This window comes from Platalea leucorodia (genome assembly GCF_965183815.1).
Source record: "Platalea leucorodia genome assembly, chromosome: 5".
NCBI lineage: Eukaryota > Metazoa > Chordata > Aves > Pelecaniformes > Threskiornithidae > Platalea > Platalea leucorodia.
In genome coordinates, this window is record NC_138827.1 from 27317162 (window position 1) to 27375085 (window position 57924).

The window sequence follows — 57924 nt, forward strand, 5'->3', positions numbered from 1 at the left end:
TGCCAGAAGGTGTCCTTGCGTGTTTCAGTATACAGCTATTTTCTGTTCAATGCTTGTCTCTTATGCTACTCATTCAGCCTTTTTTCACCATGAAAGCAAAAAACCCAAGCCTGCTTTAGTTAATGAAGTTCAGTTTCACCTAGCTTGCCCTGCTGTGATAGTCCAGTTCAAAATGTTACCTGCTCTGCCCTTTAGAAAAGCTGCGGTAACATTAGTTTTACCCATTTGAATGCATGACTCGCGCTGTTGCTTCTCTAGGTTTGGGTTTCCAGACCCCAAACTGGGGAGATGAGGAATGCACTCAAACACCATCTTTCTCCCAGGAGTGTCACTTTGTTTTGAACCAGTCTTGTTTTAGAAATACTACTGCATTCTGTTCTAATTTTCCAGAGCCCCCTAATCTTCTTCCAGGCTCTTAATGGTGTAGTCGATAATAGGATTGTTGGTATTAATTTGGAACAATAATGCCAGCTGCTTGCTTGGTGGCTATTGGCAGAGGGGTGACCTTGCAGGTCAGCTAAGCAGAACTGGAAGTGCTTTGATCTGATCTATACAGAGCTAGATCTGTCCACATGAACAAGGGGAGCGAGTGAATTCTCTCTCCATGGGATGCTGATTTTTCTCCAAAGAGCAGAGAGGACAGCATGGCAGTGGCTTTTGATGCAATCCTCGCTCGGATCAAGGATGTTTGTAAAAGAAATGGTTTGCTCATTCTCTCGGTGTTGTCGGTCACCATTGGCTGTCTTCTTGGCTTCTTCCTGAGGACGAGACGGCTCTCCCAGCAGGTACGTGTGGCATGGCAGTGTATCACTACAGAGAAAATATCGTACTTACGTAACAAAAGACATAGTGACTTGTGGAACTTCAGGATGGGCTTTTGAAGATAAAAAGCATGTATCTGTGTGTGTGTTAAATTTGTTTCATTTCATTTGTTTGTTAATCTACTCTGTTCTTTGGGTCTTTTCACACATTCTTGAACAATATGTTTGCAAAGGGTTCTGGTCTTAAGACACCTAGAAGTCTAGCATAAGCATATTATAATGTTGCAAGCATGGATAATAATAGTGGGTGTTTAAGCTAGATGAAATGTAGCATCTAATATAGACCTGTTAAAAACTGGTAGTGCAATATATTCATTGAATTTTATATTACTTTGGAACACGTATGTCTAAAGAAAACACTGGGAATATTTTTCATCATTAGATGTACAGAGGTACAGACATTTATATTACACCAATGGTATTTTGTATTAATAAATTCGAGATGTCCGATCATTAACAGACCGTGTTATTAAAGTCACTTGGGGATTTCTCCTCCAGCATACTTCAACTAAGCTCTTTACAGGTACTCATTTCTTTCTGCTGTATTAGTCAGCCAGAATAGAGAGGGCAACATGCATTGCTGAATGCATTGTTTGATCACTATATACAAATCTCTGTTAAAAAATATGGCACTTAGTAAATGTGACTAAACTAAAACAATTCTTTATTCTGCTACTGCTAACTGCAGTCTAAACATCTATTATGTCCAAGCAGTAGCTTCATACACATCTAGCAAAACACACAAAATGCAGAATGAAGAGATTATTCAGAGCAACCTATTAAAAGTAGTCCTCAAGAGACGGCATATTTCATTTTTGTCTTCCTTTGTAAAGGAACAAACAATGTAGTGTGGTTTTGTTGAATTACAACACGATATGTAACTTAATTAATTTTAAAATTATCTTGTAAAGCCTACTATCTTTGCCACCTTATAGACCAAAGCTGCAGATTTTACCAATGTTATCTGATCCACAGCTCTAGCAGGACTCATGAAGACAGATAGTCTTTATCTCAAAACAATAAGCATCTCTCCATGTATTTCTAGGAAATTAGTTATTTCCAGTTTCCTGGTGAGTTACTGATGAGGATGCTGAAAATGTTGATTCTCCCACTGGTTGTCTCAAGGTAAGTGAGGACAATGATTGTTCCAATAATTTTGAAGCTTCCTAAATGAGACATGTCATCACCAGTATTTTGGGTTTAACTGAATTAGTGTCAAAGTGCCAGAACCATTACTGACCGCTGTACATTCATATTTATAATGGAGCTATGAACGTATTTTTTAATCAATAGGAACATTTATGCAATACCTTATATACGTATTATTTTCTTAAAAACTCATGGATATTTTTTAATTTATGTTTTCTTCTTTCCTTGTAACGTGAGGACTTTTTCCTTCAAGCTAACTAGAAGTTAAATACATGGAATAAATAACGCACCTTATCAAAAAGCCTACCTTAAATCGAAACTAATTGAAATAACACACCATACAAATAAGATGAAAAAGCACAGTTAATTTAGTCTTCTGCAGTACTTTGAGAGATGTGCTGTACTATGATGAATATTGGAAAAAAACCCAATGTGTCTCCAGTGAACTAATAATATATGCCTGGCCTCAGCTGGAAGTGAAAGTGATTTCTTAGTACATTAAAGGCAGAACCTTAAGTGGTGCCACTGTATTGGTGGCAGCATTAATGATCTAGATCCTGGTGCTGAGGGATGGTGCATGGTAGCTGCCTTTGCAGTGGGTGGGCATAATTTGGCATAGCTTTTTCTCTCCTCTAAATTTGTCTTGTCTTCCAACTGACTACAATCACAAATACCAGTTGGATGGCCAAAAGCTTTCAGCCCAAGACTGAGAGAAGAGATGAGGAGAGATGGAGAGTAACAAAGCTAACTTTACGTAACCCGATCTGAGAAAAAAATTTGCATGCTTTGGTGCCTTTCCTTGAAGCCGTCTTCTAGAACCAAATACATATGCCAAAAACTCATCTTCCATTGTAAGAAAAAGATAAGTTTCTAGGCTTCAGATCACTGAGAGTTGCTGAAAATAAACACAACCCAGCACTAATTTTATTTTTAAATCATCTATCTTTACATCTGCCTTCTCATGGTTTTTCACAGAATGAAGCTGATTGATGGTGCTTGTATGCCTAGAACTGGCCATAGTATGACCATAGACTCATACCTGGTTCTGTCCCACGCAGCTAGAGAACATCAAGACAAAATATGTTGGATTTTTTTTGAGAGGTGAAAGGAGAGTTTTCCAAGGACAACAAGAATCTCACATGAGGAAGTGACGTAGTAAGGACAGGAAGGGGTTGGAGCAGAGTCACATGCCCTTCCCTAAAATGTATAGTTCTTTAAATCCCCTTGTTTTTTAGAGATGCCAGGAGCAGAAGCAGCACTGTGGGGAAGAGTTGCTCTGACACAGCCTATGATAGCTCTAGATTACCTGCAGATGTGTCAGGAGTGAATCTCTGAGCCGCACTGTTAGAACTGATGGACTCCATCCTCTGAGGAAAAAAGAGAAGAAACTTTACAGATCTTCAAAGCGATTAGCTCTTATTGTAAGACAGCATGAGTCTGTCTCCCTATATAACAAACTAACCATTGCTTGCTATTGCATACTGAAATTTCAGGTTTTTGCAAACAAAATATACTCCGGATATAATTACATTCTTGTACAGTCCTTTTTTTTTTTTTCCCGCAACAAGCACAGTACTTCCCACACATATATTTCATAAGATGATTAAACCAGTGCTCTCTGTTTTTACCAGTCTGCATACACATTTAAACTAAATTTCTTTGTGGGTTTGGAATATTCTTAGCCTGTCCTGTGGGAGCAATGACATTTAAATTATCTTCTAAATTACTCTGTATTATGATTTACAAAAGCCAGGGGTACAGCACCAAGCTCTAATTTTACTCTCCTAGTCAAAATTAGTGCAAGTTTTTTCTTGAACTAACAAGTAAAAAAAATACTTGTAAAGAAAAGAGAAGGTGAGAAAGGAGAGTTAAAAGAGGCACTCGGTGCAAAATACAGTCTACAGGTCCAGAGGTTATCTTGAAGGGTTGTGGCAGAAGTAAAAGGTGGCAAGTGTGTGGCTCAGAAGACTGATAATAGACTAGAAAATCTTGCACTTACAGGTCACTAGCACAAATCCAACCTTAAACAGAAGGGGCTGAAAATTTGTACTGTCCCTCTTTTGACCTGATGGTTAGTTAAAACAGGAACTTTGCAGATTGTATCCATTAGGAAGGAGAAACTGATGATATAGTCAGGTATCTCTGATTGAACTGTGTTTATTTTAAAAGTTCTTTGGATGCAGAAGAAATCAGTTGAACAACAGGAGACTGTTTCTTCAATGTACAGTTCCTTGTCTCACCCAACTCTGTCCCAGCACTTGGAAGTGCTGCATGCCAGATCTCCTGTACTGGTTTCTGGTATCTCCTATCGCCTGTGGTCTTACTTTTTTTTTTTCCCTATAGACAGAAAACTCTTGAAAAAGCAACCACCAGTAAAACTAGCCTTCCAGTTTGAGCCCTTCCTGAGCTTTTGTTTTTGTTGTGATGTGGACCTTCATTAAGGATGGGGGTTGATATTATTTCAGTTATCTGGTTACATAAACAAGCTTCATAGCATCATACAACGACAAGAAGTATATATTGATTTCCCCCATACTCTGCCTGAGGTTTAGCCCTGTTCATACGTATTAGTATCCACTAAGTGTCTTGTGTATAGAGTTTGCTCTTCTCAGTGATGAGAACAGGTACCCACATAAAAAAGGATGCTGCTTCTATTAGCAACATAAAGAAAGAAATGATAACAAATAGTCTGATGGTTTGTCAGCCCTAGGAATACTCAGTAGGGGCATGTTACAAGATCAAATTTTAGACCCTGCAGTTACCAAATGTACAGTACTTATTATATATATAAACATAGGATACTACTTTTAAACCTGGGAATGGGAATATTAAGAGAGCTCAGAGAGAACAGGAGCCAAATCTGAATTCGTAGTTACACACTTACACTCTACCTGAGCTCTTACTGCATTTGGACAAGGGGATCTTCTCAATAAGCCTGAAAGATTGACTGCAGGAGATCTGAAGTTCCCTGGTTCTCCTTGGGACAGAGAGATCCTTATATGCCCCTTATATATATATATGTGTATATATATATACACACATATACAGAGAGATCCTTACGTGACAAATGCAATGCAAATAATATATTTTCTCCCTTATATGCAAAAGGTTTCAGCACATATCTCAGGTTTTCAAACAGGCACACATACGCGGCAGTGACAGAGGTGAATCCCAGTGCATCCTGCCCTGACTCCTCAGCTATGTTTAAAAAACCATGGGTCCAGGTCTTCAGACAGACATCTGCTGATCAGCTGGCCCAAGGTGCTCAAGTTTGTTAAACCATCTTTCCTTCCATCCCCTGCACCTCCCGGGGTGCGGCGGCTCAGTCTGCGTTCCCCCCTCTGGCCGGGAGGTGGCTCTGCCTGGAACACGGAGGAACCAGGAGTCGCTACGGGTGTTGGTTCCTCCAGCGCAGGGAGGACCTGTGCGCCTGGGAGGCCGTTCATCCCAAGCGTGTCCTAATAGTGCCGCCTACCCAGAAAATCATAATATGCCTACTCTTTCTCAGTAGGGTTAATTATAAGCTCTTCCCGCCCCCCCTCCCTCCCCCAGTCAATTGGCAGAGATACCTGCGCATCACTTTAGTTTCTCAACTTCTTAAATCCTTGAAATAATCAAATCTGATGTCAATGTCTTTGTGCTGGGCACAAAGCAAAAAAACTGGGAGAGGAACAAACACTCAGCTTTCCCATTAATATCTTCTCACATCTGCTAAAGATAATAGAAACCCTCTGACCAAATCCTGTCTGTGCCAGCAGTGCCGGGCACGGGCGCTGGCTCGAGCGCAGGCCAGCCATGCTGGCAGGTACTGTGCCATAACTCACGCGCTGTCACCTCCCTTCGGAGCATCTTTGTCCTTGTGCCCGTTCCCTGCCCCATCATCTTCATCTTGGGTTACCAGTTTTGTACTGATCGACTTCCAGTGGGCCAGAAACTTGATTTTCAGCAAGCGTAACTGCACTGACTTAAGTTTTTTGGGGAGGCCGTTACTAAAACCTGATCTGTTACAACTTTGTATCTTGTTGTGACTGAGGTTTTGAAGAAGCTGCAAGCTCTGACTGAAAAATTTACCACTGCTGAGGCATTATAATTATATAATGCTGAAGCATTATAATGGTTATTTTTGGCATGGATTCCTTCCAGTAGGCAGAGAGCTTACACTGTGGCATTTACCCCACGAAGGAAATTCAGCTCTCTGTTAACAATGTGGAGTTGCCAGCGAGCCCGCAGGGGAGAGGAGGTCTGGCTCCCGGAACGCAGCAGAGCTCTGGGCGGGCAGAACTGCCACGTGCGCCAGACCTCCGCGTCTTCAGAGACTAATTGCAAAACGTGCGTGCTGCAGATCTGTAAGGCAGGTTGGAGAAGAGGCAGGGCTTGCAGCCCCTGGTTCTTATTTCAAGATAATACTAGAAGCACACAGTTTATTTCTTTCCTATATTCAGCCATATAGTTTCACAGATTTTACAAGAACCTAATTCTCTCTTTTGGAGCCTTCCATCCCATCTGCATAATTTGAGAGAAAAATGAATTAAAATGTTATTAGTAAGGGCTCTCACACACACAGAGTTTGACTGCATAAGCCTTGCTTCTTCAGAAAAGCAGGCTAAAGCCAGAGTTACACAGGTTTACACCAGCTGAACCTATTGAGTTCTCTTTGTCTTATATGTCTACCTGTATATGTAATAGAATATTGCATCCTTTATTTCAACGCCCTCCTTGTTTATACGATTAAGCTTTTATCTGGTAATAGATACAGGGCCCAGTTTTCTAAAGACTATGATTAGCGGTAAGCACTGAGACTACTATTGGGCAAGAGTTGTCAGGGCAGAATGGAACTGTTCAGCTGCCTAGCAGGCTTGTAACCCCAGTGAATATTTCTTTTAGAAAAAGCAGTTTGTTTTGTTTAAGCTTAGGATAATTATTACATTTTTTTAATGTCTTTACCACTAACTGTTTTCTAGACAATTAAGAAATATTTAGCAGAGATTTGATCCTTTTCTGTGTGCAGAATCTGTTAAAGAAAGATTGTTCCCTTTATAGTCAAATCTAAATAACTGATTTGACCTGTATTTTTTAAAATTATAAAGCTCTTTCCACTAAGTATGTTGTGCCTGATACAAGCAAGTGTGTGCTAATAAAATTTTATATTTATTTGAAGACTCATTTGGGGGTAGTAATAAATATTTGTTACTATTGGGGTTTTGTTGCTGAATTAAATACGATATGCTAAATATAGAACTGTCTTTCTTTAAGGGGATTCCTGTCCATAATGCCATCAATTCTGGTAATCCCTTATCCTTCTGCTCAGATTCCTGAGTGGGTCATTCTTACTCATGCTGTTAAAGCCTAGTATTTAATTAGAACCTACTCCATTATAGTACCCTTTTCCCCATATCAGTTTTTTTCACAGTTCTCTGATTTGGGGAATGCATTGGCATTTTAACATCCCACTAATGAAAAATGTTGCTCATTCTGTTTTAATGGAATTCTGTCATTGTTCAGCTGTACTGTGCCATACCAAATTTTGCCTCTCGGGACTCATTAGTTACATTCGAAGAGTTGACAGCTGTATAAACTCTGCAAGAGGATGTGGAGGTGCTCTGGGTGCAAGCAGATGTGAACTCACTTAGCCCACGAGCCAAACTGGGCAGAGCGGTTCCAGATCCATGCCAGAAGCCGTATAGCCGCATTAGTGTGGCTTTGCGCCCAAGCTCGTATGTGAAGGACTAATGTGGCTATATGGCTTCCGGACCAGCCTTGGCAGCTCAGAGCAAAGGCAGAGCAAGTTCATGTCTGTCTGCAGTTGCTGTGCAGACATACCCTAAGTAACTTCACAGCAACAGTATATTCCTTGGGAGTTTAGGGTTTGGTTAAAAACATGCTGTGAGACAGACCGTTAGCTTGGGTAAATTATGTGCACTGTTTTGCTTGCTGTCAGCTGTAGATGAAACTGATAACAGACCACAGACTGGAGATTATTTGTCTGGTTTGCTACTTAAGCTTACAATTTGTTAGGGATGAAAAATGTGACCCAAACACTCAGAGGCCAGTACTGAAATTCGCAATCTAAATCTTCTACCATGATTATAAATCAGTGCCTGATATGGTCAATGTAATGTCTCTTCAGAAGGAAAGTGCAGATCTCTAAAAGGCTATGAAATCTATCATTTTTCTTATTTATCATTAAATTTAAACCAAGAGGACAACCAAAATTAATTCACTCAATAATACTGGTTTATGTGAATGACAATATGTGCAGTACTATTTCTTCTAATCCATTCCTGGCACTGAGAGATACTTTCTATGTTGTCTTGACAAATTCACATAATTTAACTGAAGATTGAATGGGAAAGGACAGATAAAATAAGCTTCTGGTCAGTTTTGGCTTGGTCTTTTCTGCTATGTATGAGTTAAACTATTCCCTCTGGTCGTTCTTTCCTAAATACCAGTCGCTCTGATCTTACGCTCATGCAGCTGTCAAACGGGGACATAATCAAGCACAATCAAATTTATGTACTGTATTATCTAGTGAGGTGTTGAGGAGCAGCTGCAAAATGCTGCCTACAGCTCCCTGAGGAGCCTGCTCAGAACAATGTTTTATAATGTACCAAAGCAGCTGTATTTTCCCATAGAATTAAATTGCTCTTGGAAACATAGGGCTTTTTCTTCACTTTATTAGACTCTGGACTTTTCCCTCTATCTCACCTGTGTCACCTTGCCAATAGAAAAATATTGACACTCAGGAACAGGTCTTCCCCAACAGAAGAGGGTAAACCTTCTGCTGGGTTAGCATGGGAGAATCTGTGGGGTACCTGAATGATAACGTAAAGTGTGTATAATGTCCCATTTCTGAGCTACCTGTCATGTGTATTGCTGTAATGTAAATAATAATAAAAATACATTTCACCCCGGTGAGAACAAGCTGTTAGCCCTTTCCTAGGATAAGCGATATACAGTCTTTATTGTGGAGAAAGTCAGTCTAGAGATGTGAGTTTTAAGGAGATGACTAGAGGGAATAAATATATTTACTTTCAGATGGAAAAGCAAAAATGTACTTGGATGAAACTGAAAGGGAAGGATTACCCAAGGGTAAGAAGAACTGGTCAGAGAGCAATCTCAGTTGACACCGTTACATTTCTTTAAAATATCCATATTGCTATTATATTGCAGAACTGATGTCAGATTACCCCAAAAGTTCTCCAAAGGATGCTTTGAGATTGCCTGAGCTTTTAGAGGAAAATTCCATTCTACCTTCTTAGGAAACCTTATTAAGAATCCCTCCTCTGTGCCTCAGATGTCTTCAGAAGTTTCACTACATTATAACCTGTAACATTATCGATGTTCTTAGCTGTGTTTAGGAATACAGAGTCTAATGGTCAGACCCCATACTGTCTTCTAGTGTTTTCTTTTGCTTGTGCAACCTAGAGGTCCAAACTGTTTCGGTGAAAAATGACATGTTGCAGAGTTATACATGTTGTAATGACAAAATTAGACCAACTCAGTACAAATTATTTAGGCAGTATCAGTAAGGATCTAGTGACATGCAGCAGACATGTATGGTCACAAAATGAACGGGTGTGGAAAGTGCTGAAGTGATTACAAATGGGGTATGAGCAGTTTGTGACCCGACAGAATTTTTTCTGTAGTCTTCTAAGAGCTCTAAAGTACTTAGTGTCTTGCAAAAGAAACGGCAGTGTCATGTGAAGCTTGAGGGGCTGGCTGGATTCCCTCTCTTTCCTTAGAATAGAAACATGTATGAACTATGAACAGTTGAATAAATCTGACATTTGTTTATAATCCAGATTTGTATTTCAAACCCTTTTGCCCTTTTCTTAACCTAAAACCACTTGAAAGACCTGACAGAAGAGAAAATCAAGTATTATTAAAATTCTTGGCTCTTTCCACAGATGTGAAGCTGTACGTCCATATTTAATAGATAATTTGGTTTTGTTTGCATCCTGACCCTTGAATTTAGGAAATACTTTTTTTTAATCAGAACAGCTAAAGTCAACAAGCGAGCCTGAATTCTGTGTGAGCTATACACAATGTCTCAGATCTCCTTTATCAGTCAGCGATCAAAGGTTGCTGTTCATGCTTTCCAGCATTCACAGATGTATCGCAGTAGCCTCACATATTGGGCTATTTGGGAGGAAGCAGTGATGGAATAGCTGTTGGACATTGACCTTCACTGTGTGCTGTACAAAGTCCTGCCTTGTTTGCATTAGTCCATAAAAACAGATTTCCTATTGCACACTAAGAAAATAAAATGCATGATGTGAATTCCTGGCAGGATTTTTGCTATGTATGTCAGTTTATCATTAACAGTTACAAGTGTTAGATAACTAACTTCGGTCTCTTCTGCCAGGTAACAAGCAACAGGACAAGATGAAACGGCCTCAAGCTGCGCCAGGGGAGGTTTAGGAAAAACTTCTTCACTGAAAGGGTTGTCAAGCATAGGAACAGGCTGCCCAGGGAAGTGGTTGAGTCCCCATCCCTGGAGGTATTGAAAAGGCATGTAGATGTGCTTAGGGACACGGTTTAGTGGTGGACTTGGCAGTGTTAGGTTAACAGTTGGACTTGATGATCTTAAAGGTCTTTTCCAACCTAAACTATTCTATGATTCCATGATAATAAGGAAAAGGAGATCTCAACATTTTGGGTAAAAAAATAAAACTCTTAATATTTTATAAAGCATTATTTAAAAAACAGAATCTCAAAAAGCTACATGTTATGATGTACTGGAAATGTAGATTTGGTTTCTTTTGTAGATTTCAGTTTCTTTTCCAGCAGCCTATCTGTAAAATTAAACACAATCACTGCAAACAGTGTATTGCAGACAGTGAGATCTTCTAACATACTGTTCATTTGCTGTTGTCTGAAGATCGAGAGCCAGCCTTTCTGTTATGCCTGACGCGTTTGAGCTTCCACTGTGTTTAGTTAAATAGCTATATACTGAGGCTCTCTGAAAGATTAATTCACATTTCAAGTGCTATTTACGGCTGATAATTTAACCATACAGAAACTGCTGCAACGGTCCTATTTGTAAAATAGCTTCCACTTTTTGTATTTGTTTTTTTTTGAGCATAGACACTATTTTCATTTATATCAAGATATCTAAACTTTAAAAATGCTGTTTCCTATTACTTGATTTTCAAAGGAAATGAACCTTAGTAGCCCCCTGGACTTTCAGGAGGATTCTAGACTTCTCATCTCCTTTGAAAATCATGCTGTAATACTATGAAACATTTAATAATACATGACATTGGGGATCATTCCACTGACTACCAGTGACCATGATAGTTCCTCCGTTGTGTTCAGAGCAGCCGAAGCCTGTTAGTATGCTGGTAGTCTGCAAAACTATTGACGCTGAGTAAAATTCACAGAGAGCCTAGGTGTCATTTTATTACCTGTCTGGACTGTACACAAACATACACAGGAGGAGTGTTCATCTGTACAAATGGGCTGTCCTACATGTACCACATGTCTGGACTGTACACAAACATACACAGGAGGAGTGTTCATCTGTACAAATGGGCTGTCCTACATGTACCACATGTACCATATGTACAGGATCCAGCTTAGTTCGGGGTGCAAACATGGATTATTGCAGGATTTTGTCTTCCTGTGTACTTAGACAAATGGTGTCATGCCACATGAGAGGTCCTGGCATCACTCAGAAGTGGGTGGATGGGACTGGAGGTGTAGGGCGGCACCAGCTTCCAATCAAGATGCCACTTGATTGTCTGTAATATGTATAAAGGTACGGACCAACAGATGTGCTAACTAGCTGTTTGCACATGTCTGGGCAGGAGGCATTTTTTCCTGTGCAGTGTGATACAATATCTGGAGATGAAAAAACTAAACTATAACATATCACTGTAAGTAAGGACAGACCATGTAGGGTGAAGCAGAGACAGGGATGGGCTACAGTCCTCCCACCAGTGCCACTGTCACTCGGGCAGGTAATGATGAGAGCAGCAGGCTTCTCTATCGCAGCCATGGCAGTGTGTTGCTCTGTAGGTATTCTGTCATGGTAGAAGAAAGCAAAAGCATATCCCGGAAAGAAAAATCATTATGATCCCTCTTTCTCACTGCTGAAATAATTTTAACTACACTAGAGACTAAGAGCAAAATCAAGCATCAAACTATAGAAAGAGCCAGAGAAAGTTTCTTATCTCTTTCCCTCATTACTGTAACAAGTCTTATTTTCTTTGTTGCGAACTGTTCCTCCGTAAATGGTACCTCCATGGAAGTGAAGCAGCCTGTCATGAAAGCACAGATAGCTGGGCACAGATGAGGAAAAGTCTGTGCAATACAGAGATCACTTCAGGCATATCTTTCTTCACTGCAAATTGTGTGTCTTTAAATAAAGTGCCTTAATTTCTCTGTTTCCTTGTTTATAAAAATGGAGATCCTGCCTTCCTGTGTGATAGTAGGTTATATTAGTAAAGCATTTTAAGATGATTAAATGGCTTGTGCTATGGAAATGGAGATTATTACCATGTTGAAACTTGAAGGCACTGACCTTGACAAAAAGGTAAGCGACAGCCTGCCTGCATGATCAAGCAGCATTAGTGAAGCCAGCACTTCCCTTTCATGATGCTCAACTGTAATGTAATCATCTCTAATGTAGCTGTTAGAGGAGCTTCCCAGCCTCACTGGAAGAACTTGCTTAGGAAGGTCTTTTCTACAGCATGCAATTACAAAATGAGAATGCGAGGGAGGGTATGGGATGAATGAAAACAAACATGATTCTAGGAACAACTGTTGGTGGTTAATACTTGACCATTACTTCTTGACAGGATTAATGTCTTTCTAATCACACTAATCCCTTCTGATAACTTTATCCATAATCCATCTATTTCAAAGCAACATCCAGATGGCTTCTGGTGGAGAGGAAGACAAAATAAACATGCAGAATGGGGTCTTAACAGCAGCTTCTTGTATTTTCCCTTTCTGGGGATATAGGTTTTGATCTTGAGACAGGTCAAAAAATGTGCTTTTTATCAGAGAGCAACAGAAAAAATTAGAGAATTGCAGAGAAGATAGAAAGTTCTATTTTTATTTGTAAATAAAATACTTCGTAAGTACTCTGATGCTTATCAGTGACAGCCAGAACAAGCCTAGAGGTGCTCATAAGGGTTTAGCTACTTGTTTGCATGGGACTAATTAGATTTCCAAGATATTGAAAGAATTCCCTTCTTCATTATGTCAAAATTGCTCTAGTAGTGTTGGGGGTTTTACGCAGATTTCTCTCAAAGCAGACATGAAACTTATCGCTTAATAGTTTCATTGGTTTGTACTATTATCAATATTTTAAACAACCTAGTAACTGACTTTACATTTTTAATGAGTCACATATAATAATAATTCCTGGAGTTTTTGAGGTCTTCCCTTCCCTTCCTCTTCCCTTCTAGTTTCCCCTTAAAAGCTTAATCTAGGTTTCATTAGATCTTCCACTAATCCTGGCTTCTGTCTTCACCTTCCTCCCTCAACAAGGACCCCATAAAGAAATAATTTATTGTAACCTTTCAAAGGCTGTCCAAAAAAAGTAAACAAACTTTAATCAAGCCATCCTAGATAAAATAATTGTGCTAGAATTTTTTTTACTAACAATCAGCAATGAAACAATTGAAGTCTTAGTGAAATAATTGTCTTAAATATCTGTCCCACTAGAATACTTGAAGTAAATAAACTTTTTTGAATTATTGGCCATATCCAGCTTTTGATCAAAATGCTGGTATTTGGTGTACTGGCTTTCTGACTTACTTTCTCCAATAAAAATGTGGCTAAACGGTTGAGAGAAGAGACAAGACAGATTTGGCTGCATCAGAACAACTTATTTCCCAGAAAACAAAGCAGAGTAGATTTAGAATTACCTAAGTCCCAATAAAAAAGCCAAATATCTTTTAATTATTAAGAATAAAACCATAAACCTTACAAAGATTGTAAACCTAAAAATATTGTGGAGCATCAGGTTTGCATTGTATAGAGATCTTCAGATTATCAAAACACAACTTTGAAGAAGCTTGAAAGCCACAGACATACAAGGACCGTAGGACAGATACTTGCACAGATATATCATGTGTAGTCTCTGAGAATACACAATTTCATCCAAGATTTGTTGGATAAAGAAGATAGAATTAAAAAAATGAATGAGACTATTGTAGACAGAAGAAAGAAAAGCCACAGGAAGATCATTTTTACATGTAATTGGAACAATCTATGCAGGAGATAAAGAGGTCATGGGGCTACTTAGTTTATTATGGTGTCTGTTATTATATCCAGTACCAGATGTTTCAAAGCAAGGTGCAAGAAACCTCTTAAATCATAGTAATCAGAGATTTCACTGAAATCCTGCACTACAAGATTTAATATCTCATCCAAAACTCATTAACACATATTTTAGAATCCTTAGGCTTGACATCATTTTTTTTCTATACAAACTAAGAAATGGTCCCTGAACATGAACTTCTACACTTCTACACTGGAAATTTTTTTGCAAGACTGATTAAATGAGTGAGATGTACTGTAATTATTCAGAAAAGCTGCAGATAGATTGTTTTTCATTGCCTTAATCCTGTTTTGTCCATTTGGCAATCATTAAAACATGTTATGGAAGCTACGCATGAACCATACGTGTGGCAGCTACTTAGCTACATAATAAGTCAAATTATTTTAATCTATGAGTCCAATATCTGTCCTGTTATTCCAAGCCTAACCAGATTCTGAGGCTTGACAAGAATTAAAGGTACACTGTTTTTCATTCCATTGTGTTTCATGAGAGTCTAGTAGTGGATGGCATGGGAATGTCTTTGCTCAGTCTTAGAAGCAGCTCAGGAAACTGTTGGGGAAGTTTTTATATAGCCAAGAGTGTCTGACAAAAATTAGATTTAGAGGGAAAACCTGAATATGATACAATGATCTTAAGTTAAACCATCTGGAAGCTTATTCATCCTGACTTCCTTATTCCCTAGGAAATAAGAAAAGTACTTTTTCTTGTCATTCTTTGGCTACGTTATGTGAATGTTAGAGCTGTAGAGATCAACGGTGAGGAACTCCTATGATGTAACTGTGTATTACTTTCTTCATACATTAACTGTGATAATCAGTATGTCTCTTAATCTTTATGTCTTCTGTCCTGTTCCCTCTGACATCAAACGTAGGAGGCCAAATGAAAAATAGTTAATGAGTGATTCCTGTCTCATACTAGTTACAGACATTTCTTTCTGAAAATTATTCTGAGCAATTGTTTAAAATGACATGAGCAGTGTTACTCCACAGCCTTTGGAGAACTGCTTCCAGCGGTCCCTTCTTAAAACTGAGCATTGCAGGCCACAGAAAGCATAGGGCTTTGTCTGAACCCAGACCTTTGTTCATGCCTCTGTCACACCACAGTTACCCCTGTTGCACCTCCATAGTTAATTACTTTTGAGGACTTTCTCATCACAGCATGAACTGAGCATGACTTTATCTGGTGACAGGATAATCTCATTACAGATGATGATCTTGTTAATGAATATCCCCAAGACAGAGCAATCTCATTATTAGCCCCCTCAGGATTTGTCACCTAAGAGCCAATGTATGATTAGATTCTAGCTGCACAACATCCTCCCGGATCCTTACGGCTCAGCGTCTTGAGGCTGAGGTAGGACCCCCAAAGGCACATGAACCACTGGATGTATTTAATTAGGATTTTTGTCCCTAAAACTTCTTCACAGGTGAACAATCAAGACAGTTCAAGCGCTATGTGCAGGGTTCATCTCCCCGTTGTTCTGTAGAACAAACACAATGCAGCGGCATCACGGACAACAGAAACAGTGTGGCTTTACCACACTGACAGTGGCTTCAGGGCAGTACCAGGAAGAGAAGTGTACTGTCTGTCTCCTCAGTAGTGCCCTCTCCAAGTAATCACTCTGCATGGTGTCCTACCTACAAGTTACAGATCTGCTGGTCAACGGTCAGGCCTTCATACCACTGGTGTCTGTTTCCCTGCATAATATGTCTATAAAGAACACTGAAAATGATTACCATTAAAAACATCCAGCTAGTTAAAAATCAACCCGATTTTCATTTTCCTTTTTTTTTCTGGGAAAGTTAGGGTGGAGGGTGGAACAGTGCTGCAGTCCAGTACGATATAGGTATCTCCTTTGGGCATCAACGAGCTGTTGATGGCCTGTGAAACCTCAGCCTACAAGAAGAGTTCAGTCCTAGAAATCTAATAACAACATAGAGATTGTTTTACAGAAAACTAACAAACACATTAATTTGAGCTAAATGTATTTAACTCAACTGTTTTGTCTTAAAAAAATGTTTTAGAATATTCACTCTTCCGTATGGACCCATCCAAGGGAAATGCCAAGGAACTAAGTATCATTGCTGCTACTGTTGTTTTTTTTAATATGTAGTGCTGTGTTTGTACACAGTGCTTTACAGACACACAGAAAGGTGGAATTTTTATCAAAGGCAATGATAAAAGAGAGGGAAGAACAATGGTTACAAGAGTGAGAGTTATCGAGATGCTTATTTTCTAAATGATCCATACTACAGTGCAACCAATGTTTCCCCTTGCTCCTATAGTGTTAACAAAACCCATGCTAGATGAGAGATTGGCAATGCAGAAAAGCAATACATTTTCTTAATTAATCTAGTGGATAGCAGGAACCTGAGCACTAAATCCCACCCATTTGATTTCATTAAATCTACTATAAAGGTTAAGCTGCACTTTAGCATTGGCTCTAGACAACCTCACTCAGCAGAGCGAGGTCAAGGAAATCTCATTCAAGGAGGTGCAGCTTAGTAAAAGAGTATTTATGAGGAAAGGCCTGATAAACAGTTCTGTTGTGATGAGAAAGCTAGACAGTGGGGCACACCAAATAGTAAATATAGTATTTTATTTCACCTGCCGTTTTCCTGAGATGTATGCTTTGAAGAGTTTACAGAGAATTATTTGTAGAATCATAGAATTGTTTAGGTTGGAAAGGACCTTTAAGATCATCAAGTCCAACTGTTAACCTAGCACTGCCAAGTCCACCACTAAACCATGTCCCTAAGCACCACATCTACAAGACTTTTCAATACCTCCAGGGATGGGGACTCAACCACTTCCCTGGGCAGCCTGTTCCTATGCTTGACAACCCTTTCAGTGAAGAAATTTTTCCTAGTATCCAGCCTAAACTTCCCCTGGCACAACTTGAGGCCATTTCCTCTTGTCCTATCACTTGTTACTTGGCAGAAGATACCGACTGCCACCTCGCTACAACCTCCTTTCAGGTAGTTGTAGAGAGCAAGAAGGTCTCCCCTCAGCATCCTCTGCTCCAGGCTAAACAACCCCAGTTCCCCTAGCCGCTCCTCATAAGACTTGTGCTCCAGACCCTTCACCAGCTTCATTGCTCTTCTTTGGACGTGCTCCAGCACCTCAATGTCCTTCTTGTAGTGAGGGGCCCAAAAGTGAACACAGTACTCGAGGTGCAGCCTCACCAATGCCAAGTACAGGGGGATGATCACTTCCCCAGTCCTGCTGGCCACACTATTCCTGATACAAGCCAGAAGCCCCAAGCAACACTGGTGTCACTGGAAACTCAAATTTCAGCCTTGGGTCACTTGCAAACAGCGTCAGAGTCTATGTCCGAGCAGCCTGGAGCAAGCTCAGGGATCAAACAGTGCCCTGTCTAATTTGCCTATAAAAGAGGGTCAGTGGGAGCTAAAGCACTTGGCAGAGAGTTGTACGGCTTGGCAGAGGCAAGCTATACAAGCAAGACGATGACTACTGGTCATCCTCTGGCAGTGGTCGGCAGGGATCTCAAGGGGAAAGAAAAGGGTGAAGCGACCATAGCATTTTCTTTGCTCGCCACTGTGCAGCCACACCTGCCCGTGAAGGAGTTTCCTCTGCACGCCATACTCTGTCTCCACTTCAGCTGGAGGCACACTGAATCACAGTCCACTCCCCAATGTGTCCCCGGTAAAGCAAAAATACATTGTGCTTTCTATTGGTTTAGAAAGAAAAATAGTTATTCTTTTAGGTAAAAAATGGACTATATAACAAAACTGTCCCTTAGTGTTTTTCATTTTTAAGTCATGGTCTGGCTTCACACAGGAAGGGGTAAGGGGCTTGACCAGATTTCCTTCAGAGGTCCCTTCTGACCTGAATTGTTCTATGATTCTGTAAAATTATGTGTAGAGTTTCCTACCTAAGTTTCTATGACTGATTATTGCCATTGCTCCTGTGAACTGAGCCATCACACGTGTAGGTTATGTAAAACTACCCCTCGAGCTCCAGGGAACAGTCAATAGGATTCAGTCCCCATGTGTGCAGCCTGAGCTTGCAAGTTCCTTCAAGTAACCGGGATCTCACATGGCAATTGGGAAACATCCCTTTAGACACACAGGCTACAGCTTTGGTGTTACTGGCAAGCTTTTAAAAACACTGATATGCAGGCAATCCTGAGAAAAGCAGGTAAACTGCAATAATTAGGAAATTAGGTTTTCAGCTGCATTAATGCTATGTGAAAGATACCATGTGTGTTTTGTTTTCTTTCCACAGCTTAATGTCTGGGCTAGCAGCCCTGGATGCCAAGACTTCCAGCCGATTAGGTATCATAACGGTCACTTACTACCTGTGGACAACATTTGTGGCTGTGATTGTGGGAATAATTATGGTTTCCATTATCCATCCTGGTGGAGCGGCACAGAAGGAGAGCACTGAAGAGGGCGGAAAGCCCATCATGAGCTCTGCAGATGCACTGCTTGACTTAATCCGGTAACAACATTCATTCTTTTTGCTTTCTGAAGGTAACATTTTGTACATAACTGCTTGAGGAACTGTGGCCTGAGGATAAGTTCTGAACCTAAGGATGAACATTTTGTTTAAGTCAAGAAAAAGGATCAAGAAAGTTTCAGATGATTTTCAAGTTATCAGATGTTTATATTGGCTGTTCCTAGCAAAATGTAAATGAATGGCCACCGAGTGTATCAGAAGTACTAACAACACAGGGGTAGGGGTTTTTTTTACCCCCCAGAATCACATGTAGCCTGTGGAGCTCATCATAAAATCTATTATTAAGGGCAAGACAGTATTAAAATGTAATGTTAATTTAAATAAGGGCAGACAGTTGTAATAGGCAAAACCTTAAGTATAAAGCTGAAATCTACATTTTTCAGGAAATAATTCTTAAAAGTGTTCTTACAACTGCTCATAGCAACTCTCAGATGAATGACACAATTAGAAAGGCCACTGTTGTGATCTTTTTATTCCTTTTTATCACATTCTTTGTTCTGCTTTGTGGCTTTTTCTTGTTTGCTTTACTTTGTTTGGCAGAAGGGAGTGTTGTTCTTTCAGATTAGCAGTAGAGCACTGACAGCATTTTTATAGCGTTGCCTGAATATCGCTCTTTGTCTCAACATTTCAGGTGCTAGTGGGATTAGTTTCCTGACTGAACATAGTATGTGCCTCAGATTTATTTTGCTCGTGCAGAAAACCAAGTTTTGCCTTTGGTTGGTAGTTTCTCAAGCCGGTGATCTCATACCATTTTGGGCAGGGGGGTCTAGGCTCAGTGTGTATCTAAAACACGAAGAGTTCTCTTTGGAGTTTGACGTATTAAAATTAAAAATGTTGCACAGTTTGTCTTTCAAAAACCCAAATTCCTGACCCTGACAGGGCGTCAGCACACAAAGTACTTTAATTAGAGTTACTGGGACCTCAAAGCAGAAGGAACTGGGATGAAAAGCTTGTAAAAATCTTTTTTTTCTCCTCCAAGTTGCACTTAGCCAGGCCATCTGAAACCTGCATGTTTTTATCAATGTCTTACTGAGAATGGGCCAAATTATATTAGTCATGGAGTAGCAGCTGAGCGCACTGTCTTTTGTAGCTTTCCACAAAACCACCATCTTCATCTGCAATGAGAAGATGCCCACTTCATGGCATCTGTATCTCCCCAGTGACTTTGCCGTGATGTATGTGCAGTGGAATTCACGCATGTGTGTTTGTGACATAATGTTAAGTCACATTATTCCATTTCTGCACCATGAAGGACTGTAATTCCTACACCAAGAGGAAGGAACTGAGCAAGTTACTGGAGCTCTGCATCCCTTAGTACGACAGAGTAGCATAAGAAGTAAAAGGGAATTTAAGAGAACTGTATTCTTAATTATTATCTTCATAGTAGCAGTTTTTGGAAACCCTTTCTGGCATGCTGAGCCAAGACCTCAGTCTTAGACAAGTAAAGGTGTAGGGAGACATATGGTACAATGTTACATCCAAACTGGCCTTACAGCTCTCTGGAGAGGGTCTCCCTTGCCATAGGTTCCCATCCCCTTCCTCACACCAGCCCAGTTGCTTTTTGAGATCCAGAGTAAGCTAGTTCATGGAGATGAGTCAGATGAAAAGTAATTTGGGCATGCAAAATCTAAGTTCAGTTCTATAGTATTATGTTTGCATAGAACAACCGAATGTCTGTATGAATGGAACCTGAGATCTGAGTTACGATCTCATTGCTTCATCTCTGTCTGGCTAGTCCCTGTACACCACAGGTTTAGTGGTGAGATTTGGGAACACTTTATTCTGCTGAGCCTTACTGAAGCTAAAATACTATGTCCTGATCTAAACATTTGCAAATATCATCTATAATTTCTCTTCCTGCAAACATTTACCTGAGCAAATTGTAATAGTTTGCATGCTTATTTCAGGTATTCATGTTTCCAACCAGGCATGTGCTTTTGGTCTGCGAAACCTTAAAGTCTTCACTGGTTTTTGCAGATGTCAACAATGACAGGCCAACGAGCCACTCTCATTACCGAAGCTTAAAAAGAGAGAATAAAGCTCACTCTCCTTATGCTGTGCTAAGCAGCAGTTACAGCTGCAATCTTTCTACCCCGAGTGCACAAACTGATGATTTTTATTCCTCCACTACAGAAATAACCACATTTACTAAATAAATAAATAAGAATAACACAACTGTGGGGAATGGGCTTTCAGCCTAGGCAAACACTATGGGTGAAATCCTGGCTCTGCTGAAGTCAGTTGCAGAACTCCTAAATATCTATGTGGAAGTCTGGATTAAATGTAATGATGTATCTGCTGGTTTGAGCTAGAAAAGCTGATCCTTTAGCTCAATGATAAATCACTTCCATTCACAGCTGGAGACCATCTTTTTCGGCCCAGATTGGCTTATCTTCTCAATTCATTAATTTCCTCCCAATTTATCAACTGCATATGTGCACAGAAGTTTACACAGGAAACATCTGGTATTCTGCAAATGAAGAATGCTAAATGTACAAGTGGAGAGATGATATATGTGACATAATTGTGGGGTTTATTTTAAAAGCATGAATCTTGGCACGGTGATACACGTATTCACCTTCACTGGTTTCAGATTTGAAGCCACTTTGAAATGATGAAATACATTATTATTTCTTGTGATGTTATATATGACATTGTCAGGTCTGGAATTTTTGGCAGGGAGGATGTTGCTAGAAATTGGATTTATTGAATTTTGGGGTGAGGATTTTGCTTTTAGAAGTGGTTTTAATCAGAAATTAAAGAATGTACTGACTTAGCAATAAATGAAATCAAGAACTACTGCAGAACCTCACGATCATCCTAACCTGCAACATTAATCAATAATCACATTATTATTTTGCATTATTTTGCAGATGGTGCTTCCCCTGTATATTTGTCTGTTATGTAAAAAAAACAGCAATAAAACCTCCAGTGTATATGAATTTCATACATACTGGATTTCATGCGTCAAAAATTGTATCCACAAGTCAACCATTTTTTTGCCATGCTAAACAGCAGTACTTGAAAGACTTCCTTTCTAAAGGGAACCCCAAGAGACTGGGGACAAGATCTGTGGATGTGAATCTGCCCCTACTGATTTCCTCCTAGATTCAGTCTGGACAGAGAGGCCACTGAATGCAGCATAATAGAAGTGTTTTCAACATTCAATTAGTCTTTATACCTAAAATCTTTAGTGCTGCTTTGGCCTTAAATGTCTGAATTTTTGCCTTAATCTGATCCAGCTTTGAACGAAATACATCTTCTGCTGTCTGCGGAAGATATCCATCTAACTTGGTAGTTCACCTTCATACCTGTGCAGGAATCTCCCCTTCCATAACTTGCCCCTCTCTATCGGCAGTGTGCCAGGATCTGGGCTAAGGACAAGTAATTCAGAAGGCAGCTGTGAGTCTGAAGCTGTGCAGGAGATGCTGTTCTGAAGATGCTTCTTTCTTTAGCTGCCATTTTATTACTACATTGAGACAGATGTACAAATCTGCCTTAATTATATTCAAGGTTTCTGGTGCAAGCACTGCAAGGCTCATGAAAGTATATTTTTCTTCCATATTTAAAACTATAAATCCTCAGGCTAAGGATCATCTTGTTCTCCTTAATGCACCAAGGTACCTGGTGCTTTATGAATTTTAATGGATTTATTCTCATGATGTGCAATACTTCTGTGAGGTAGGCAAGGACCATTTTCCTTTCTTACAGCTAGAGAACCAAGACATATGGAAAAGAAATTACCTCACTGAGGATTGTTCAGCAAAAACTATGGTGCCAAAGGAAATATTCCCAGCTCGTACGAGACCTAGTAGGAGTCTTGTTCTAGGAATGTGGCTTTTGGGGCACCTCAATGGAAGTAATAGCAATGAATCAACACACATCTTTACGTTCTTTTTCCTATGTGAATTATCAAAATTAACTCTGTACTATGTCCCCAAAAATAAGAGAGTGAACTTTTAGTAGCCTTTTGTGAGCTAAGAAATGAAGAAAGGCAAGATATCAATTTTTTAAAATAATTCAGACTTTGAGTGTTGTATTCAAAAGGACAAAAAGGGACATAATTACAGGAATAGCATTCAATTTAAAATATTAGGTTCATTTAATTCTATAATGTATATTCACCTGATGAGCAGAATAGAAAATGCCTGTGATTTGGGGATGAAAACATTTGTAAAACAAGATATATGACTCAGGACCATGCTGTTTATATTAGCAGTTAATATTTCTACCACATTCTGTTGCCATTATCAAAATACCTTTGATTTAAAAGGGTAAATCTTGTTGGAACTTAAATCACGCTACTTGCATTTGTCACCAAGGGAAACAAAATTTGGCTGATGAAATAAAAACAAACAAACAAACACCATAAACATTCACGTGAAGAAACAAATCCCATCCAAACTGGGGGTTCACCTTCCTGTTTTATATAAGGCTGACTACATGTGCAAATCTGGGCACCAGCAAGTGCAGGGTTCACATATATTTTTCATCTTTTTCAAGTCTAACCAGACAACACAATATCGCAAGCTTATTCAGTTCAAAAGCTCCAGATAAAACAATTCAGTGAATACAGTCAGAATCAAATCATGCCTTAACCCATGACACACAAATTTGTACATTTCTGAAGTTTACTGGAAGGCTAAGTCAGAGCATTTTACCACTGAATATTCAGGATTGCATCCAATTTAATAGCAGGTACCAGGAAACTCAGTCTGGATTAACCAAGAGAGGGGTTTGTTTTTATACCATTAATAGTTAGAAGAGGATATAAACATTGTAGAGGATTTATGATTTTGTGGGAATCCTGAGCACTTTTAAAAATCATTTCCTTTCCCTCTTTTCAAGCTAAGGGCTATATTCTATTTTATAGAAATCGTGTTTCTTGAAAATAGGGCAGGAGAAACCCAGTATCTGCTGTAGTTTGGAAAAAGTCCAGGCTGTGAAGAACCAGAAATCATGCTTAAAAAAGTTTACAGCTGAAGACTGAATTGTATATACACTCAATAAGATATTTAATAGTGCATTAAATGATCCAGGGCTTAAACTATGAAAGAACTTTTTTTAATAACTTTGCCCTACATTAATGTATCTTTTGCCAAAAGCCACTGTGTACTATGATAGAAATATTTATCTGTCCCCTATGGCAAACTACCATTTTTTACTCATTTCAGATTGCCAGTTTTCTTTTATCTCACAAAACCAGCCTGGTGCCAGCACTGTTCTGCACTGTATGTGACCAGATGTTCACTTCTGGTTAATTTTTAAGCAGTTCAAGCTGCACAGAAGCCCGAACCTCAAGTATTTACAAAGGAGACTGAAGACCCTAAGTGTGTGGTTCCTATTTGGCACAAAAGGAAACCAACAAGGATAGAAGATAATTCCATGATGAAAACAACACTGAGGAGATGGACTACAAAGCAGTTTCTGCTCTCTGGTCAGGAGGCCTTAGTCACAGAGGGGGAGGTGCATGGGGGCCAGGAGTTAAAACTGCATTAGGAAAGTGTCAGCCCTAAAGGGAAATAAATCGTCCATCCTCCTGACATTTGGCCTGGACATTTTCCAATGTAAATGTAAACTTTTTACGAAAATAACTTTGCCTTGCTGGAACCATAGTGGGAATGCGTTGGGCCTGTCATGTTGCCTTTGATATGATTCAGCCTTTTCAAGATTCCTCAAGATGTGATGTACTTGTGCTTCCACTCCAAATAATGATTTTCTCAGAAAACTATAGCCCTGTTGGGGCTGTGTGAGGACCTTTTCTTTCAGAAGAAGCAGGGTAAGGAGGTTCACCCTCCAGATCCCTTACTGGAACTGAAAGGCCATGCAACAGTGTCACCCTCAGGACAGATAAAAAGTCCACGTGTTTGGCAAAATGATTCCACAATATGAGTTCTGCTCTGATCTGCAAAAAAGACAAGCAAGACAAAATGGCTTAGACCCGATTAGTGATTTTTGCATTCTATTAGTATCTTTTATCACAATAATGAGGATTTGAATGCCTCATTAATTCTGCAAAAGCTGCCTTTGGTCCTTTTAGCAGGAGGTAGTAAGATTGATACTGAGAAATGAGATGAGGCACTGGAGGTGACTACTGATGTGCAAGATGCATCCTCCCATGGGCCCTGAGACAGGTCATTTGTTCAGTCTTGCTATATTAAATTTTGCTCTTGATTTCAGGAGTGCAAACCCTAATGGAGCCCACTGACACCAGGAGAAAGGGATTGCAGATGTATACCCATATGACTAAGGACAGGATTTGTGGTTCTTGTGGTACAGTAACAGTAGGCAGGAGTCTACACAGCTGATGATGAAATCATACAGACAGCAAAAACAAATGAATTTTTGAGATTAAGATAATGTCACTGAGAAGGACCTCAGCCTATAATAAATAGGAGCCACAATGCTGTTCATTCTTGTGCACAGCTGTAAAACGGGAAACTACAGCTGTCATGTCAAGCTACTCAGACTCCATTTTTACTCTCTCTGTACTCTTGCTGTATAGAGTGCCAGGGTAAGATCTCAAACACTGAAGTATTAGAATACTGTCAAATACCCAGTCTTAAAACAGTGTTCTTGCAAGCTCAGCTATGCTAGTTCAAACTTGAGAGCAGACTGTCCAAAGCTGTTTTAGGCCCAGTGCAAATATAGGCCAATAAAATATTACGAGGACGTGTATGTAGCAAAAACCCAGTCTGGTGGCTTCGATTCCACAGCGTGGGAGACTGCAGCCAAAGACTGTCTGGTGTGGCAGGGATTAGGTACTGATAACATCAGAGTCTGAGAGCAAAACCAGATTGCTGCTGCAGAGCACAGAGTGCCCCGGAGGGAATGGGTGTTCTGAGTCGAGGAAACAACATCTGCTGTACCTGTGGCTGCTCTTACGCTAGAGCAGCTGGCCTAATTTCTTATTAAAAAGATCTGCAAAAGCTGAATGCTTTGAGTTAACAGATGTTGTAGTCAAGACTTAGAATGAGTATTTCAGATATTCAGTAGTATAACTGCAGCCAGAATTTTGCCTGTTATTTCTAATACAAGTTATCTAGCAGCTATCAAACTGGCTATCCCAGTAGCTGTAGGCTCATGTTCTGTGGACAATTCGGCTAAAGGCATGGGAAGTAAAACAGTTTAACAGTGCTGGTATTATTTGTATCACTACTGTAGTTCTCGGAGTCAGCAGCCTTCTGAAGAGAGCAAGAGGGCTCCCACGTCCTGTGGGCAGTGCCAAGGCATGGCCTGAGCTGAAAAATGGCTTCCTAGCACAATTCAGCTTCCTAAAGCAGTGGAGTACTAGGGGAGCAAAAACAAGTGAATAGTGTTGATTGGTACGTTAATTGCTGGGAGACAATGGAGAAGGAAAGAGGACCTCCCACTTCTGGTAGTGGTAAGGTGCTAAGGAGTCCTACGTGTAGTAGGAAGCTGCACCGTCGGAGTTGCTCCTTAGACCAGGTGTTGTCTATACTTGATACGAGTCTTCAGGATTTTCTTCAAATTCCATGGCTATCAAACTGCAGAACACATGTTGCCTTAGTCATATATACACATTTCTAACTCAGTACATCCTTATGTCTGAATCCTCTTATCCCATACAGAATTAGGGAAGGACTCCAAAATTTGCTAGTAGAATGAACCAGCCTGTGCATCACAGCAGGACGTAGTCAAAGAAGGTGTTTAGTCAGTCACTGTGTGTATATGCTGCTATCACAGCAAATGCAAGCCAGGCATGCTGTGACAGCTGTGGCTCAATAGCTCACAGTCTGTACAAGGTTCACTGAGCTGATATTGAAGTTTCATGCACATTCACTCTTTTAGCCTGTGTTGAACGCTCCTGCTCTGTCTGGCAGAATTCCTGAAGCAGAAGACGCTCTGGGAAATGTTCTTCCTGAGGGCAGACAGTATTTAGCTCTTAATTTTTTATGTAACCAGAAACCATATGTCTCAGTTTTTGTTTTACAGTCATATCCTTGTCTTAGACCTAAATTTATCTATGTTCCACACCAGCCTCAATCGCTGTATTTAATTCCCTATTATTATGTGAAATTATTTTTGCCAGGAATGCTGGGTTGTGCCACTGAGGTTAGAGACAATGTTGCTTGTACTAGAGAAATGAATCCCAGATCACTTTAAGTTTCCCGCACTATTATTTTGTGTCCTGAATCTGGTAAGCAATCTGAAAGTAATGATGGAAATTTAGAAGTATTTTATCTACTTAGCTCTCTTAATTGAATAAACACAACAGCATTTATGGGTGGTGACAGCAATGAGTAGCTCAGCTTGAATTATTACTTTGTAAGTACTGACAGTGTCTTTAATTCAATACATGTCAGTGATAAACACAGTGCCTGTTCTGAGTAGAGAGACAGCCTCACTTTATGATCCTGATATCAGATCCACGTGGGTAGATATGTATCTTGTCCAGAATTTCAGTAAAGCTAGTAGAGATCTGGAGGGGCCAATCTGATTGCAGGCTGGATGCCTGGAAGATAGGTGGGCATCACAAGCAGAGATCAACAGGCTGCAACACCGTGCCATTAATTTTGTAATATGTTTGGGCAAATGCAAGTGTCTGGATTTTGTGCTAGACTGAAGCTCCCACCCCAGCTAGCATTCCCCAATGTTCAAGTTTGGTGGGACAGAGACCCACAGGAGGGTTGCCCCAAGGCAGCCAGGCTGGCTGGCAGTGGTGAGGATCCCAACAGCCCTCTTCATACCAGTTCCATGGTGAAAAGTCAGATCCCCCACTCCCAATGGAAACATTCCCAGGAGATGCCTGCCAAACATCCAGCTCATGGCTGGAAATATCAACATGCAGCAAAATATACCCCTAAAGTGAGAATTTCTCAAGTGTTTCTGAAGAGGCCTGACTAAACGAACAAACACTCCCAGTCATCTCCCAGATCTAGGTGACAGTTTGATACTTTCTTCTCATTATTTGTTTTTAGTCCATTAGAGTTCTTGTCCACAAATTGCTCTCTTGAATGTTTTTCATTAACAAAACTAAATTTTGGCTAATACTGGATTTTTTCAATCCAAGTAAACCAGCTTAAAATAAAAAATAAGCTGAAGCTCTGGCAAACACATTCAGGTCAGCCCTTCACTAGATAAATTGTGTAACTTTTGTAAGGCTAGTCTCAAAGACTGGATCACAGTGCATAATATATTAAAAAATATTGGGAGTATTCCAGCATCCAGTATTAAGTGGGTAGTTGTAATTCCTGCAGGATAAAGAATGATAAAGAAACAAAATGCTTTAATCCTCCACAAATTTGTCTAACATTTAATCTAGCTACTAACCATATGATACTTCCTTTCTCGAGCAGTCTTAATGTGTTCTTAATTCTGCTAATTAGGACTATAAAACTATGTGAGAAAGTGGAAATCATCAGCAATTAAATTCATATTTCTTTGTAAAGCTATGGCTCATATGTGACATTCATATGCAGAGCTGTGCAGGAATCCTCAGTGTGGATCTGTGCTTTCGGAATAATTCACATTCACTCAGCAGGTCAGAGCGCAATCATCACACTAATACTGTGCACTCCTGTAGCACCTTTCATCTGATTATCTCAAATCACGAAACAAAGACAATTTAATATTAATGAAGCCTTTAACAATCTGGAAGCAGAATTCCCTTATGAGGCATAATAAGGCAGTAACCACCTTTTCTCTCTGGTGCTTCCCCCTCCTATAAACATCCTCTCCATCTTTCCCAGGTCCAGCTCCATCCAGCTGTTCTTCAGTTAGTCCCCTGTGTCAGCCAAGCCCCCAGGGCTCAGGCAGAAGGTTATGTCTGCATCTGAGAGGAAAGAGATGCACAGCTGGCTGGTGTCTGTGTCTTGCTTTGGCTACAGATTCGTCATTTGAATCAGAGAATCGTCAGCTTTATGGATCATTTGCAGAGATCACTACACAGTGTCTTAAGTGTCTTAAGCTAAATAATTCCAATTAAATGAAAATATGTACAAAGGGACCGTGTTAATTTAACTAAACCTTGCTAATTTATGATAACTTCCTTATACGGCCAAAGGTGCTGTCCTCTGCTATCACGTCCCCATAGTGCACAGCCATCATCATACTGGGGGCTCTTAAGCAGGACTGGTAAAATGGAAGGAGATGTTGCGGTGTACAGCACAGCTAGTGTATGCTGTTATCCCGCAGGAATGCCAGGTAGCACATCAGGCTGCAAGGGGTAGGTAAACTGGACTGCCTCGCCTGCACTGAGGCGAGGAAAGGCCAGAACAGTTAAAGAAGAGTAACTAAAGTGCTGCACATCAACCTCGTATCTTGCTTCATAGTAACTTGTCCGTGGAACTCTAGTTTGCCCTAAAGCAACAGCCTTACGAAAAAGACCAATGATGCATTTATGTGGCTTGTCCGTTCTCACACAGCAAGCCAACAAAGCCCCCTCATTTTCAATCTTCTGTTTCAATCATTAGACAGTACTACTACCACCCTTTAATTAAAATTCTTCTCCCTCTGCTTTACCCTGAAAAAGATAATTATCTCTTTGTAGCAATTGCTCTCAATTCCTGATGCTACTGAAACAGATTTTACCTCATAATTTTAAGTGCGACCATAATGTCACATTATGATCACTTAAAATAGCAATAGAATTGTTTTTTCTAAGCCAGTGCTGCACAGCAATGCTTTTGCTCTGACTCTATTAGCAGCAGGCATATGCTGCTGCTGCAAAGAGGAAAGCAGGTCGGGAAAACATCTCAGTTCAGTATGCATTTAACTGATCATATATATATAGCAAATCTCTTTGGAATGGGAATGGGCTTTTCACATACACTTAGGTGTTGTCCTGTCTTGGAGCTTGAGCAGGACTTTGAATAAAAAGTCTTTTGGTTAGAGAATTCAGGAGTTTCTCCTTGCATAAATATACGTATATGAAAGCATGTAATTGGGTCATAGGTTGTCACCATCTTCTGCTCTAGGTTCAGAAGCTTTGAGCTGAAAATAAATCAGTTCTGAAAATGATCCTATTAGAATCATCACACAAATCTTGATTCCCAAATGCTGCATGGAAATATATGACTTTTTAGCTTTTTTGCCCAACTATACTATGATTCCTCTTTGAAGCCTGTAGAGGGTGTGCTCTCCATTTCAAATTAGGATTGAATGTCTTTCTGCAAAGTAGTAATCTGCTCAAACTGAAGTTATAAATTAGCACTAGATATTATCGGGTGAGATGTTATGGACTGAGATACACAGAAGGTCAGAAAAGATGACAAGAAGAGTCCGTTTTGCAATTAAGAATCTATTGGTCTCGCTGCACATCTCAGTGTACGGCCATTGTCTTCCTCTGTAGCTCAGCTGTGTGCAAAGATGAAGCTGCTGGCCTCACTTCAGACTCTTGTTCTGAAGTCTCAAAACCATATTAAAATAAAATTTAGCAGAGACTGTACAGCTCTAATCTCAATTCTTTTAATCAGGAATGAGATCCTCTTTTTGAAAAGAAAACTGTTCTTGACCAAACCACTGCAAAGTCTACATCACTTGTAATTTTAGTGATGAAAGTGTATCAGGAGGTACTACAGTTTATGAGTCATATCACAAGAGTACTTAGAAGTCCCAAAGTAGATTACAGCACCCAAGAGTCTCAGGAATACACCGCTGAACACTGACTCTGTCTTGAACAGCTCATTATATAAGTAGGGAAGACAAAATATGCAATAAAGGAATATTCTTCTTCCCAGTTAGCAGATGGGGAAGGGAATGACAGCAATTATGTTGCCCCAGTTACAACATGGAGACTGTGGCAGAGCCAGAAACTGAAACTAGAGCTCCTGGGTCTCACTCCAGGTATTTAGAAGCAAGTCCCAAAACTTTAATTGTGAGGAACTGTCTCTCTGTTGAGCCTTGCTCAGTCAGGTACAGCTGCATGGCATGAGTGGAAAAGAGTGGCAGTTTTCTGCACCCATCCAGCCTTTGCTCTCTAGGAGGGTAAATAACTAATTTATCGTGGGAGACCCAAGACACAGTAAACAGAAGTTGTTTTCAGTTCCATAGAAATTATTCTTTTATTTGTTCATTTTTAGGAACATGTTTCCAGCCAATCTTGTTGAGGCCACATTCAAGCAGGTAAGTGGCTATATTCCTTTTGAATAGATGAAAGAGATGAGACAGCATCACATAAAACATGTGTCTTCATAAAACAGAATCCAGATATAGACATTGCATATTACTTCAGATACTGTTAGCGCCTTCAGCATTTAGGAATTAAGAGAGTCCCTTTCCATTAGCTTCAGCAGCCTTGGTATCTGAAGGCAAAACAAACAAGCATAAAATGCACAGCGTGACTAGAGAATAGACATGCACACCTATGTCAGCCGCACCTCCACATGAGGCTAGATCTTTGAGGACCTTGAGAAAGGTGCTGTAGGAAAGCAGAACAATTTATGCCAGTATGCCTAGAGCATGGTTTCTCTTATCATGGGACTGTGGTCACAGAGTAGCTGGAATCTCTTTAAGAGCACACAGTAACACCCCGCAAAGGAAGAACAGGATACCATGTCCAATTAAAGCAACAAAATAATGTATTTGGGAAGCATCTAATTACTCAGATTGGAATTTGGCCAGAAAACCTCATCTAAAAGTTCTGAGTGAGCAAGAGGCATGGCTACGTTTATTTCACCCTGGGGGAATATTTCATGGGAACATTACCTCTGGTGAGACAAAGAGAAGGGCACTGAGAACCTCTAGGGAGTCATTCCCAATTATGTCTTATAGGAAAGTAGCTTTATCAGGAGACAATGTGTTTGCTGCACAAGGGTCTGATTATAGGAAACTCTGATTTTGTTATGCTTTTCCAAAAATTCAACTGTTTTTACAGATTGTAGCAGCATAGGGACAGGAGCTGTCATTCTTCTTTTCATGCTTGTCCCTTTAACATGCAGCCTTGTTGAAGCAGAGCACTTAGGAGGTCTCATTAAACTATTAATTCCTGCTGGGATATTATAATAAAAACTATTTTGTTTTCTTTCAGTATCGCACCAAGAGTATTCCCATCATCAAATCTAATAAAGCATCATCTGAAAGCACCACTCGTCGCATTATAATATATGGAGTCCAGGATGAGAATGGATCCAATGTCCAGAATTTTGCCTTGGATATCACTCCCCCTCCTGAAGTGATTTACAAGTCAGAACCCGGCACTAGTGACGGCATGAATGTGCTAGGGATTGTGATATTCTCTGCCACAATGGGTAGGTTTCAGACATGTTTGGTTTGTAATAATCCAAGTATCCATTTAAGAGAAAAAGATAGGGGTTGGGTTGCTTCGTTTCTTGATTCACCTTTTTTAGCTGCTTCTATCTAAACTTTGTGGGGGAAAAGGCAAGACTGTTACAGAGCTGTTCTCCCAACCTTTCAAAGATAAATATTCAAAATCCTTGATGACTTTTGTTCCATGCAGTTCTGTTTCCTGTGCATGCACTTACATTCTTTTTGTTTTATTTTTTTCTGGATTATTTTGAGCTTTTGTTGATGAACGATTTTTTCCTGACTCTAAGAAACACTAATACAGTGTGCTCAGAGGAAGTAGGAATTACTATACTGGGTCAGACCCATAGCCCCTCTGCCAATATTCTGTTTCACTCTCCGGACAGCAACAAAAATCCCAGACAAAGTTTCGAGAAATTCTGAAATAAGCAAGTCTGTAGCAGACTTTCTTTCCAAAGCCCAAGAAGTTAGTACACTTCTAATGCCCAGAGCTCTAGGTGTTGTATTACAGGAATAAAGAACTTCCCTCTCTGCTCTTGGTGCAGGGGGCATCAGGCGGAGACACCCTCCGCTCTCATGGCTGGACGTTTCACCTCTGGAGCTGGCAGTCCAGGCAAAACCTGCTCCCAGACCAACTCCTTGGCTAAAGTTCCCCTCACCAGGCAGAAAATTACTTTAGCCCTGGAACCTGCCCTGTCTGTTGTTTTTACCCATTCTTAATCATGTTTTACCACATGGTTAGTGTAGAGTATAACTGTCACTGTAAGAACCCAACTCAGATAATGAGCTTCAGTGATATCTTGATTAAGTGAGCTACAAAGGTATGTTGTTTTATCAGTTTTAAATCCGTGGATCTTCTTTTTGATTGAAACGTCTTGATTTTATTTTTGCCATCCTGCAATGATGATAGTTATATATCATCTAGTAGCTTATCACAGTGGACTCTAAGAGCTTCTGTCTGGCTAATTCATTCAGTTTAACATGCTGGAGGAACTCATTGGTGCCATGTGTGTTATATTATGTTTGTGGATTGGAAGAGGGAATTTAAACAAACATGCCCTAGTTAATCATAAAGTTCTGATGATTTTTACAAGAAAATGCTCATCAGATTTTCCTTATCTAAATTTATTCTTGGAAGTTAATCTGATCAGCAGAGGTAGTTCTACAGAACATTTCTGACTGCATTTATTATATTATGGTTCATACCAGCACAAGGGGTCAAAAAATCAAGCCTGGAATTAGCAGATTTGTCTCTCTTTTTTAGTTTCTCCAGTGGGTGGTATTCCATATGCAACACTGCTGGAAGCTGGCTGTCCCCCAGTTTGTAGTATTTTATAGTCAATTCCCAAAGTACAATGTCACAGCAAACACTATTCCAGTCAAAAAGTATTGGATATGAATTAATTAATTACATGTGCTTATTAGGATCAAGGGCAATTTTATACTTCTGAGCACAGAAGATCATTCATTGTCTTCCCAGAACTGAATGTATTACTTTTACCATGCCCCTCAGTCTTGCTGGCCTGGGGCTCAAGAGATGGAAGCTGAGAGCTGGTTTCCTCCTGGCTGATGTACAGAAAATGTACTGCCAGTACTGCCACGTACAGCATAGTCCCGGCTGCTGGGTCGCCTCTGACTCTATCAGCCACAAACAAACCTGAGACACTAAACCCTCAAAACTTGTCATCTACCAGTGACTATTTCAGACTGTCATTTTGAATAAAGGATGCAGCAAAGCATTTATCACTGTCTTCAGCTTTCTGCACCCCCCAAAAAATGGAAGCAATGAAACAGGAGACATGTGGCTTGAATCTCTATGAAAGAAGAGCATCCTTCCCAAGTTTTTATTTATTGCAAAAGAACGTATACAGGCCTTGGTGCTTGGTAACAGTTTTGCTCACTTTGGCTGAGTCTTATGTGCACAAAGGTCTTTTTACACCACTTTGGCATAGAAAAATGACATTAGGGTGGGTATGAGTTCTTATTACCGCCTTGATGCTGGGCTCAGCTGTGCTTAGCTATACTACCTCTTCTCACACAGTGTGCAGGAACTTCTGTTAGAAATTATGACAAGTGGCTAAGAGTTGAGACATCTGATCACTTTTTCTTGGAGGAGCATACATTATTTATTCACTACAAGGAAAATGTTTGCACTGCAATGGAACTTGGTACATCGGGGCTGCAGACAGGAAGCCCCAGTCCTGCCTGCTCCCCTGTCTGTCCCCACCAGTAGCCACATGCTTAGGTAGGACGGTGTTTTAAAGAGCAAATTTCAGTTATTCCTGTAAAATAAAAGAGAAAGCGTTCCTTCTTAGTTGCATTATACAGAATTAGAAGTTAGGACTCTTGTAAAACTGCCACTAACCAGTCTACAAAAGCTGAACTGTATTTAATGTCCTGTTACCAAAGAAGAGCAACATGCTTAATAAAAGAGTGTTGTTTTCCGACCTAAAAGTTACAGCTTAGATGAATATTAACAGGCTTATAAACCCACATCTTGAATGCACTGTTATTGTGAAATCCCTGGATAAAACAGCTGAGAGCCTCCCTCCCTGCCTCAGGAGGGAATTGCCCTGGAAGCGGTGCTGCCTGGGACCTGGCTCGCAAGTGCAGACGTGGGCTCTGAGGGACAGAGCCCGGGCTCCTGCCCAAAGCAAGGACACTGCATATCCACAGCCAGTGGCAGCATGCACCCCACTCATAGCCCCCTGCTTCCTCATGAAACTCCCTTCAAAAGCAGTCTCACTTGGTGCAGCTAGCTTTTGAAGTGCTTCCTTGAGCACTTAACTCGATCACTTATAATCCTTTCAGGGAGTGATGGCAGAAAATTAGTAAAATGGGGAAATTATATCTATTTATATGCATTATTGGAAACTAACGCTGTCTGGAGAATATATGGTTAGATGACACATCTCAGAGCTGTATTCTTTTCCTTTCTGAGCGCTGGGTGCACATAAATGGGTTTTCTTTGCTTTCTTCTTTACTGGTTAGTCTGTATAGCAATTTGGCTTTTCTTCACATAAACTTGCATTTCCTTATCTCCCCCAAGTTTGCAAAGCCTGACTGATTATGAGGGTTGGTTGTTATTATGTAGACAGATATCTACTAAAAATAGGATGGAGAGCCCCCATATTAACTCCCCATTACCAGAACAAACCTCAATACTGGCTTTGCCCCATGAGTGTCTCATGGATGCTGCCCAGTTCTACAAGGTGCACAGCAGTAAGGCAGACTGCAGGCAGAGATAGCTTCCTTCATTAGAAAAACATCTTTCAGTTTGTCTTCCATGGATCCCTTAGAGCAGGTAAATCCTTCTCAGGGCTCTATGAAAGACAGTTAAGGAAACAAGCTTGCTACCAGGGGGGCTAAATCTACAGCACAAAAGTACCTCCACAGGGAAACATTCAGGGAACTGCAAATGAAAAACCACGCAGTCAGGGGAGAGAGCCCTGTATGGAGCCAAAGCACAAGGCTGTGGCCTGGCTCCCCCACGCTCTCGTTGTGTTTGTGTAAGGTGAGATTTTCAGATACCATGTCTGTTTCTACAGCACGAAGATCCATATTCATCCGGTCATCTCCCACTTAGTTCACTTTGAATTACAGCAGGGAGGGAAAGCACTGGGGATTTGCATGAAGGCACCTGAGAAACTGAACCTGAATGCCTTTGTTTGCAGGTATAATGTTGGGAAGAATGGGGAACAGTGGCGTTCCTTTGGTCAGCTTTTGCCAGTGTTTAAATGAATCTGTCATGAAGATAGTGGCAGTTGCTGTTTGGTAAGTAACTGTTTTAGTAAGAAAATCAATATTTTTTTAAGGGAGTAAGAAAATTTCAACAGAAGAGGATGCACAGAAATGTCATAAACTTATTTCCAGGGAAATAAATAAGGGTGAGCAATCCTTAGCTTTGCAGGGCCTCAGCATTTGAAGGAAGACACAAATACACACATCCTGCCCCTGGCTTGTACTGTCATTTTGACAGAAGCACCCTATATATTACTCACAAATAACAAAACATGGTATAGCTGGGTGGATGTGTGCTGTATGCACTTAGGAGCACTGCCAATCCTCAGGCAGGCTGAGAGGGATTATAATACATCCAGCCCACACAAGGGAGGAGCACGATGAGATCCTCGAGCTCGTACTTCCATCCTTTACAGCACTGCTCAGCTAGAAGTACTAGCCTGGCTTCAGCTTGCTCAGGAGAGGGCTGGGCTCTTGTGCCGACATGACTGTACTGTCGTTAGCATGGTTGCTGCTAGCTTGGCTATCTTTGCACTGAACACAGTGGAGATGATATACCCAGAATGCTTGGCACTCGGGATGTCTCTAAGTCAATAAAATAGCCCTCAATGAACCATCCTAGGCCATGTCGCTTAGGAAAAGCCTTCAGAGCAATCCTAAATTACACTGAGAGCCAGCTAGACCTGCCAGCCCACCTGCCCCAAAGATTAGAGGAACAGTAGGTGACTGCCAAGAACAAAAACTACCAGTTTAGCATCTTTCCCACCCTTCAGAAGGTCCCCAAATGTGGTTCAGCCCAACGTGGGGGTGATCCCACTACCAGCACCCAGCCTTTGTTTCCAGCTACCCAGTCCAGTCTGACTGAGCTGGGTCAGGGAATGATCACTTGGTTAGATGGGTAGTAATTTCTGGAAGAATGAGGGGGAAGTGGCAAGTCTGTGGAGATGGCACGGCTGCTAGTGGAAGATGGCTGGATGCCCCCAGATTTTTTTTTTTTTAATCTTAAGTGCTTTCAGCACCCATGGCTTTGTGTCTAGCCATGCAGAGAAGCACAACAGTTTTGGTAAAGCACCTATCCCACATCCAGTCCAGAGGGGGTTCAGAAACTATTCTTCTGCCTATATATCTGCTCTGAAACAAATTCCAGGCAGTCCAAGAGCATGTCGAATGCATATTGGTATTTCTCCTATGTCTTCCAAAGGCAACATAAACATTTACTTAACAGCATCCAACTAAAATCCATGAGCAGTCACACGAGCACAAGCACATGAACAGAGCTTAGGATTCATTCCCTCTCTCCCCAGTAAATGACCTGCCTTAAGCTAAAAAGTCAAAGCTGCCTTCTGAACCAAAACATTTTAAAGTCATTCCTGACCAGCACCATAACCTCAGCTGTGCTGAGGGGTACTCAGCATAAAAGAGCGTTTAGCCCAGTGCTTCGGGCACACTCCTCAAGTGCGAGAGAGAGGGGCTTAGTCTGATAAAACAACCGAAGCCAGCTGTGCTGCTTCCAGATAGGGAAGCTGTTACTGCACTGCTGCCGGAAGTACAAGGCTTTCCCATCTCACGCTATTTGATGGAAGTGAGCTATCTCCTAATAATGACTGTCTTTCTTTTTGCTCAGGTATTTTCCATTTGGAATTGTGTTCCTAATTGCTGGTAAAATCTTAGAAATGGATGACCCTTCAGCCATTGGGAAGAAACTGGGTTTCTATGCCATTACAGTGGTTTGCGGCCTAGTGGTGCACGGGCTGTTTATTCTGCCAATGATGTACTTCTTTATCACCAAGAAGAATCCCATTGTCTTCATCAGAGGGATTCTTCAAGCCTTGCTCATTGCTCTGGCCACATCCTCCAGGTATTATACAGTTTCTAGACAGATGCAACAAAATACTTGCTAGATCCTTACTCCAGCTTTCTCTTGGGAACAACATACTATAGCCATACTGGAGCAGATATATTTGTAACTGAACAATGGCCTGTGTCAAATTCACTGGTATATTTGTAAAAGATGTGTCTCTCAACATTTGCAATTTATGTGTGGGAGCCAGTTGACAATAATGTTTGTCACATTGTTTTCCCTCAGTTTAAAAAATATTGGACAAAAACCTTTTTTCTTAGAGGACTAGAAAGGAAATAAGGGTATTTTTCCATAAAAAACAAACACTGTGCTTCTACAAAGTTAATATATATAAGGGACACACAGTTTGTCGTGACTTCATTTTTGGTATTGGTGGAGAACCTCCTAGTTCAGTCATAAGGAAACGTTTTACCCTTTCTACTCATCTTAGTCTTTGTTTCTTGGTACATTAAGAAAAGGCTGTGGTTGCAAGCTATTGTCCAGCACTGGGAAAGTATTTAGCTGTTCTGCTTAAGGGATAATATATTTTGCATCCTTTTTAGGGAGGATGTACAATGAGTTTTAACCATAGCTGAACAAAGGTACAGTGAAAATGGGAAACAGCTTGTGAACTGGTTATGAAAATGACTCCCAACATGGATAAACTGGTGCATGAGAAGTGCTTGAAAGGGCTGGAATTGGCTTGCATGGAGTGGAGACAAAAACAACAACTAAAATAACATTTCCCTGTAGCCAATATAATAAAAACACAGTTTCATGGCATCTGTGGCTGGAGGCTTGTTACTCTGAAGTAACCACTTTTTGCCTACTACTTTTTATGCAGTAATAAAAGCCACAGTACAAGTGGAAAATGCCAGGTAAATAGGTCTCTAGCACATCTTACATATTTATTATTTCTACTCTCAGCTGTAAAGGAAAAGGGCTAAAGAAAGGAAAGATACCATTTTTGCTTTTGGATTTTCAAAGTTATTATTGTTGCTTTAGAGAGAGATTAGAAAATACTAAAGTCTTATCCAGATTTTGAAATTATGACAGCTAGTGACAAACACCTACCTTCATCTACATGATTTAGACTTCAAATCAGTAGTTAGTACAAAATCAATGATAAATTGGGAACGTCTGTTCATAAAGAAACATAATGAAAAATTAAAAGGTTTTATTAACCCAAAAATATTTATTCTAATTAACAATAATGACTGAGGAGTACTTCATCTAATTATACTTAAATACTGAGTCCTTCTTCCATCTTATAATAATTTCTATAATAAGTTGAGCTCTGATGACTAATATATCCTTTCAGGCAAATAGTATTGTACCAGCCTCTTACCCCTTGTGCCTCTAATCTTACTTTTCTCCATAAATTCCCAAGCTCCTTGAGGAAGAATTCACATAATCTCTCCTACAATGGAGTGACCCACTTAGAAATAAAGTGCATTTGTAATTGGTGGGATTACAGAAGGAAAAGGCAGGAATGACATATAGATAAAAAGTTCTGGGAAAGCAGTCAAACAAATATTTATTTAAATAACTTCTTTTTAATAGTCTAATAAGGGCTGTTAAGTAATCAGTGCATATGGCTTTCCATAGGGCATCATCACCGATAAATAATTATGTGACTTTTGCAGAAATCTGGAACTCTTCTGCGAATTGTCTAAGTAAATAAATACGTGGAGAAGTAACAATTTAACTTCCCTGAACTCAGATTAGTTGATATAATTCATTTTTGCTATAATCTTCTGCAAAACTTATTTTTGTTACAAAACAGTACTTTGCAACGTGGTAATTACCGTCAATGCTAAAAGAGAAATAATCTTTATTTTACGGAAGGAACAATGAAAAAGAGAAAACTTCAGTCGTACTAGACCTGTGCCAGACTTGGGCAAAGAGCCTAAAACTTCTATCCCAAGCCCATTGCCCTGATTAGGCTCCTTATAGTTCTAACGAGGTCCGACAAGGTAATTTGGGGCAGGAAGGTCTGATGCAGATGGCTGTTTCTCTCATAAATATACGTACAGTGGTTAGGGCAGGAGTAAGCAGAGCAGAAGGAATGTATGGGAATTAAAAGAAAGGAGAGGAGGGAATGATTATTTGAGTACAGTTGGAAGGTACTAGCTTTTCACTATGTTTCATTTTACAAGGTGTTTTCATATATAAGAGTTTGCTCCAAAATGACCTATAAGGAGCAACATACTGTGAAATACAAAGTCAAGAAAAAATTATGTGCTGGGTGGTGTTTCAAACTCTAATTAGGCTTAAATAATTAAGGCAATCTTTTTTATCAGAACATAAAAAGTTTGTAGCTTGAGATGTTGTCACATCCTCAGATTCAAGTAAGATGCTAATTTTGCACTCAACTATTTTAGTGTTGGAAAAGGCTCATCAGGTTCACATTTGACACACTTGACTATCTGCCCTGCTCCTCTAAGTATTCTGTTTCTGAAGAACTCTGTTGCTGACAACTCAGATTTTTTAATCTGTGCCATTCAATTAATTCTCTTTTTCCAGAAAAAGATAATTTTTCTTAAAAATCTGATCTGAATTTTTCTCTTTTTAGGGAAAAAAAGATGAAGTCTTGTTCCTCATTTTACCTTCAGTATCTATGGAAGAATTTGTCCTTTTCTCTTGTTTTCTGTTAATAAGCAACAAAAATAACCAACTTTTTCACCAGTATAGATCCCTTTATCAAGGGAGGTTTGATCGAGACGTAAAAGATCAGCACATATTCTACCATTTTCAAAAACAGATTACTTTTCTTAAATTTCCCTATGTTGCATCAGCATTGCATTTTGACTTTATAACCAATTTACTAGTCCTTTACTGGTCTGGAAACTTTCAGGGCTTGTGCTTGTTTCTTTATTGGATCTCATCTCCTTACTCTGTCTCTAGCTCCGAGAGTATCAAGCCACTTTACAATCATGAAGGGCCCTCTTTGCAGTTCATAATATATTCAGGTCCAGGTTGCTTGTGGTATATTTTGAGGTTAGAAATGTTCCAATGCCAATGTCATCAATCATAGCAATAAAACAAAAAGTCAGACATGATATGTAGTAACCAAAATGCACAACCAGATATACAAAGGTATGCAGGGGTTTTGATTCCCCTGTTTTACACGAGGGCCTAAGTTATATTACTACTTGGAGAAAGTCCAACAATGGTTGGTTTGAGAATTTTTAGATCAGTTTTGTTTTTGTTTTTTTTTTCTCAATTACTTGTAGAAGCATAAGGAAAGAACATGCATGCTCTCTAGCAAATGTGAGCTAGCTCTTTTAAAAGACCTGCACATCACAGTGATCATCATTGCAAAGATTAACTTTTAGGCAACTATCAACCATGCAGGATGCCTATGGTTCATCTAGGAACTCAACTCCTCATGGGGAGAGTTGGGCTCCTAGGAAAGAGCCCCAAAAGCCAGCATGGTAAGGAGAGCTAGGCAGGCATCAGGCATAGCTATAAAGCAAAAATCTCAACCTACAGAACTGGTGAGAGAGAGGTGTCTCTCTGCTGAGTCTCTCCAAGGTAAACCAATCCTTACTCACAGTTTTCTCCAGCCCCATTTCTTTACCCCAAGCTGATGTCAGAGTGCCCACTGACAGTGGGGAATGCACAGGGAATTCAGCTTTCCCTTAAACCTGCACTGATTTTGACTCTCCTGGGCTCTGACTCCCAGGAGAGAGCCCCTCTCCTAGAGATACCGAGTACTTTGAGATAGCACTGTCTCCCCTTCCACTGTGCAAGGAATAGGCCCAGAGAGGGTGTAGCTTGGGAACAGAGCTCTGATGCCAACTGGCAGCTCAGTCTGTCAAGAATCACCAGCAGGACTTGCTACCAGAAGAGATTTAGTATCTTTATTGTCAGAAGTTAATGTACTGCCAAAGTTAAGGTGAGTCCTGAGGAAAGGCTCTGAACTTAGGGATTTGGGGCTTGGACATGTTTGATGGATTTGGCTCTGTTTGCCCCTTCTTACCAGTGTGTATATTTTGCAAATCCAACACTGTCCCAACATGGTTTTTAATGTTTTTCTGCTCAAATAGCAGTGCCTTGTCTAGAGATAGCTGAACTTTTCACCTTTGTTACACTGAAAGGAATGGATACTGCACATAACCGAGCTGTTGCCAAAAGAACATGCACAAATAATTGGTGCTGGACAGGAGAGCTGCTTCTCCTGACAGTCGACACATCTGTATTTGGTTAAATAATACTTGCCACAGGGGCATTATATAAGACTCATAATGTGGGTATTGGATTTTCAGATCATCTTAGAGGAGAACAAAGAGTTGGTTTTAAGCGTACTGATGTGTTTCTTTCTTGCAGATGTTTCTGTGTCAGTTCATGTCTACATCTAAAGATAGAAAGAAAGCCTGATATTCATTCCAGCTAGTCTGCACCTGTGGACAGCTTTCTTTTTAAGCTGAAAGTCAAACTGCAAGAACCAAAAACAATACCATGTACAAAACCCGAGAATGTAACACAAGGGAACTTGAAAGCCACTAAACAGCTGTCTCATGGCAATGATTTTATTGAATCTGAACATTATTTCAACCCATTTCCCTTTAGCGAAAAGTTCTACACCCCATTCTCAATCTCCTTATATTTCTCCAGAAATCCCAGTCACAGCAATATTTTGGTTTGCACAGACATTACTGGAGGGGCAGGAACAGAGAAGCAGGAGATCTCTTGTTCCTTTGGTGCATCATTTAGGACACAGTGAACGCAATCCCTATGACTAGCACCAAATCCCTGCAGCAGTCACTTGGCCAGCCTGCCCCTGAAGTCAAACCCTTGGCCCCAGTACGGGCTGGCTTTGGCAACAGGCGCCCATAGCGATGTACACAGCTCCTCTTTACTACATCAGTAAGGTGTGATGAGCACGTGCTGTCCTTGCCCGCCTTGCCCTGCTCTGTGGTGTTCAGGCTGCATAACTGTGGATTTCTGACTTGCCGCTTTCTCTCCCCCCCCGCCCTTGCCCCTGATCTTGTCACCTCTTACTGCATTGAAAAAGTAATATTTGGCCTACAGGCAAAATTCCTCTTGATTTTAGCTTTCCTCATTCCAATGGCATGAGGGAATTTTATTTTTCTAGGTCATCTTTCCATATCATTAATGAATTACAGCAGCATCTTGTCAGTGGTACATCCCATCAAAAGAAGCAATTTTCATCTTCTCTGAAGACAAGTGATACAACATGAGTTTTTCAAGGGTTTTGCTGCTTATGAAACACTAAGATCTTGGCTATTGCACAGTGTAAATTAAAGGCAGATTTGGCAAAAGGGAGATGAGATCAGTTTGTTGATTTTTTGGAGCAAATATCAAAATGCGTTTGAATGATAAGATAAACAGAGCAGGCTGAACAGCTGTTCTTCCACTGTGACTAGCTGTCTTTGTGGCTCATACTAGTAAGAGCTTGGCCTGATCCAGCATTAGCTTAAGTTTAGTCTCTGCAGCTGCAGCATTTTATCCCAAAATTGAGTTAAGACACTAAAAATGTATTTTTAATTGTTAGAGTTAGTGCTGGGAGAAGATACCTCTCCTCTTAGCTAAAGCTTTAGGACAGTTTTTAAAAGACTTAACAGATTAAGATCAGTGCTTTAGAGTATTTTTTCCTCCTAAGAAATGTTACATGTCAGGCTTTCATGTTACTGCTCCACTGTTTAACACTAGATAAAGCGGCTTTCAACAAAACAAACCTCACCTAATTTAAATGGAAAGACAAATTCATGTATTTATTTGAGAATGTTTTTTCTTCAGCCATTGAAATTATATATTAATATAACTCAAAAATGGCAGTAGGAACATTTTTTTTCTTTGCCATTTAGTAAGTCACCAACAGCCAAAGCCTTAAATAAGACACATATTTTCTGATATGTGCCAGATGATACATTATGAGTAAAAACAAACCATCATTGAACAAGACAACCTCTCCTAGGATACTTCACATAACTTTGTCACCTGTATTCAGGAGAAGTTCATTCAGATTGAAATAAGTGCTGAAAGGGTAATGAGGAATGTAAAGTAGCAATCTTGTAAGAGAAGACTTTAAAAATTCTGATTGGGTCAATCCAGGCTGAGAGGGGACAGAACTGATTTCTAACAATACGTGTTGTAACAGCTGGACTGATTTGTGCAAGGAGAAATGCATAAAGCACATAAAAGCAAATTTAGTGTAAACTGAAAAGAGTACATCTAGATCATAAATTAAATTTCTCATCTGAACAGTGAATTCTGGAAAGCCTTTCAATAGGAATAGTTAGGACAGACAGTCTACCAGCTCTAAGATGCAGTGTCATAAATTTGAGTGAGACTGTATGTAGTAGTTGCCTGTGCTAGGAAGGTACAAGAATCTGTGACCTGGAAATTTGTTTCCTTTCAATATATTGCACAATGTTTTTCATCATCATTGCACTTACATTCTGCCCATTTTCTTTTTTATTATAATATTTAATAAACAACAAAACCAGCATCTAGTTATGTGCTCTAGAAATTTTACTTCTAGCAGCACAAAATTAAAATGAAAGAAGCACTTGACTCCCTGTGCGATAATGCACAAGTTTAAGAGTTGAATTCTTGCAAAAACAGTGTCATACATTCCGTTTATAACAGTGGAAATAGATACAGATTTTGCTGGTTGTGCCATTGGTATTACGGGATTGTTTTTTACAGTCTTTGCCATATCTCAACCAAATTAGAAGACGTCAGTCAGTTAAAATTTGCACATTTCACAGCTCAGCTCTCTGCCCTCAGAACAGGAAGGCATTTAGGTTTAAAATTCTGGTATGTCGAAGTGTGGGCAAGGTGGAAAAGGACTTGTAAGATTACCTTTTTCTCCTCTTTTTTCCCCCAAAGAAATCAGACAGGGTTTTGTTACAGAAAAGCCAAATGGCTGAGGAAAGACTGTCTTTAAAAACAAGTAACCCTCCGCAACTGGAGTAGTTGCAGGGAAGGGAGGCAATGAATAGTAAGCTTAGTAATTGCTTCCTGGCCCTGCTTATAGTTAAGAACATCTAGAAGTGTTACTGTGGCAGTCTGCTCCTAGTTACAGCTACACCAGGGGTTTCAGTTTCTGAGCCCCAGCCTCACCCTTTTATTTTATGAACATTTTATGGTAAACAAGACATACAGAATTTCAGTCATTCACAAATGAATGCGTGAAAAATGATAGGCATGCCCAAGAGAGAAATGTGTAGTTCTAATGTGTAGTGTGGGGGGCTATGCTTTGCTGTGTTTGTTTTTCAAAGTAAATATTGATTAAATATTTGGACTGCCAGAATGAAGAAGTTTAATATAGCCCAGTTACCAGAGGTAGTCAGATTTCTATTGCTGCCTTGACCTTTCAGTTTATTTGCATACTTAGAGAATTACTTTTGTCCAGATTTTCGTGGCAGTGACTGCCAGTCTGTAGGAAATCATTCACCAGTCAGACTTTATAAGGTTATAGACAACAGAGGTATCGTAATGAAAGCATAGACTTGTGTTTCTGTTGCAGAAAGCTACTTTTCCTTTCCAAACACTGTTACTTTCCTCAAACAACAGCTTGCACAGATACAAAATGACAACTCCTGCTCATGGAAACATTTTGCTAATGCATTCCTGCAGACTTGGGGTTATGATTTCAGAGCTTTAAGAATCTCTCTGTGATTTTGTAGGTCACATGTAACAGCTGAGAAAGAATTTGTAGATCGAATGTGTTATCCTCCATTCAGAACAGATAATGGTCATTATAAGATTTAGATATGAGAGCTGCATTGCTGATGTGAGGCTCAAAACACACAGCGACTGAGCAATCTGAACTGTCCAAACTAGTGGAAAGACACCTAGATTTCATGACTCAGGGCATGTAGATCACAAGAGAACAGAACATTAAAGACCTTAGTATGATGATACCATTATTTCTCATGTATTTACTTATCTCTTTAAAGAGGTAACTTTGAAATAATTTTGAAGGAGTTTGCTATTTTAGATCTATTTAAATAGTCTCAGATACTGAGCAGTATATTAAAATGAGTATCTTAACAAGGAAAATATTTTGCCATTTGTATATTTTCTTCAATGGTATTACTTATTTTCCGTATAAACTGATGTGCCATAAAAAATACACCCTTACTCACTTGAATGCAGTTTAATTACTTGTGACATATTAGTGAATGTGTCACTGTATGGTAAAATGCAGAATGTTGCAAAAAGGCTGATAAAATATAAAGATAAACATGTTTAGTTGTGCTACTATTTAAAAACGCATGCGTCTTGTTGAAAACAGGGAATTTTATGACAAGATAGTATTTAATTAATTGTCTCAGTTAATGAAAACAAAACCAGATTTTTTTTTTAGAGATTATGAAATCGAGGGTTAAAGTTTGGAAGGCATCAAGCTCATTTTAAAATGAATACCTGTCAAACAGTCTTACACCATTCCATTCCACTCCATACCATTCCACACACATACATATTTATATTTCATTTACATATGTACACATTATTATATGACCTGCAGTTATGTGATTGCTGTACAATCACACAAGGGACATGGGCAGATCTGTCCCAGAGAGGAAATGGGATTGTATATTCCTGAATACAGGAGCTTGGTCTGTAGCTTTTATTTTCAGGCGTGCTGTTGATAGGATCTTTGCCTAACCCCTTCCAGAAGTAAGAAATTGCTTTCGCATGAGGTAGGACATTACTGCATTAATGCATTCTGTGGCAAAAGAAGGAGTAGTTTCTTGGTCAGAGCTGTTGCCCACTGGGATGTTTTAGAGTTTAACCCAAGCAGCATTCCGATCTCTTGTAAGCTCTCACTACCATTATAATTCATTGCCTAAACTGGTTGTCTAATTACTGTCAATATGCAGTGAGAACTTGAACAATCCCTAAGGGCATTTATATAGCATTTCCATACAGTGAGTTAAGAGCCCTTCTTGCTTTATACTTTTCCTTGTTTATGGTTACTCTTGCTGTTTAAAAATGGCTTTCTATTTCAGAAGGCTTGGAAGGAAACTTTTTTAGAAACCATGAGTGCACAACAGTTTTCAGAGATTTTACTAATAAGCTGCACAGGGTGTTTCCCCTGTCTTGCATTTGAGAGTACAATACTGCCTCTGCGAGATTTCTATCCCTTTTCTGAAGAAAGAGGGAAAGAGAGAATGACACTTTTAATTTGGGGGAAGCAAAATTTGCACTAACAACTCTAGCATTTATACACATAACTGTCTTTACCCACCTCAAGCAAAGGGGTGAGTTACACCTGCATACCAAAGAATGAGAAGCATTGCTCACATGGTTAGAGTAAAATTTAACCTGCCTGGAGAAGGCTTGCTACAATTTGTTCTATTCCCCAGAAATAAAAATAATTCAATGTGTACTTCTCTTCGCTGTTTTGCAGCTCAGCCACACTGCCTATCACTTTCAAGTGCTTGTTGGAGAATAACCATGTGGACAGGAGGATTGCGAGGTTTGTGCTGCCTGTGGGAGCCACCATCAACATGGATGGGACGGCACTCTACGAGGCGGTGGCTGCCATCTTTATTGCGCAAGTAAACAACTATGAGCTGGACTTTGGGCAGATTATCACTATAAGGTATAAACTTCAAATTCCACATGCTGCGATTTGCTTGTCTTGTTGAGTCTGACACTCTTAAGATTCTTGTATGTAGCTATGTTCAGAACAAAACTCATCTTTGCTATTATCAAAGAATCCATTCATCAGAGGATGGTTATCTTTCAGTAATGCAGAGATCAGGGACTGTACAAAGGGAAATTGTACTGGTACCGTTCAATAAAAGCACGTGGACATCAGGAAACGTGTTTCTGTTTGAGGATAACTGTCTAATTTTTACTTTTAGGCAATCCATTGATTGTTTACTAGGATTGGAACATTTTACTATTATTAATTATTGGTGTTTAAAACTCTATTTTAAATGTCAGAATTGTTTTCAACTTTAACTCTGGTTTGCATCTTTACATGAGAGGAAAAGGTTAAAAAAAATGCAAAACAAACGCAAAAAGTTCTATATCAGATAACAGGGACTAGTGTGTGTTAGGAAGCTCTGTCAAACCTTGAAGGAGTAGGGGAACAGGGAAGGAGGACAGATGCTACTATCAGGGCAGGTTTTCATTAAGATGTCATATCACTCAGATATTTTTTAAATGTCTTCTCTGCTGCTTGTTAAAGCAGAAAACTTCATAAACAACCATGCTCTCAGTGGGTAGAGAATGGTATAGCTGCATACTCTGTCCTTGAAAGGTCTGTAATGGATCCAAAAGACTGGAAGATCCAGCTGAACAATTACTGCCAGAATAACTCCAGTGGCTGCCAAAGAATGCCTCAGGGACTGAAACCTGCAGGTTTCCAGCAGGGAACAAATGATTAGAAAAACATTCCTCATAGAGCCTTGTGCAACATATTTGAGATCTACTTACCTACCCACCCAGTGACCTCATCACTGTCCCGTTTACACTGCTGGGCCTTGCCCATCTTCTGCTGGACTTGAAAACCTTCATGACAAGAGGAGGAGAGTCCTGAAACTAACCCAGATGACAGCTGAGGTTTGCTAATGGGCTTCTGGCAAGATCTGGTCAGACTAGAAGCAGAAGAAATAAATTGTGCCCATATGAGCTCTTGCTTCAGACTCTCTCTCTCCCAGAAAATTTAGTCTTCGGTGATTTTTAATTTGGAGATGTTTTAAGAATGTGGTCCCAAAATATGTCCCAGAGCATGGGCAGACATTACATACACCTTGAAGCAGAGAATGGTGATTTGAAAAATGAAGGAGAAGGAGGGTGATAGTAAATGGAAAGAAGGTAAGTTCTTACTTTCTCTTAGCAGAACCCTATTTCATCCCTTTATTTTCACTCCTCATATTAAGTGCTAGTACATAAAGACCAGAAAGAAGTAAAGACAGTAGAAGGAAAATACAAATGAAGAGTGGAAAAATCCAAGAAAGGAAAAGAAATAAAAAGACTGACTTACAAAAGGAGGGGGTAAATAGGAAATCACAGTGGATTCAGTACCTTGAATATCTGAAGCCAAATTTTAACTGCATTCTATGGGCCAAACCTGCCCCAGATCTTGATACTTTAGGATCTGGAGATTTGAAATTCAAATATTCCTGACTGCCAGGATATTTTTGCCAGAGATAAAAAAAAAATACTAGAAAAATTATCAGTCTACTTTGCTCATAGTCTGTAAAATCCAGGTTGACAGTTTGTGTCGATGTGATTATGCAAACCTAGATGTAGCAGAAAAAGAGAGTTAAGATCCTATTCCCATCAGCTGGGCATGTTATAGGAAGAAACATCTACATTAAGGTCAAAATTCAATGGAACAGCAGATGAGCTTGCTTGTAGAATCTTAAACATTCCCAATTAAGTCATGAGATTTTCTGGCCTGAACTGTCTTAGGAGGCAGAAGCAGTCCTAATCAGCTAGCCAGTTTATAGCACTAACTGGAGAACCTGTTAATATTCATTATATTTATCTCTTACTCAACATCTGAGCTTTTGTCCCTTCCTTTCTATTGATAATCTGCCTATTACAATGCTATTAGGATGCTATACAACCTAACTCTTTCAAAATGTAGTTTTAAATTTTTCTCATTCCCCATCACACCCACATGCAAATGTATTTTTTTATTGCAGGAAAGGGCTCTAGTTATAAATACTCATGCTGCTCTACTGGTACACTGTACAGCTGTAAGCAAGATAACTGCCTATCTCTGTGTCTCAGTTTCCATATGGGTGAATACTGTTACCCTCCTTTTCCATCACAGGAGGTTGATGAGACTTAACTCCTTGCCAAAAGCTCTGAAACTCTGGATTGATGAATGCAGTGGATTATCAGCGTATATGCTTTATGTCATCCTTTTACACTTGTCAACATTCATTTTTTGTCTTTCTGCTGGATGGCCTAGCTCTTGGAAGTGGCCAGATGGGCGGAAATGAATATATCCAGTCACTTTTGCTCCTGGAAAAAGGAATGAAATCCCTCCCCTAAAAATAGCATTATGAAAGCAATGTTAAGCCTGCCAGGTCCACTCTTGCCCTGGTCTCCCATTCATTTCTGCTTGCCTGGCTGAAAAAAGGGTGTGAAGGTCAAGTAAAAATACTTTCCAGAAACTGAAGAGGTACAGTCACATTCACGCTTGCTTCATGTTTAGATCCAAGTATGCAAAGCCATGTGCTATGCAAGGACTTCACCCTTGGCCCAGCCTCTTTACCCTTGGCCTAGCCTCTTTGTGATGGATTGACATTAAAGGCCCTAGCTGCAGCCAGCCGCGAATTTGCCTGGCACAGGAACTGCCGATGATGACTCAGAGATGTCTGCTGGGAGCTCTGCTGCCAAGGGTGAAGCAGCGATGAGGAGTGCTGGCAGATTCGTGGCACACAGCGCTGCATGGTGCCATGAACAATGAGAAGCTGATGTAACTCAGAGAAGCCCACAGCCTGGCTGCCCCCCTCTCTCTGCACTTGTGATATTAAGAGATAACAGAACCGCCCCACCAGCACCAAGGCTGCAAAGGCAGAGGGTGAGAATTCAGCACTGGGCAGACAGTTTGGCCTGTTCTTGTCCTCTCACCTGGCTTCTGTCCACAAAACACTGGCACATCTGTGCAGTGCCTTCTGTAAGAAGGATTATGGTTTAGGAAAGCTCCTGTAGAAACATGGTGTAGTTTCTTGCAGAGCAACCCGTCAATGGTAAAGCTTATTCCTTTCTTTCTTTCTTTGTTAAAGTATCACAGCAACAGCTGCAAGCATAGGTGCTGCAGGTATCCCGCAAGCTGGCCTGGTGACAATGGTCATTGTTCTGACCTCAGTTGGGCTCCCAACAGACGACATCACATTGATTATTGCCGTCGACTGGGCACTGTAAGTAACATTCAGATTTTGAGGTTTCCAGTGTGGCAACATTGCTAAAAAAGCAAATGGTCTCCAGGGGTATAGTAATACAAATATACATAAAAGGCATGGGAAGTAATTATTTTGCTTGAAATGATGCTAATGTGGCCTCAGATTAAATACTCTGCTGAAGTGGGCATTATGTTGAAAAAAGACATAGACAAATGAGAGAGAGTCTAGATGAGACTTGGGCAATATGACCTACATGGAAAGGCTGAAGAAGTGGAATTCATTTAGTCTGAAACTAGAGCAGGCTGGAAGAGGTCACCACAGCAGTTTCTGATATAGATAAGATTGTCCTGAAGAGGACAGTGATCAATTGTTCTTCACATTCACAGGGAGGGAAGATGAAGAATTAGACCAAAGTAACTACCTTAAGTCAGATCACAGGAAAACTTAAGAATGATTTTTATCTAGAAGGATAGTCAGGCAATGGAAATGGCTGCACCTAGCTGGGTTGGAGGATGACTTTCATGAGAAGTTTTAAGGTCAGGCTAGACAAATGTCCGTCAGATGCAACTCCAGCACCTTGCCTTAGACAAGGACAAGGGGCTGACATTCCTAGGAAATGTGGTTTGCCCGCACTCTGCTTATCAGCCCACTGACACTTGAAAGACATCATCTTAACATAGCGAAGCACTCTGCAAAGAGGCATGAGCCAGTGCTAAAGCAGGCAAGTACTGCCGCACCACAGATACCGCTCTGCCTGCAATAGCCATGACAGTACAGTAATGGTTTGTGCTGTATATAGCTACTTCTACTGCAACTAGAAACATGATACAGTCAACCAGAATGTAATACTTGCAATGCACTGCATTAGGGCTAATAATGTCTTCCTTTTATCACGGATCCTGATGCAATTCTGCTCTTTCTGATTTCAGTGCTAAATAGGCAGCAGCAATTTGTAGCCCCCTGCACAGAGCCATGTTTTGCAAGCGCAGCCATTCTGTAGAGAGGTTACTTTGCTGCATCTCTAATCACTGAGGATTTAACAGCAGAAGCAGAGGCTAAAACTTAACACACTCAGAATAAAAGAGATTTGTGATACCCACGAGAAGAGCCACTTTAAAACTCATAAGGAGTGGTTTATTTGAACTCTTAACTTTTATGTAAATGTCCATAAATCAGTCAAACAATTTTGAATAGCCTAGGAAGATGAATTGTAAAATACCGTTCCCTAGCTCATTAGCATTTCAATTAACTACATAACTAGCGTATGCGTCCACAAGGAAACAGTCCAAATTATTTTTTATTTAATCTATATAAAATATATCTCCATTAATACAGTGGAGTTTCATTACATCAAGGTTCTGGGTAAAAACGTGTTACAGGTCCATTCTGTTATATATCCTACTTTATTCAACTTCAAGCCACTGATCTTCTGTACAAAGAATTGTGAGAAGAAATTATTTACTTTCCTGTTCAGTGTAATAGTATATAATTATTATTAATAGGAGTCACGAATGTTGTGTTGTATGCATATTTTAAGACATTTTATTTTAGGAATATCAGGAATATTCTTCTGTGAAGGATAAATAGTATCTGCTGTGGGCACCTAAATTTGGGAATGGCAGTTAAGATTTTAATAAAGCAGCCTTTCTAATGCTAGTCACTGAAGCTCAAAAGTTAATGAAGCGCAACAAAATCAAAGTATTTTAAACTGTATTGCAAAAGCCTTTTCCCTCTATATTGCTCAGTTTTCACCCAGCTCTTGCAACATCAACATTTCATTGTTTTTCCAGTAAGTTTTCCAGTAAGTGTATATGGAAATTATGCGTCTTTTTGTCTTACAAAACTTTTCAGAACAACAGACAAAAAGGCTATAGTTCCAGATGGTATTAAAAAGTGAGCAGGAACAGACCCAATTTTCTGTCTTTTGCAGATGACCTTTCATACAAAAAGTATATTTCTATATTTCGGCACTTGGTGGTTTCAGGAGCCTGCAGATGCAAAGTGTCAACATGGTTGACATGATGAATATTTTCAATATTAGTTTTGGAAGTACTGCAGTATGAAGAATGCTTAAAGAAGGCTGGTTAGATGATCTCACGAGACTGAAATACCCATTGCAATGCACTGCAGGTATTACAATTCATTTAGGTAGCCATAACATGTCTGTGAACTTCATACCCTTAGCTAGTGCCTAGAGACATAAAGAAGAAAATAAAAACGTTTCTCAGCTAATTTATTAAATGCAAGGTAAAAATTTTGCATCTTTAATTTTGCATCTTTAATAATACCATCTAAAGCTAAAATACCACTGCAACACCCGAGTCGCAGGTTTGCACTGAAAGAAATGCCACTAGCAGCAGGTTGGCCTCTTAGTGGAAAAACGTCAGTGATGATGTGCAATGTGGTTCTACTCATGCATAGTGCAGACTACTCCTTACACACAGAAACGTGGAATAGAACTGGTCAAACAACGTGCCAGGCAATCCATTTTCTTAAGAGTTTCAGTATGGTGCACTGTTTCCTCAGAAACATTCTGTCTTCAGAAGAGATGCTAATCAGAGCCCAAAAGGGAGTGCAAACTCTTGAGCTCTGCTCATACAGCTGCTTCTCTACCACAGATGACTCTTTGCACAATCCAAAATTAACAACTCAGAATATCTTTCCAAGAATCAAAATTTGATGATCAACCAAGGAAAAAAAAAAGTCTATGTGTAACAGGAACATCTATCAATATGTGCTGTAACAGTATTTTTCCCTGCTTAACGTATTCTTGTGGGAATTTTCCTCAAGGCAAAACCCAAAATCAGAACAGTAGGAATTAGAAAAAAGGATTCAGCAAACAAGTGTAGGACTGGGTCCTGGAGTCAACAACCACATCTAGGTGTAGGCTGTGGAATATTATTGCTGAAGTTACTTGCAATTGCATGTACAATTGGGTAACTGTACACACAAATAACATTTAATGCAGGAACTTTCATGCTAATTTGGCAAGCAACTGCATAAACATTTGCATGCACAGAGTACATGCCTAAAATGTCTGAAAAAAAATCAGCACAAAGTTTCAATTCTTTTCTATGTTAAGATACAGGATCAGAAATCTGGGCAGTGTTGATATTGGACTGTCACTGACTTTAATAAGCCAAACATCTGGAGATTTCTGAACCTCCATTTTATAACCCGCATTTATAAATTACATTACCAATATGACATAGTTTTCAGATGTATATGTTTTTCTTGGAAAAGACATTATATATTTCAGACTTAAAAGCTATATTGTCTATTTGAAATCTCATCAATTTTAACTTATAGATTCCAAGCTGTTTCAAGTGTAACACTTGTCTATGACAACCACCTACTTTTGTGTATTTACAATCTGTATTTTAATAGATTTACTTTTTAGACAGTGGGTAGAAGGTGTAAACAGGGAAGAAATGATTCCATAAATGAATAAATGAAAAATAGTGAAACTGTATATATACAAAGTACTGTCAAGCATACAAATTTAAATTGGAAAAGATGATGACTGAAAACGGGGAGTCTTTAAGAGCCACTGGTAGCCATAGCAACCATAGCTTTTTCAGAAATGGACGTGATTTAAATATGGTCAGTTCCTGCTTAGTTTGTGAGTGTAGTTATTTAGCAATCTTCTGAGTTTTGAATTGTGTTCTGTACATTCTACCAATACAATAATCTTCTTAACTAGTGCTTTGGTTGCTGAGATTGGGACCTTGATAACTAATACAAGGTACTGGTTGTACTGGCTGCCTTCTACTTTTATTGAATTAAGCAGCACCGGCCTCCAAATCAGGCCATAATACTGGACCTTAACAGAAAAACTTAGACATAAATGCAATCTTGATCTGCTGTGTTAAACCTTTTTAGTGCTGAATCAGCTTGCATGCATAAGGAGGCACAGCTGCTCTAGTTAGCTCAGATAGATGCAAATTAAAGTATGTGGCAGCACAGGGCACTGAGCTCTGAAAAGGCTGGAAAACCCAACTGAGCAGCTTAGTAACTGGTGGCTGCCCCATGCCAAACTCCTTACTACCATTTCTAAAGTTGTTACCTCATAAAAACAGCCAAACTGGCCTTCAGCTATAATTACTGCTGTGATGAAGGCATAGGCATGTACCCAAAGAGCCAGCAACTTACCATTACTATTTCATTTTTCAGAGACAGGTTTAGAACAATGATCAATGTCCTGGGAGATGCGCTGGCTGCTGGGATCATGGCTCACATCTGCCGGAAGGAGTTCATCAAGGACGGTGATGAGGTAACAACGCCATGAGCCAGGGTGTGCCAGCATGTGCCATATTACAGCAGAGAACCTGCAACCTCTCAGCCTCCCACATTTGTTTCATCTAGTTTATAAAAGGTGTTTCAGAGAGAGGACAGAATTGGGCAATGTGCTGCTTAGCCAGATGGGGTGGAGACATCCTTTTGCATGAGGTCATGCAAAACAACCACTCAAGTTCAAAGCTTGCCAGCCAGCTGTGTCTGGCACACTAGGGCTTGGAGCAGGAGAAGCAGCTGCACTGTCCTGCAAATGCACGAGATGCTGGAACTGTGAGTCTCACACTCAGTACCCAAGTCCTGACTGGCCACTAAGTCTTCCTTCTAAAAAATATGACCAGCAACAGAGCAGAGCAACAAATGTCCTTGCGTATTTGTGTGTAGGGGGAGGTAAAGGTATCTATGAGTGTGTATATGCAAAACCAATAAGCTCACAACAAAAGCAACTACCCTGGGTGTTTCAAGCCTCTGTGTTAGCATAATCTGAAACCACCATTGCAATCATTTCCTTTCTGGACTAGCACAAGCACATTGCTGCATTCTTGACTTCACTCAGGCTTCTTCATGCCTTCTACGTTTAATACAAGTCCCTCCTCACATCTTTGTTTTTCCTTCTCTATATCTTATTGTATACACCACACATACCCCTGTATCCTGCCCCTGCCTCTCTCCAGTCCTATGCTTTTTTTCTTTCCTCAATGGCATGCATCAATCAGTCTTTCCTTGTACCAGGAACTCCTTCTCATGCTCTTCCTTCAAATCCTTGACAAAGGAGATTCCTAATTCCATGAGCCCACCATGCTTGGAGGTGCTAATCTCCAACCATTTCAGCTCATGGCAGACTCTCACTACCTTTCTTCCACAAAGACAGAATAGTTTATGCAGAAAAGTTTCTTCATCAGGACTGATTATCACAAGGCATGTTTCATTTCTGTGCATCATTTGTAGTATTCTAGAAAGAACAACAGTATTAACAGCGAAGTTTTATTTCTATTATTATTTCTCCCACTTTACAGCCAGTCTTTCTGGTAAATCCCATTCTTATGCCTTCCTGCAACATGCATTTAAAATTCCTGCTCTTTTGATTTTTATATAGAAAGACAGGCCTTATCCTCTGAGGTACTTAGCACCTTCAGTAATTACTGATGACAGGCTTAGGCCTGAATATATGGGCTACACATATAGCTAGCTACAAAAACACTAAACATACAGCCTAATGGTAAGGTATGTCATCTGTTATGAAGCCAGACGCATAGCCTGAGTTCCTGCACAACTCAGGCCTCCTGACGTTTCATTGCTCTATTTAGAACTCAGTCAGAACTCAAGAAGAGATGTTTCAAGAATATAAAATCCCTCCCAAGAGATTATTTAGTCATCCGTGATGAGATTTTTCTTCACATCGTGCTCTATAATTGTATTAAAATATACCATTAGTCTGCCATATGTTTTGGCTGCATAATTTGTGGAGTTAGTAATGTATACCCAAAGGCCAAATTTTCTCAGTTGCAAGCCCACCTCTTTTCTCTGCCAGTATTTGCGTCTTATTTTCCCCGTCAGAGCTTCTGGTTTGATTTAAAGGACACTTCAATATTTAACTTATGAATCAGTCAATAAAATCCTCTCTTTCTTTTGAAATAGTGCAAACTAAAAAGACAGGTGTTAGTTTATTGGGTTAGAAGAAAGGCAGAAGACAACAACAAATACTTACTGGTCTATGTAATTGCACTCAAGAGCAAGCACTGCCCAAAGCTCAGCATACTGGTCATTGAGAGTCCGTATCTTTTGAACTTAGCCCTGAAATTCTAGTCTGTATTTACCCTACTTATATTGCTTTACTGATGCAAGCAGTTATTACTGTGGGTATAAGTTAAATTAGAGTTGTGACAGAATTTGCGTTTTTACATACTTAAAGACACCTTCAGTTTATCCAGATGGTTCAAAGATGCTTTAGTGTATATGAGAAACAGGTGCTGGAAGTCTATGGAGGCCCTAGATAATCCTGGTGAATGTAAAGCAGACCACAGGCTTTCAAAGTAAAAATTCCTTTCCCGTTGTATACAGCAAACAGTGGCAGTATTCCAAATCTTAATGCTTTTCACATAGGTGCCATTGATCTGTGAAACTAAGCCTATTAACATCCACCAGATTGTGGCTTACCAGAGAAATGGCTGTGTGAAGACCATGAATGAATCTCGTGGACCAGAAACAGTGAAAGGGCTTCAGCACCACATACCCGTACAAGTGGAGCAAGAAGAAAGTCCAGTGGAGAATCACACTAAGAAATCCAACAGTAAAGATCACTGCACTATTGAAATAAATGAACTAGAAACAAATGTGTAACTGCTACACTCAGTGGTATCTCATACCCCAGTGACCTGATACCCAATCTCTACCTCACAGCTGGAAGAGGGACTCTTTGCCTTGAACAGGAAAATGTGGAATTATTGCCACCCTGCTTGTACTGGAGCTAGGAGACCAGCTGTGAATGTCAGGAAAGGCACACAGCTTGCAAGAGACATGGGCTTCTTTAGGTGGAAGATTTTAATACTGAAAAATTAACTAATGGACGTCTACTGTTTTATTCTGCACTCATTTGTCTCCAATATAGTATTTGACACTCCTTTGGCTTCTTTTTTTAAAGGTTTTTTTTTTATTTGACCCTTTTTGATTTTCTAACCAAAGCCTTTTTTTGTGAATCTCAGTAATTATGAACACTGTATTTATGTAGATTTTTTGCTATGTGAAAATGTTTCACCAAAACTGCTAAAGATACTAGTTTTGTCTAATATTCACTAAATACAGAGTTTGTGCTTAGTTTTAGAACAGCAGTAAGAAAATCACACTGATTTCCTGATCTCAAGGGGTTACATATGTTACTAAATAACACCTCAGGCAGAGGTGAAGGAAAGCATGCATTTTTGCAAGAAAGCACATTAAGGTAATTCTGATGGGCAGCCTTCAGAGACAGGCATCCAAGTGTGATACAAAACACGAAGAATTCCTAGGTCACTGCAGAGCACAGTTTGCCTTCCAAGTGCCAGACTTATTAACCTTTTTTTAACCTAACTCTTCAGTAGAGTCAGTACCATGCACATGCAGTGGCAGAGGCGATGTGAGCCGTAATCCATAAGCACTGGTGCTAATGTGTCCTCTCCTGTAATCTGTAGGTTGTTCTACTGTAAATATGTATAAACCCAAAGCTCAAGCTTGTGAACTATATGC

General features: G+C 39.9%; 1 protein-coding gene across 1 annotated transcript; it reads left to right on the forward strand.

The window, feature by feature from the left end:
- Window positions 1-644: 644 nt before the first annotated feature.
- On the forward strand, window positions 645-57113 carry SLC1A7 (solute carrier family 1 member 7; the record flags this gene model as incomplete). The annotated part of the gene is made up of 11 exons (XM_082314571.1): window positions 645-785; window positions 1867-1946; window positions 18514-18729; window positions 30792-30834; window positions 31739-31958; window positions 35649-35748; window positions 37340-37573; window positions 46947-47141; window positions 50293-50427; window positions 54583-54682; window positions 56806-57113. 11 exons carry the CDS (start codon window positions 645-647, stop codon window positions 57040-57042), a joined length of 1701 nt encoding a protein of 566 aa, XP_082170697.1. The 3' UTR covers window positions 57043-57113.
- Between the last annotated feature and the right edge of the window lie 811 nt (window positions 57114-57924).